At 43.4% G+C, this 72089-nt stretch overlaps 2 protein-coding genes and 1 pseudogene across 2 annotated transcripts; 2 read left to right on the top strand and 1 right to left on the bottom strand.

Annotated features, from left to right (window-relative positions):
* Window positions 1-10607: 10607 nt before the first annotated feature.
* Window positions 10608-11537, bottom strand: LOC130024327 (ubiquitin-conjugating enzyme E2 D3-like; annotated as a pseudogene).
* A 25279-nt stretch (window positions 11538-36816) lies between these two features.
* MMP12 (matrix metallopeptidase 12) lies at window positions 36817-51198 on the top strand. Its single transcript, XM_056115043.1, has 10 exons — window positions 36817-36921; window positions 40571-40818; window positions 41909-42057; window positions 42146-42271; window positions 45157-45318; window positions 46097-46220; window positions 47348-47481; window positions 48184-48343; window positions 49868-49971; window positions 51098-51198. Exons 1-10 carry the CDS (start codon window positions 36817-36819, stop codon window positions 51196-51198), a joined length of 1413 nt encoding a protein of 470 aa, XP_055971018.1.
* Window positions 51199-56843: 5645 nt separating this feature from the next.
* Window positions 56844-64674, top strand: LOC130024323 (stromelysin-1-like). The gene is made up of 10 exons (XM_056115041.1): window positions 56844-56948; window positions 57668-57912; window positions 58002-58150; window positions 58264-58389; window positions 59843-60007; window positions 60190-60334; window positions 61361-61494; window positions 62089-62248; window positions 63237-63340; window positions 64396-64674. Exons 1-10 carry the CDS (start codon window positions 56844-56846, stop codon window positions 64494-64496), a joined length of 1434 nt encoding a protein of 477 aa, XP_055971016.1. The 3' UTR covers window positions 64497-64674.
* Window positions 64675-72089: the final 7415 nt, after the last annotated feature.

Raw genomic sequence — 72089 nt, 5'->3', positions numbered from 1 at the left:
CAGGAATGGAGTTTGCATGCGGGAGGCACTGTCCATTGAGCCATAAAGCCCTATACTTGTGTTTCTCAAATACCAGGAAGGATCATTCTAGAACCCAGCCAAAAACCCTACCCCAGGAGAGCTACTTTCAACATTCATTTCCCATCCTGGGAGGATCCTCCAAACACCCTTTATTTGGTGCTCCCTTCTCTATCTGAGCTGCCCTTTCCCCTAGAATGCCTGGCTGAACTCTAAGTCATGGAGTAATCCTCCTGGTACTGACCTCGGCTATTCTTGGGTATTAATCTCCTATTTTGTTACTTTATGTCCCCCAGATGAATGCAATCTTTTTATGTCTATCCCTCTCTTTCTGACTCATTTCGCTTAGCATGATAGTTTCCCTGTAGTACCCCTTGTATGTAAATTTCATGACTTCATATTTTCTAATAGCTACATAGAACTCCATTATGTAGATGTACCAAAGTTTCTTTAACCAGTCATCTGTTCTTGGGCATTCAGGTTTTTTCCAGATTCTGGCTATTGTAAAGAGTGCTGCAATGAACAAACAAGTGCAGATGTCACTTTGACTATACATTTTTGCCTCTCTGGGATATATTCCCAGGAGTGGTATTGCTGGGTCAAATGGGAGCTCAATTTCTAATTTTTTGAGAATAGTCCATACTGTTTTCCAAAAGAGCTGAATCAGTCGGCATTCCCACCAGCAGTGAAGGAGGGTCCCTTTCTTGCCACATCCGCACCAGCACCAGTTGCTTTTGTTCTTTCGGATGTGGGCCAATCTCTGAGGTGTGAGATGGTATCTCATTGTGGTTTTGATCTGCATCTCCCTGATGATTAATGATGTAGAGCATTTTCTCATGTGTCTTTTTGCCATTCGGAGTTCTTCTTTGAGAAAGTTTCTGTTCATTTCATTGCCCCACTTTTGGATGGGGTTGGATGTTTTCTTCTTGTGGAGTTTAACCAGTATTTTGTATATCCTGGATATCAACCCCTTGTCAGATGTGTATTCGGCGAATATCCTTTCCCATTCTGTAGACTGTCTTTTGTATTTTGGTCACTGTTTCTTTTGAGGTGCAGAAGCTTCTTAGTTTAAGATAGTCCCATTTATCTCTCTCTGTTTTCATTTGACTCGGCCACTTTTAAACTGCACAATGGTCAGCAAGGGTTGAGGGACTTGAAGCCGGGAAAGGAAAGAAGTGGACGGCGTGGCAGAGGCACTCCCTGGGTGCAGGGCCCCGAGATTAACCCCCTCCCCCAACACACACCCACATCCTGGGCTCTCAGCACAGAAAGCCTCTCCAGCCCTTTCCTGAACCCGTTCCTTCCTGCTCTTGCACCACCCGCCACATGACCCTGTCAGCTGTGGTCCACGGTAATCATTTCCTCCACCACGTGCCTATTTCTACACCAGTAACTGAATCAACTCTGCACACTCACATCCCCACTGGAAACACCAAATTCTCTGAGCTGGAGCCCATTGTTGAGAACCATGTGGACGAGATGTTGTCATTCCACAGACAGCACATCTGCCGGCCCCGCCCGGGGGTGATGGCACGCAAGTGTGTCTCACATGTGACTGGCCACATGCAGGCATGTCTCACGCCCCGAGGGGCTGGGGGCTGGGAAGACCAGCCCAGGTCTTTTGCCCATTTCCAGCCTCAAATGGCACCTGATGCTACCAAGTCCCAATTCCTCCTCCTTGAGAAAAGAGAAGATGTGCCAGGGGTTCCCCTGGACTATGGAATCACGGATGATTCTCCAGTTTGAAGGAGAACCCAGGGGACAGAAACACACCCTATTAAAAAGCATGAATTTACACACTCAATGTCTGTTACTGAACATGAAGTCAGACACATCAGGACTGAGTCAAGCTTGGGTCAGTTCCAGCACTCCCCTAGGCCCAAGCTCAGGCAGCAACTCTCCAAAAGAACAGTGACTGCTCGAGATCAATTTTCTAGATTTCTCAGTATCAAATGCTGTTTTGGCCAGGACTGTAGCTCAGGGGTAGGGTGATTGCTTTGCATGTGGGAGGTCCTGGGTTCTATTTCTGACACTGGAACTCCTGGGATTTGTTCACCACTTTTTCATTCCCTGAACATTAGAATTCTATAGATTAGAGAATAATCTATTATTCATAGAGAGCGGGAAAATTCTGCTTACTGCGTTCACTGCTGTACTTCTTGGAAGGAAGGGGCTGAATTTAGGTTTAAGTCTAAAACTAGTCTGAGTTATCCTTGCAAGAGGTTTACGTATAAAGGTATCAGGGTATAGTTAATAAATCATGTCACTTGGTCTACAGGTTAGTTATGAAATACCAAGTTATCTGATCAGTGTAATCTTAAAGACATGGATTAACTCTTCCATGATGCAGTGAGTAGTTAGTCCCTGACCACTGGAACACAAGTGGCGGCTAAGGGTGAAACAAATTAGAAACTTCAGGTTCCTGAAGTTCACTGGCTCCCCTCCTCATGCTCAGTGAAAGTGCAAGAGGTCCGGCCATTCCCTGAGTAATTGTCTCTGGGCTAGCACAGCTCTACTGGAATCCCCTGTCACTGTGTTAAGGAGAGGAAGGCCATGTGCTCAGTTATTTATGCAGCATTGAGCAATTTTGATCTTTACCTGCAGCCCTGGCAGCAGCTTCCATGTGGTGATGGACCCATGGAGGGCAGTGCACATAGGTTCAGTAGGGGTGAGGGGTAGGACAGTGCACATAGAGGGGTAGGGCAGATATGTGAAGGGGTGAGGGGTAGGATGATTTTTCCTTCCTCCATTCAGGGGGTTTTGACCAGGCTAGTAATCAAATAGACACAAATCCATTAACACGAGAACAACAAATTCAATTTTGTATATACAGGAACCCAAAGACATGTACTTAAGGGCAAGTTAGGTCATTGAAACTAAAGTCCCCTCCTGAGCTAGAAAACAGGACATGAACTGACAGCTGGGCACAGGGACAACAGGTGGAGCTAAGAGCAGACATTTGCTAAATACATGCGGTCCTGATGTGCAGGTAGGTCCTTCAGGTAAGAAAGTTTTTATTGTGTAAAATCTGCCTGAGTCAGAGATGATTTAATCAAACCTCAAGAAAGCAATTACTGCATCCCTCATGGCCGATCTTCAAAGGCTCATCCTGGGCCCCCCACCAAGAGACTAAATCCACTGAAAAACCCAACTGCTAGCTGAACTGGTACTTTTATAATAATCCAGAATTTGTAAGGAAAACAGTTCACCAGTGTTTAGTTTTATACTGAGGTGCTCAAGTGGGATTAACTTAGTATGAAAAGAAAAAATATAGTTATGTCCCATCTGATACAGGTCCCATCTCAATGCTTTTTAGTAGTTGAAGGAGAGTGGAAAGATTCTCCTGGGTCCTTCTGTTTGATTGTTTTCAAAATAGCACACAACCATCAAGGGACACTGTCTTCTCCACTTCAGCAGCATCACTTTTAGCCCTTTGCAGCCCTGAATGGCCCTAGAGGCTGTTCCCCTAGCTTTATTATTTTTAATTCTCATTATTTTTCATTTGACTTAGTATTCAGGAACTCCTTCAAACCTACTGACTTTTGAGTAGGAATCTCTTAGGTGTTTAGGAAAAGAGTTCTGTCATCATACATCATACAATGCCTGTATAAACATGATGGTAGCTACAGTCTTGGAATATGCTGAATCTTGTAGTTTATTTAAAAGAACTAATTTGTGGGAGGGGATGGAGCGATAGCACAGCAGGTAGGGTGTTTGCCTTGCACGCGGCCTACACAGTTGACTTCATGGAGTTTGATTCCTCCACCCCTCTTGGAGAGCCTGGCAAGCTACCGAGACTATCTTGCCCACACGGCAAAGCCTGGCAAGCTACCCATGATGTATTCGATATGCCAAACACAGTAACAAGTCTCACAATGTTACTGGGCCCAGTCGAGCAAAATTGATAAATCGATGAGCAACGGGAGGACAGTGACAGTGAATTTGTGGGAAGCAGAAACTACTGATATTATGAACAAAGTTGGTGACAACAGGAAAGAGAGAGACAGACAGATAGAGACAGAGACAGAGACAGAAAGAGAAGAAAAGTGCCTGCCATGTACTAGGCTGATTTCACCAAGGCTCCTCATATGGGAACAGGCATTCTCATTTGTTCTCTCTGTCTCTGTCTCTGTCTCTGTCTTTCTCTCTCCCAACTGCACCAGATGGACCCCAGCAGCCCCAAACCTCAAGAAAGCAATTACTGCATCCCTCATGGCCGATCTTCAAAGGCTCATCCTGGGCCCCCCACCAAGAGACTAAATCCACTGAAAAACCCAGATTTGTGGGACTAGTGACTGAAAATACTCATGGAATTGGGACTGGGCCACCCCTTCCCATTTCCTCACCCTTCTGGGGTCCTGGATATAATGCCCACGAAATGCCTATGGGTGCCATTTAAGCACATTAATGGTCACAATCCAGAGACTCACAAATGAATCTAGGAACTGAGCAGCTTGCTACAGAGATGGCTCCGTACCCCAATTATTTAAATTTTTACAATCCTAGGAGAGCGTAGCCATAAAAGGCAAAAGTGGCTGCACGGTATCTCATACTTTTTTTTTTTTTGCTTTTTTGTTGAATCACTGTGAACTACCCTTATAGACATCTTATAATATTTATAACAAGCAATACAAAATAAATTATCTAGCATTTGCCTGTGGGGCAGGCTTGAGTGGTGGTGGAAAACTTTGAAATAATGGTGGTGGAAGGTGTAATGGTTGTGAGATTGGTGTTGAAATATTAAATGTAATCAATTATTGTGAACAACTTTATGAAAATAAAATTTAAAAACTTAAAAAAAAGAAAAGTGCCAGTCATAGTAGCATGGGGGTGGGGGGGGGTCATGAGGGAAACTGGGACCATTGGTGGTGAGAAAAGTACACTGGTGAAGGGACGAGTGTTGGAACATTCACTTCACTTAATCACTTAACTTCCCGTTAGTTGTCAATTTGCTTGAGCGGGCGCCAGTGACGTCTCCCTTTGTCCCTGTCGTGTGCTAGTGTAGCCCAATGGCATCTGTTCGCTCTGGGAACATGAAGAGCCTCAAACCGATCGTTTATGATCTTCACGAAGAAGTCTGACCATCTGGTAGGTGGGCGGCGACGCGGTCTTTTGACATCCCGTGAGATCCAGTCGGTAACAGCTCTAGTCCAGCGGTCATCTTTAAATCTCATTACGTGACCAGCCCATCTGATTTTTGACACCTTGGCAAATGAGACAGCATCCCTGATTCTTGATCGTCGACGGATGTCGGAACTCCGGATTTTTTCTCTCATTTGAGTGAAACGTGATATTCCAAGCATAGCTCTTTCTATTCTTCTTTGGGAGACCTGAATAGCGTTCTCATCCTGTTTGCGTAGGGCCCAGGTCTCTGAGGCATACGTTAATGCAGGAAGAACAGTGGAATCAAAGAGATGTGCCTGGAGCAGGAGGTTCTTCATCCTCTTAGCTATTTCTTCGACGTTCTTGAAGGCGTTCCAAGCTGCTCTCTTCCTCCTGCGCAGCTCGGGTGCCAGGTCATTTGTCATGTTGACTTCTCGACCTAGGTACACATAGCTGTTGCATTCAGAGATGGTCGTTCTGTTGAGAGTGAATGGGGCATCAGGAACGAGGCTGTTTCTCATAAACATTGTCTTCGTAAGATTCAGCTGTAGCCCTACCTTTCCACACTCACGGTCAAAGTCGGCCAGCATTTGTGCCGCTTGGCTGATGTTTGGTGTTATTAAAACAATGTCATCAGTAAAGCGGAGGTGGTATAATTGCCGACCATCTATCTTCACTACCATTCCTTCCCATTCCAGTCGTCGCATGATGTTCTCGAGGGTGGCACTGAAGAGTTTCGGTGAAATGGTATCACCCTGCCGCACCCCTCTCTTGACATCAACGATCACTTCTTTGTAGAATGGTGAGATCCTGGTAGTGAATCCACAATACAGCTCACAGAGGATCTTGATGTATTGGGCTTGAATGCTCTGATTGGCTAGGGCTTCAATGACCGCTTCCATCTCAACAGAATCAAAGGCCTTCTTTAAATCAATGAACGTTAAACAGAGCGGCATCTTGAACTCCCGAGAAACCTCAATGAGTTTGGTTATTGTGTGGATATGGTCAATGGTGCTGAATCCTTTGCAGAACCCGGCTTGCTCACATGGTTGTCCTTCATCTAGTGTTCTGCCAATCCTATTTAGGATGACTCGAGTGAACAACTTGTAGATGACAGACAATAGGCAGATAGGGCGATAGTTGCCAATGTCATGGATGTCTCCCTTCTTGAACAGTAGTACGGTCCTGCTGGTTTTCCACTGGGACGGAATCTTGCATTCAGACAGGTAGCATGTGAAGAGCCGAGCCAGGCTCCACAGACCAACATTCAAGCCTCAGTTTATCTCTGTGCTTTTAGAAAATCTCGTAATTGCTTCCAGTCTCATCCTTTAGATGAGCATGGTAATAAAACTATCGTATATGTCCACTGAGAAAATCAGATGAGGTAATGAACATAGACATTCAGCAAGGGCAGATTCACTCCCAGCTAGCTAAGAAAGCTAAATATAAATAAGACTGTGATTTTTAAAGTGCATTTATAATTGAGTGAGCCCTGCCTTCAAGAGGAAAACGTGTTACTTGCCTTTTCAACTTGTGATGACACAGAGCCCGAAATTCTATATCTGGTCTGCTCCTCAGTTCCATTTGACTGACACTGATTCAGAGTCTTCTCAGTAAAAGGCACACTTCAGGTGCGAGGCGTGATTACAAACCTTAGTGTTTTCACAGGTTTACAGGACATGCAAACGCTATTCAGAAAGTAAAAGGAATGTGCTTTGCCAGCTGAGAAAAGCTATGCCTGGTTTTAGTGAAAGTATTTTTTTCATGCTTAACTATCTTTGAATAATTCAGAATCCTGTACATATAGCATTTCAGTCTAAAATATAACCCTTATGTGAAAAACCCCAAGAACTTGGTCAGGCCAACCCCAGTGCCCATAGTCTAAAGGATATCTAAGACTGTCTTTGTGTACAGAGAAAAATGTGATTGATTTTTATTCTAACACACAGAACAGAGAAACCTAAGACTGAAGTTTTCAGTCAATGTGCAGCCCGCGTGGAAGCTAAGGCACTCTGGGCCACCCCTGGCCTCCAGGACCAAAGGTGGTGGACTGCCCTGGCCTCCACACTGACAACAGGCCCGAGGGGTCTGCACTCGGTTCCCACTGCAACACTCACATCCTTCCTCATATTCTTCCTGCCCAGAGAAGTGAAACCACCAGACTCCGCGGGGGCAAGTGCCCAGGAGAAGTGGAGAAGTCACCCCTTTTCCTAGAGTGCAGTGTGGAAGGGACGGGAAGGTGGCAGCCGTAGAGATGAGGTGGTGAGTGGGGCCTCGTGGTGGGGAACTTGGGCAGCTGGTAGATCAGAATAGAAAGTATTTCTTCATGCCCATAAGCGGAGATGTTATTGTCTATATTTAAATTTTTGTAGATTTATAGATAAGAAATCTTTAAGGTTTTCTGGTACAATTTTAAATCCTATATTCAACCAGAATATAGGATTTAAAGATCTTTATGTGGGCCAGAATGATAGTACAGCGGGTAGGGCATTTGCCTTGCATGCTGCCAACCTGGGTTCAATTCCCGGCATCCCATATGGCCAGGAGTAGTTCCTGAGGGCAGAGCCAGGAGTAATCCCTGAGCATTGCTGGGTGTGATCCAAAAAGCAAAAAAACAAAAAACAAAAAAACAAAAACAAAACATTTTGTTGTCTAGGAGGTTTCTTCATCAGTTCATTTTATTTAGGTTTTCTAAATTGGGCTGGAGCAATAGCACAGCGGGTAGGGCATTTGCCTTGCACGCAGCCAGCCCGGCCAAGCCGGGTTCAATGCCTCCGCCCCTCTTGGAGAGCCCAGCAAGCTACCGAGAGTATCTCACCCACGCAGCAAAGCCTGGCAAGCTGCCCGTGACGTATTCAATATGCCAAACACAGTAACAACAAGTCTCAAAATGGAGACGTTACTGGGCCTGCTCGAGCAAATCGATGAACAATGGGAGGACAGTATTTGTTTCTAAGTTAAAAATTTGGGGGGAGGGTCAAAATACTGACCTGTGGGCCCAGAGAGCTAGCTTAGAGGGCTTAGCACATGCTCTACTGGCTAGAGGCCTGCATTTACCCCCCTGCTCCCCACACTCCCATCCCCAGTTCCATCCCAAAGCCTGAAATAGAGCTAGAGTAGCCTTGAGCACTGTCAAGTGGGGTCCAAAGTAAAGAAAAAAGAAAACAAAATATTGGAAAACAAAATATTGCTTTCATCTACTCTATGCTTAGGATATATCCTTTTCTTTCTTTATTAATAACTCCCGCCCCTCTCGGAGAGCCCGGCAAGCTACCGAGAGTATTTGATATGCCAGACACAGTAACAATAAAGTCTCCAATGGAGACGTTACTGGGCCCGCTCGAGCAAATCGACGATCAACGGGAGGGCCTTTACCTTTACCTTACCTACCTATTAATAACTCCCAGAAAACAAAAATTCCAAGTTAATTGGAATAGTTTGTGCTGCTGTTGTTTAGGATTCCTTTCGTTGTAATTGTGGGAGTGAAACCAGGCAGCCCCTGAGAATCATAGCCCATCTCTGGAAGCAATCAAATGCTGGGTTTTGTCAACTGGACATGAGTTCATTTTTATTAGCAAAAATGATCAGATGCGATCAAGACTGTTTTAACAGTGAACAGTCCCAAGCTGCTCAGAGACTTGGCCCTGCCCTGCAAGTGCTCTCTTCCCGGCTGTCCTCATGCCTCTGCACACCCAGAGGAACTGTTGGCTCAGAGGGGAGCAGCTTAGTCAGGGTCCCCTCCTCATTTCCTGACTAATGACCCAAACTCCTGTGTTCATGAGGGGAAAAAAGTAAGTCTCCTCTGACGAAAGAGGTGGCATACCAGTGTGGCCAGATTCACCAGCACAGAGCTGTCATCTGTCATGGGAAAGTGACAGGCGGGGTGGGGGTGGGGGTGCTGGAGAGAAGACCAGCCACACCCACCCACCTTGCTCAGAACCAGCCAATTGTGGGGTCACGGAAGATGCTGCCAACAGCTGGGCCTGCTGCTCCTGGTTCTACCAGGATTGTTCACCCAGCAGCCATCGGCCCTGGTACTGGAAGGAGAAAACAGAGTCTGTCTCCCCCTGCTCGATTCACAATGGATCACTCCCAGGCCAACACTATCAACAGTCCTCAAATAGAAGTCTCTCTCCTTACCCTGGTCTAACCTAAACGAGAGTCTCCCTCTGGGACCCCCAATCTCTCACGGCCCCTCCCCGTTTCCCTTGCACTCAACATCACCCGTCTTCCCGTATCGTTTCTCTTCTTCCCATGTTGGCTAAGCCCACGCTAACCCTCAGGTCAGGTTTCAAGTGTCACTTCAGCTAAGGGAACTTAAAAGGAGACTTCTCCTTCATCATTGTCTGTTTTCTCTTCTGAACTCTTTCATGAGACTTAGCACTTGATGCCTGACTGGGAAGTGAAAGTCTTATGCATTTCCGCTTACACATGCAAGCACACACACACACACACACACACACACACACACACTAACACACACATACATGCTCACACACACGCTCTTTTTTTCGTTTATGCAACTTTATTGAAGAAAAATAAATTGATTACTAGCAGAGCTATTAGTTGATCACTCATCCATTGACAACTTGCATCATTTATTCAGTACTATATTAAACAGTGTTTTGGAAGTTAGATTAACTAATAGCTCCAAGCCTCCTAACAATTTAAATAAAAATTACAAAATGTTTGAGACCCTATTTTGGAATACAAATGGTGTTGACTTCCAATTTCCATTCTCTGTAGAACAAGAACAGGTCATTCCTTTATTTGTCACGGTCACGGTCCTCCCGTTGTTCATCGATTTGCTCGACCGGGCCCAGTAACGTCTCTATCATGAGACTTGTTGTTACTGTGTTTGGCATATCGAATACGTCATGGGTAGCTTGCCAGGCTCTGCCGTGCGGGCGAGAAACTCTCGGTAGCTTGCCGGGCTCTCCGAGAGGGGTGGCTCGGGTTGGCCATGTTGGCCGCTTGTAAGGCAAATGCCCTACCGCTGTGCTATCACTCCAGCCCCATTCCTTTATTGACATGCATAAAATACATCACATTTTCTGTTCTGCTGATGCTATAGGTTCAATACCAATTCTCCAGCCACATAAGTTATGAACATAAAGTGTATCATGTAGCACAGCGGTAGGGTGTTCACCTTACAAGCGGCCAACATGGCCCACCCGAGTTCGATTCCTCCGCCCCTCTCGGAGAGCCCGGCAAGCTACCGAGAGTATTCGATATGCCAAACACAGTAACAACAAAGTCTCCAATGGAGACGTTACTGGGCCCACTTGAGCAAATCGACGATCAACGGGAGGGCCTTAATCTTTATCTTTATCTTATGTAACCTCGCATCTCTAACAGTGGAAGGCTTAAACAGGATGGGTGCTGCTAAAACAATGCTGCTTCGTGGATGTGACCACTGAGTCCCCCATCATCTCCCCTCAGATGGCTTCTTCAGCAAGTTTAGAGCAGGGAGGAATGGTTTAGTCTCATAACCAACTTAGAGTGAAGACACTGGCCACATAATACACATGCTCCATTTTTTTAAAAAAAAATTCTGAATCTTGGGTAACTGTTCTCTTGTAACTACTTTATAGTTTCTATAAGCAGTTATTGTCCAAAGCTGGAAAAACGTAAGTCTTCTCAGATGAGCATGTGAATGAATGGAGGGAGGTAAACAAAAAATAAAACTTAAAAAAAAATGAGGTCTGATAGGGGAGCAGCTGGATAAGAAAATCAAAAAAGGAACAGTAATTTAAAGTTTATTCCAGCTATAATGCAGGTTATTCTGACTTTAAGGTAGAATCACATGGCATATTTCTGAGACCATTCCCGAGATATTTTGTTGTACTTATTTATCTCTGTTTTATAGATCTGTGCAATCTCTGGCACTAGGGGGTCATCTGGGTTTGGATCACATAGCAGTGAACAAATGGATAAGAGAACTTAAGAAATAGTTAGGGCTGGAGCGATAGCACAGCGGATAGGGCTTTTGCCTTGCACGCAGCCAACATGGCCGACCCGAGTTCAATTCCTCTGCCCTTCTCGGAAAGCCCGACAGGCTACCAAGAGTATTGAGCCCGCATGACAAAGCCTGGCAAGCTCCCCGTGACATATTCAATATGCCAAACACAGTAACAACCAAGTCTCACAAGGGCCTGCTCAAGAAAATCGATGAACAACGGGAGAACAGTGACAGAAATAAAGCAGGAGACCACTGTGATCTTAGAATATCGAGACAAATGCTGCCATTACTGTTAATATTTAGATTATAAATTGTTATAAATGCAACCTTAGATGGTTTGAAGGGATAGTCTGTAGGAAAATTAATTGTCAAAAAGAATACACCGCCTTGATATGGGCTGTTATTAGGTCCCCATAATGGTGGCTTGTCAATGGAACATATCATCCCCAACTGGACCTGCAGAACATTGTGCTGGAGGGTCATGGGACAAATCACTGAGTTCCTGCTCATTGCGGCACCGGCGGGCCTGAGAAGCCTCGACAACTGGAACACACATGCTCTTTTTCAGCAAACCGATCAGGAAGTAACCTGTGTCACTGCTGCTGCTCATATCCTGCAGTTGGGCTGTCGGGCACCAGCTCTGGGACACCTGGGTTCCACTGGAGGAGGCCCAGGCATGATGAGAGTGGCAGGAGCTCTGAGGCCACACTGCTCTTCCCGAAGGACCCCATTTCGTATCTGCAAGCCAAAGGAGAAAGGACTCTAAAGCCTTTCTTTCTCTTTGCTGTCCTAAGGTGTTGGGGTTTGGAGCATTAGGCTTTTAATTGGGGTACCCAGTGCACAACCAGCATTCTAGGACCAGTGTAGATGCCTGTCCCTCCCAGTCCACAGATGCAGGATGCTGGTGTGGTGCTGTGCTCAGGGAGGGGAGTGAGGGAAGGAAGAGAAGTATGTGTCCCCCAAATCACACCAAACAGACAGGCAGCTCTGTAGGTGACCTTCCTCAGAGGCTCTGCAGGTGACCTTCCTCGGTGACTCTGCAGGTAACCTTCCTTGGAGGCTCTGCAGATGACCTTCCTCAGGCATCTTCTCCTTCACTGCTTTTGTTGATGTTTTACCGCTCGTGAAGTTTCTTAGAACTACCTGGGAATCTTGAGTCAGGAAAGCACAGCACAGTCAAGGGCCCCTGAAGCTCTTGGGGACTCAATTTGACGTGCCCCAGGCACAGCTTGTACAGAACCAGCTTCCACATTGCTCATTAGAACCCCACACCCAGCACTGCAGGCTGGCCAGCTGCTGAGTATGGAAGGGGTTGAGCGGAATGACAATGTGGGTGGTGTGAGGGTCTCTGGGTCTATGATGATCACATCTCAGGAACAAGTTGCTGATGGTTAGACTGATGGGCACTGAGCTATCACTTCTAAAATTCAGACATACAGTAGATAGGAATGGAATCATAACCACCCCCTCCCCCAGTGGCTTCCAGACCCAGGCTCCGTGGACTTGGCTCCCTGGAGGTGGGCATCAGCACCCCTGTAGCATCTTCCACTCAGGAAATGACTTAACTTTCAGTGTGTCCTGGTACTGGTTCTTCTGTCTCCACTGGATAACCAACTGCTCCTATTCAGACTCCCCTGCCGGGAGATGCCAAGTTAGCTACCCATCACCACCTAGCATGGAAGCCCTGCATCAGGCCACACTTTGATGCTCGCTTGGTGCCCAAAGTCCAAGAGCCAGGGCTGAGTGTCCTAAGTCAGGCTACCCCTTCCAGGCTGACCATTCATGGCCACAGTGACAAGTCACATAGGCCATGTCAGGAGGGTGACTCTGGCTGAGGAAGCCACAGGGGCTGCAGGGCTGGAGCAGCTGTGAGCAGGTCCTCAGAGACCATGCCCAGCCCAGTCTGGCCCCTATCCCACACTCTCCCCGAGTCACTGAAGCCACTGTCACCTTCATGACACAATTATTTCCTTTCCCAAGAGACCATATCTGAGAATCAAAATAAAGTCATTCTGACTCATCTGCAAAAAAAAAATAAAAATTAAATAAAATAAAAGGAACAGAAACCTTTGAAACCTCAAGGCACCAGTTAGAGCTATTAAAGTCATTCACAGGACAATGTTGTCATCTATTCGCTGTAAATTGATTCTGGTCTCTGCGGTCTCATTGACCTGAAAACGATTTCCTTTCCTAAGAGTTAGTAATGGTCACCATTAAATTAAGGAAGAGGAGGTGGTGAGAGAGTCACACCTAAGTGTGGACGACAAACCAATTTCTTTCTTTTTTAAAAAAAATTTCTGTTAGTGAAAGACCATGAGGTACAGTTGTAGATTGACAAATTTTTATGATGGGGTTTCAATTGTACAATGATCAAACACCCATCCCTCCACCAGTGCCCATTTTCCACCACCACGGGTCCCAGTATCCCTCCCACCCCCCATGCCCCCATCCCACTCTGCCTCTGTGGCAGGGTATTCCCTTTTGTTCTCACTCTCATTCTGGGTGTTGCGGTTTGCAAAAGAGTCATTGAGTGGCAATCATGTTTGGTCGATAGTCTACTTTCAGCATGCTTCTGCCATCCTCAGAGGATCCTTCCAACAACCTTTATTTGGTGCTCCTTTCTCTATCTGAGCTCCCTTTTCCCCTAGAATGTGTGGCTGGCCTCCAAGTCATGGAGCAAAATTCCTGGTACTAATCTCAGTCACTCTTGGGTGTTAGTCTCCTATTTTGTTACTTTATGTTCCCCAGATGAATGCAGTCTTTCTATGTTTATCCCTCTCTTTCATTTCGCCTAACATACTTTCCATGTAGTACCACTTGTATGTAAATTTCATGACTTCATATTTTCTAACAGCTACATAGTACTCCATTGTGTAGATGTACCAAAGTTTCTTTAACCAGTCATCTGTTCTCAGGCACTCGGGTTTTTTCCAGTTTCTGACTATTGTAAAGAGTGCTGCAATGAACAAACTAGTGCAGATGTCACTTCGACTATACTTTTTTGCCTCTCTGGGATATATTCCCTGGAGTGGTATTGCTGGGTCAAATGGGAGCTCAATTTCTAATTTTTTGAGAATTGTCCATACTGTTTTCCAGAAGGGCTGAACCAGTCAGCATTCCCACCAGCAGAGAAGGAGGGTCCCTTTCTCGCCACATCCGCGCCAGCACCAGTTGCTTTTGTTCTTTTGGATGGGGCCAGTCTCTGTGGTGTAAAATGATATCTCATTGTTGTTTTGATCTGCATCTCCCTGATGATTAACGGTGTAGAGCATTTTCTCATGTGCCTTTTAGCCATTTGGAGTTCTTCTTTGAAAAGTTTCTGTTCATTTCGTCGTTCCGTTTTTTTTATGGGGTTGGATATTTTCTTCTTATGGAGTTCAACCAGTACTTTGTATATCATTGATATCAACCCCTTGCCGGATGTGTATTCGGCAAATGTCCTTTCCTATTCTGTAGACTATCTTTGTATTTTGGTCACTGTTTCTTTTGAGGTGCAGAAGCTTCTTAGTTTAAGATAGTCCCATTTATCTATCTCTGTTTTCACTTGCTTGGCCAGTGGCATGACATCTTTGAAGATACCATTAGCTTCAATATCATGGAGGATTTTGCTAACTTTGTCTTCAGTGTACCTTATCGATTCCGGTCTGATGTTGAGGTCTTTAATCCATTTGATTTTACTTTTGTACATGATATTAGGCAGACATCTGAGCCCACGTTTTTGCATGTAGTCATACAGTTTTGCCAGCACAATTTCTTAAAGAAGCTTTCCTTGCTCCACTTCACTTTTCTTGACCCCTTATCGAAGATTAGATGATTATATGCTTGAGGAGACATAGTATATTCAACCCTGTTCCATTGGTCTACAGCTCTGCCTTTGTTCCACTACCATGCTGTATTATTACTGCTTTGTAGTAGAGCTTAAAGTTAGGGAGGTTGATTCCTCCCATTTTTCCCCCAAGGATTTCTTTAGCTATTCGTGGGGCTTATTGTTCCATATAAATTTCAGGAGTGTTTGCTCCATTTCTTTGAAGAATGTCATGGGAATCATAGTAGGGATCGCATTCAGTTTGTACAGTGCTTTGGGAAGTATTACCATTTTGGCAATGTTAATTCTCCCCATCCATGAACAAGGGATATTTTTCCATTTCCTTGTGTCCTCTTTTATTTCCTGAAGTAGTGTTTTGTAGTTTTCTTTGTACAGGTCCTTTACTTCCTTAGTTAAGTTGATTCCTAGGTACTTGATTTTCTGGGGCACAATTGTGAACGGGATTGTTTTCTTCATGTCACTTTCTTCTCTTTCACTATTTGTGTATGGGAAAGCCATGGACTTTTGGGTATTGATTTTATAGCCTGAAACTTTACGATACAAGTATATTGTTTCTAGGAGTTTCTTGGTAGAGGTTTTAGGGTTCTCTAAGTATAGTATCATATCATGTGCGAATAGTGAGAGTTTGATTTCTTCCTTTCCTACCTGGATGCCCTTAATACCTTTTTCTTGCCTAATCGCTATTGCAAGTACTTCTAGTACTATATTGAACAGTACTGGAGAGAGTGGGCATACTTATATCGTTCCTGATCTTAGGGGGAAGGCTCTCAGTTTTTCCCCATTGAGGATGATGCTTACTGTAAGCTTGTGGTAGATGGCTTTAACTATATTGAGGAAAGTCCCCTCTTTACCCATTTTGGTGAGGGTTCTCATCATAAATGGGTGCTGAATCTTGTCAAATGCTTTCTCTGCATCTATTAATATGATCATATGATTTTTATCTTTTCTTTTGTTGATATGATGGATTATGTTGATTGATTTTCAAATGTTAAACTATCCTTGCATCCCTGGGATGAATCCCAGTTGGTCATGGTGTATAATCTTTTTGATGAGTTGTTGAATTCTATTTGCTAGTATTTTGTTGAGAATCTTTGCATCCATGTTCATCAGGGATATTGACCTGTAGTTTTCTTTTCTTGTGGTGTCTCTGTTTCCTTTTGGTATTAGGAGATATGGGTTTCATAGAAACTGTTTGGGAGAGTTTCTATTTTTTCAATTTCCTGGAAAAGCTTGAGAAGAACTGTCAATAGTCCTCTTTAAATGTTTGGAAAAATTCACTAGTGAATCCATCTGGACCTGGGCTTTTGTTTTTGGGAAGACTTTTGATTACAGTTTCAATTTCCTTGATGTTAATATGTCTATTGAGGTACTCTATGTCTTCTTGATTCAGCTTTGGGAGATTATAGGAATTCAGGAATTTTACCATTTCTTCTAGGTTCTCTTGTTTCATGGCATACAGATTGAGAAACCAATTTCTTTCTGTACATAAGAGTTTGGGCCATTTTCGAGGGGTTAATTAAAATGTAACATATCTTTGGGAATTGGAGACTGAGAACTTCAGGTAAGTAGAGCATGTCAAACCCTGGCAAAGAAGGACAGTTTTTTTGGAACTACAGGACAATCCCTTGCCCTTGCCCTCACCTCGAGCTCCCAGGACAGAACCCAGAAATTTGATTGTGGTGAAAAGTACTCTGCTGTTCAAACAGTCCCAGAAACTCACACACTCTTATTGCCTTTCAACATTTACTGTGCTTGCGCTTTGCCCATGCATTTGGTCATTGGAAAGTTCTCTTAAAAGTATGCCCCAAAAGGAGAAAGAGAACAAAAGGGAATGCCCTGCCACAGAGGCAGGGGGGGATGGGGGGATGGGAGGTGGGAGGGATACTGGGATTCGTGGTGGTGGGAAATGGGCACTGGTGGAGGGATGGGTATTTGGTCATTGTATAATTGAAACCCAAGCACAAAAATTTGTAAGTCTACAACTGTACCTCATGGTGTCTCACTAATAAAAATTAAAAAAAAATTTAAAAAGTATGCCAACCCTCAGAAAACTTACAACTCAGATAAGCAATAAGATATTATAAACAGCAATAATTATCAAGAATCACAGGCACCTCGAGCATTGGCTAGGGATTAACAAGACGACAATGTTAACTGGAGGACAAAGTTCTGCAAGGGATTCATGTGCCCTGGAAAAAATGGGTGGTGGGCAATTGGTCCCATAAGCAGTTGAGAAACTTGAGGAATACCAGAGAAATCAGCAACCTCAGGGTAACCCTTGTACATTTTCAGAAGAGACATAGGTGGGAGATGGAGTCACTTCCACTAAGCCCCACAGACCCAAACAGGGACTTAATCGAGTTCAGCCTCTCCCAGTCAGTCAGGTACTACCTGGCTCACACGGGGTTACCCCAGTGCTTTCGCCTTGCCCAGGACGCTGGTCTTTCTCTCAGTTGCCTCCATTCTGCCTCTCAGTGTCAGACTTTCAGGCTGTCCAGCCCCTCTGCGCGGCTTCTCTCTGCTCGACTGGATATTGCCTGATTCACGGACAGTTGAACCAAGCCAGTAAGGCCTGGTTCAGAACCCAGATGCATTTTCTTTTTAATAAAAGATAGCTAGACAGACAATGGAGTTGGCTGCAATGAGTTGATTAAGATTCGAAGAAATTAGGAGGTGGTTTTCCCTTTTTCATCTACGTTATAAAATCAAAATGAAACCAGGCAGAAAAAATAGCAAAACTCTTAACTGAATTTGGCTCCTGTGAAGTCCTGCTCTCTGTCTTGAGGGCCGGACTTTCTGACAGTTCCAACTAGCTCGGCATTTCTGAAAAAGTCTTCCTCATTTCCTTTCCTCTTTCCAGGCATGCACGTGTGCACACACACACACACACACACACTCACACACACATACACATGCATATACACAGATGTACACACACATGCATACACACAGATGCACACACATACACACATGCACACATATGCAGACACACACACACGCATACACTGATTCACACACGTGCACATGAGAGAAAGAATCCAGAGTTCTGACCTATATCGATGGACAAGGATCAGGAATGCTGTCTCATTTGCCAAGTCGTCGAAAATCAAATGGGCCGGACACATAATGAGATTTGGAGAGGATTGCTGGACTAGAGTCATTACTGACTGGATTCCATGGGACATCAAAAGACCGCGTGGCCACCCACCTACAAGATGGTCAGACTTCTTCGTCAAGACCCTGAACAATTGGTTTGAGGCTCTTCATGTTCCTAGAACGAGCAGATTCCACTGAGCTACACTAGCACGCGACAGGGATGAATGGAGATGTTACTGGTGCCCACTCAAGCAAATCGATGAGTAACAGGATGTCAAGTGATCAAGTGATCCAGTGGGGTTTTAAAAGCTGGGCAGAAAATGGGTGACATTCTCTGACAGCGCAGGCTACTGAGGGGAAGGCTGGGAGGGGAGCAGCCCCCAGAGTCTGCAGTTTTACTGACCAGCACTCCAGTCTCCCGGGAGCCTCTGCTTTCTGGAAGTAGTCCATACGTCCATGAATGTAACAAAAGAGACATTCTGCTGGGAGTTGACTGGTTTGGGGGCACATCTGGCAGTGCTTGGGGCTTATCCCAGCTGAGAGCCCAGAGGCTGGTCCCATTGGTGCCAGGTACTAAGCACAGGCCTGCGATATGCTCAGGGTCAGTCTCTTTCATTCAGGAAAAAGCAGGGGGCAGGGAAGGCAGGGGAAGGAGAGACTAAGGTCAGAGTTTAGGACAAACCCTTTGCTGATGCTCCTTTCATCCCCAAATCCCATTGTTGACCTCTCAGGGTCTTTGGCTTAAGCACTCAATATTTTGCATCTCCAAAACCTTTCCAGGAAAAGCTGTTGCATCAAACTATGAACTCTAAAGAGCCAGAATTCTAGAAGATTCACTCTCTTATTGCCCTCGATCACTAGATCACTAAGAAACTTGGTGTCCTCAACCTCCCCTCCCCAATTCCATGTCCCTGACTTGTCTCAATGCCACATCACAATAGTTAACCTCTGACTAGGTCGCCCTCAAACCACAAACAGAAACCAGAGATTGCTGGGCTGGAGAGTCCAGGGTTAAGGTGCCTTGTCTTGCTTGCAAGCAGCTGACCTGGATTCAATCTCCAGCACCACATATGGCCCCATGAAAATCACCAGGAGTGATTCCTGAACAAAGGGCCAGAAGTCAGACCAAGCACAGTCAAGTGCAGACCAAAAGCCAAAATAAAATAAAAATCTGAGGAAACTGAGATTTATAAACTGAGGGAAAATGTTATAAACTGAGAGAAAAATGTTATAAACTGAGGGAAAAAATGATAAAAGCTTATTCTGCCTTAAGGACTCAGTCTTTTAAAAGGAGTACCATTTTGTAAGCTGATAGAGGATGTCATGGGAAGAACTCTGGGGTTTGCCTCCGTGGAAAGAAGATTTCCCCAGGATATGACACAATCCCGGCCACACCCACCACTTGTGCTACCACCTTCTCAGGGTAGATGTTCAAGTATTAAAACCCTGCCTGGGTCTTGTTTTAAAACCGTCGTTAACTAACATAAGTGCACCATGAGTTCTGATTTGTGTGTGACGTTCTGAGGTCATAATTGGGATGACAGGATTCACGATTTCCAGGAGTGTGTCTACAGAGAGAAGAAAGAGAAGGGACAAGGGCTGGACATGTCACCCAGAACAGGAAGGTTAAGATTGGGAGACCTGAGAAGAGAGAAGTTGTTGCCTACTGACCAAATAAAAGAATGCTTGATTTTTCATTCCCCCTTTGTCCTGCTCAAAGCTGGGCAACTTCCCAGTACAGGAGGTTTCAGTTTGGGGGACAAAGCTGGGCAGCTTCCCAGTACAGGACATTTCAGTTTGGGGAAAATGCACCCTCGTAAATGATTTGTAAATGATGTATGAGGAACAACACAGTCTCTATGGATATGTCAAAACTGTGACAAAGCAGGCTGCTCCGACCGGTAGCATTAGGTCGAAAGGGTCACCAGGTGGCTGACCAACGGTGCATGGCTCTGCCCACTGTGACTGACCAATGGTGCATGGCTCTATTCATTGTCCCATCCACTTTCCCACGTCCCATCCCCTTTCCTTTTTTTGGGGTGGGCTGTGGAAACATACTTAAGTCTGTACCTATGCTCTGAATAAACGCACGCATTCATGCCATCTCCTGAATGACGGAACCCTGTGTGACTCGAGTGCTGATTTCACCCTGACGGCCCTCCCCTGGCTCGGCCCTGCAGTGCCGGACGTGGCAAGTGGAGGTCCCACCGAGATCAGGTACGAGGGAGAACCGGACAGGGCTCACCTGCGCATAGCAGGGGGAGAGCCTGCGTATAAGCAGGGGGAGATACCGCATATAAGCGGGGGAAACAGTGCATGGTACCATGGGAAATTCTGACTCAAAAACTCGACTGGCCACCGAGTTGACTGAGTTACTGAAACAGCAGGGAATTGCTATTAAGTTTAGGACCGCACTCGAGTTCATTACAGTAATAGGGGAAGTCAGCCCTTGGTTCCTGACAGGGGGAGAATTCAAAATCTGTGACTGGGAACAGGCTAAGATAGATCTACAGAGAGCCCTCAGAGATAGGGGGTTGGATAGGGTTCCCGTTGCTACATTCTCCCTCTGGAGATTGGCTAAAGATGCGCTGTCAACCACCCGTGTCCAGGTGCAGGAACAGCTGTGTGACCTCCAAAAAACCTTCGGGGAAATTCAGGAGGAAGTAACAGGGCGCTCACTGCAGGGGGACGCTGGCAATGATATAGCAGAACATGAATCTGCTGAAGCCCCCGTGATTTCTGAATGTGGGAGCCAGACTCCTCTTGCCCCCGATCTAGACACAGAAGAAAAGCAGCTCCTCTCTGGTCCCAGACCTCCCCACCAATCTTTGGGGGCGAGATATATTCTCAGCCATGGGCGCAGTTCTAGTCACACCGGCTGGCCACCTCCAGACCCCCCGGTTTCTTTCTGGACTATAGCCCATATTACTAGTGATTACCCAGCCCCGGGGCAAGGGGACCCCATAACTCTGATGCCCGTGGAAGAACTGGAAGGGGCCACAACCCCTGGGCCAGAACATAAGCCTTTTTAATCGGGGCCACTGTCGAGCGGCCTCCCCCAACCCCCATTCCCTGGAAATCAGATGATCCAGTCTGGAACAGTGGCCCCTCCCTAAAGAAAAATTATAGGCCGCACATGCCCTAGTATCTGAGCAATTAGAAAAGGGGCACATTACCTCATCCACATCTCCCTGGAATACCCCAATCTTTGTTATAAGGAAAAGGACAGGCGGGTGGAGATTATTGCAAGATCTCAGAGCAGTCAATGCCACCATGCATCCAATGGGGGCCCTGCAGCCAGGGCTCCCCCATCCCTCCGCTATACCACAGTCCTGGCAATTGTTAGTGATAGATCTCAAAGATTGTTTTTTCAATATTCCATTAGCTCCTAAAGTTTGTCAAAGATTTGCCTTCTCTCTACCTTCCCCCAAATTTCAGGAGCCCTATCAGCGCTACCAATGGGTGGTCCTTCCCCAGGGCATGACTAATAGTCCCACTATGTGTCAGATATATGTTGCAGCGGCTTTAGCGCCAGTCCGGGCTCGTTTTCCCAACGCACTTTTGATTCATTACATGGATGACATCTTAGCCGCCTGCCCCACCAAAGATCAACTCTATGATCATGTCCGGGTCGCCCTGGAATCAGCAGGCCTTGCAATCTCCCCGGACAAGGTACAGCTCTCTCACCCATACAGATATTTAGGATACACCATAAACAAGGTGGGAATAGCACCTCCAAAAATACAGTTTGCCACCTCTCATTTAAAGACTCTACACCAGTGGCAACAGTTTTTGGGAGAACTCCAATGGCTCCGACCATCCTTCTCCCTGCCCACGGGAGAGCTCAAACCTCTTTTTGAACTATTGAAGGGGGATTCTGACCCCTCCTTACCTCATCTATTGACCCCAGAGGCACAATTGGCTCTTAGAAAAGCAGAGGATGCCTTAGAAGAAATGCAAATACACCATATTGATTACAATCTACCACTACAATTTATAGTGCTTGCTCCAGAGTTTGCCCCAACTGGAGTTTTCTGGCAGATTGGTCCATTATATTGGGTCCACCTCTCAGCTTCCCCCACCCAAACGGTGATTCCCTATCCCACCTTAGTTTCTCAATTACTCTAGAAGGCCAGAACCATAGGGTGTGCACTCTTTGCTAAGGATATGGACATATTGGTCGTTCCCTATTCCAAAGACATGATTAATAATCTGATGCAATATGATGATTCCTGGTGCCTTTTTGTCTGCTCCTTTAAAGGCCAAATTACACAGGCATATCCCAAACATAAACTCCTGCAAAGCTTCAAGATTTGCCCTATTATCTTCCCCCAAATCATTAAGACCACCCCCCTTCCGGGCGCATGGACCCTCTTTACCGATGGCTCTAAAAGTGGTTGAGCCGTAGTGGTTGATGGACAGGATGTTCACGCCATACAGCTTGCCGAAACCTCGGCGCAATTTGCAGAAGTATCTGCTGTATTATTGGCCTTGCAGACATTCCCTAATGAGCCCCTCAATATTTACACTGATAGTGTGTATGTTGCCAATATCTTCCCCCAATTAGAAACAGCACCCCACATAGGTGAGGGCTTGAAAATTTTATCTCAATTACAAACATTGCAACTGTTGATTTGGGCCAGAAAGGATCCCCTCTTTGTGGGTCATATTAGAGGACACTCTGGCCTCCCGGGACCCCTTGCAGAAGGTAATGAACGAGCAGATAAAGCTACCCGCTTAATAATGACATCCCTAGAATATGATAAGGCCGTATAGCTACATAAAAAATTCCACCTTAATGCCCAGTCTCTTCATTTTCATACGGGTTGTTCTAAAGCCGAGGCTCTCTCCATAACCGCTGTCTGTCCCGCTTGCGCTCCTTATATACATTCCCCATCCCTAGGGGTCAATCCTAGAGGACTGAGAGCAAATGATATTTGGCAAATGGATGTGACCCACACTAACTCATTGGGTAACCGGCATTATCTCCATGTCTCAATAGACACACACTCGGGCATGATTTTTGCCTCACTACATGCCAGGGGAAAAAACGAAACATGTTATAGATCACCTTACCGCCGCTTTCTCATATATGGGAAATCCCAGGCAAATTAAAACTGACAATGGACCGGCCTATACAAGCCGCGCCTTTCATTCCTTTTGTGAAACCTGGGATATTGCACATACAACAGGCATTCCCTATAACCCCCAAGGACAGGCTATCATAGAGCGAGCGCACTGACATCTCAAAACTTATATTTCTAAAACAAAAGAGGGTGAGATCTACCAAGGCTGTCAAGGGCCACAAGCGCTCCTATCCACAACCTTATTCATTTTAAATTTTTTGCTCCTCGATGATTCGGGCCGCAGCGCAGCCCAACGCCACTTCGCTACTCCGGCTCCCCTTAAAGCAATGGTGAAATGGAAGGATCTGTCCTCAGGAACCTGGCAACCACCAGCAGCGATACTTGCCAGAGTCAGAGGTGCAGTCTGTGTATATCCAACTAATGCAGAAAAACCCATTTGGGTACCGGAACGCCTGGTCAGGCCTATACATGAGCTCCCCGATCATTTGGCCCCCACAGCTGGGAAAAATAATGAAACTCACCTCCAGGGCACTTAGCCCTGAGACAAACCTCTCTTTTATTCCACAGGAACAAAATGACCACAACGACGCTTATCACCTGGACCCTCACTATATTATTAATGAAGGACCCAACCGAAACTCATGCCAATTGACACCAACCATTCAAGCAGACCTGGGTCTTTTCATTGCTATTCCCGAACTAGGAACTTGAATCTCTTCATTGGGATATCCCAGAACTGGTGAGGTAAGCACAGAGTAACACTGCACTGACGAAGGGAAAGAGCTTATCCTCCTCACAGCGGGGGTTGCCTGTGCTGCAGCTGCATGTGGCTAGGTGGAATTCTTTCTGGTGAAAAGTCAGAATTATTTTCTCACTAAAAACAGAAATCCCCTAATTTCAAAATTCCACTTAGAGTCAATAGCTAGGAAAACATTACATAAAACATCTTGGAAACGCCTGTTAAAAAAAAAAAGAGCCACTAAAAACTAATATGGCTCAATAAGGGTTATTTGCATTTACTTAATAAAAATGCTTTGAGAGCAACATTTACAACTTGCAAGCTTTTCAGTAAGCAAAATATCTCCAAATACAGAGTCTTCCCCAAATCAAGAATGAAGTAAAACACAACAAACAGTTTTATTCTCTGTCTGATTAGCAAGACAACTCCTGACATTGAACAGCCATGAGGAACTTAGGCTCTGATTTTTTTTAAGTGAAAACTCCACTAAATTCTTGGATTTTTTTTTTCAAGTAAAAAATCCACAAACAAAGGGGCTGGAGCAATAGTACAGCAGGTAGGGCGTTTGCCTTGCACGCAGCTGACCTGGGTTCAATTCCCAGCATCCCATATGGTCCTCTGAGCACTGCCAGGAATAATTCCTGAGTGCACAAGCCAGGAGCAACCCTTGTGCATCGCTGGGTGTAGCACAAAAAGAAAAAAAAATCCACAAAAAACATCCACATACAGGTGGAATTGTCTTCATTAAAGCCTGCAAGCAGAAAGGGACTCTGGAAAGCTATGCAATTGAAAGGCAGGGGTGAGGGGCAGAAAAGGGGGGATTCTTTCAGGCATGGTCTCCTGAATGGGGTGGGGATCCACCAAGCAGATCACCTTCCCAAACTTGGCCTGGAAATTCCAGGTTGACTGGTTCAAGCTTCCACTCTTGGGAGAGTCGGGAATTACAGTCAGGTTCAAAGTGAGGTCTGGTGCTCCCTTCTCTATCTGAGCTCCCTTTTCCCCTTGGGACCCGTGGTGGTAGAAAATGGGCACTAGTGGATGGATGGGTATTTGATCATTGTGTAATTGAAACCCAAGCACAAAGATTTGTAAGTCTACAACTGCATCTCATGGTGTTTCACTCATAAAAATTAAAAAATTAAAAAAAATAGAGAGGTCTGGTGTTTGGTGAGGAGAGTTACCCCAAAGGACTCCACCGGCTAACAGCACACGCCACATTGAACTGCCAACTGCCACCTCCTCACCTCCTCAGCTGGTTAGCCACAGGCAAATTATTCAAATGTTCTGATTTTCTTCATGATGTTTAAGATGGAATTCACCTAAAGAGCACAGATCCCCTAACAATTTGGCCTACCACCTTCTTTTCCAAAAAAGAAATAATTACTCAGCACCCCCTGAAAAACTATCTTCTTTACATGAACAAACAGAAGGTAGCCCTCAAATGCACAGAAGGCTGCTACCATGCACCAACTACCCCTATCATTTTAGTGCCGGGGTGGGGGACAGTATTCCCACTTTGGGAAATATTGTTTTAGAGCCATCATACATACTAAGTGGCAGGCTTAGTGATCGCAGAGTGCTCTCATGGATGTCAGGCCCTCATCTTCTCCAGTGAGTCAACAAGCTCTCCCCATTAAACTAGGGGAGATGCTGCAGCCTCAGATCCCCTTGCTGATGACAGAAGATGCCCCCAGAGGGCCAATGCCAGTATGGTCTGGATACTCTTGAGTCATGGGGAAAATGAAAAGGAAGCCATGTCATCGCACGCCCTGCCAGGCACCACGGCTGAGGTGCCAACCATAACAAGGGAACTTGTAGCTGAAATTACAGGATTTGCTCACGGCGCAGATTCCCCCCCAGAGTAAAATAAAAAAGCGAAACAGACAGCAATATAAAATATTCTAAGCGTGGATTTTCCCGTGGAATGATCAGGGTTGGGAATCTGGGCTTACTCTTTGGGTTGTAAGCTTACAGCAATGTTTGGGTGACTCATCAACGCAGAATCAGTCAGGGGCTGCTTTCGTATTTGCTGTTTCCTGACCCAGGATTTAGGGAAACTGAGAGATTCTGCTATTGAAGACATTGCAGAGTCTCCTGCCCCAGTGCCTGGCTGTCCTCACCGGGGCCCCTTGGAGTGGGGGGGGCAGGTTGAGTTTCCCTCCCCATCCCAAGCAAAGCCCCAGCAGCTGAAGACCTCTGGAACCCAGCCACAGCCATGCTTAAGACCACTCTTCACATGGTCGGACGAGTCTCAGGCATGAAGGAACCGACAGAGAAACCCAGGTGTGCGGGACTCGGGGCTGAGATCTCCAAGCCTGCTCGGATTGGGACTGTGCCTTCTCCACCCAGATCCCCCATCTTCCAGTAGCTAGGCATTACACCCACCAACTGCCCCCAGAACCATGTAATCCCATCAACGACCAAGATCCATAGACTATAAAATCAAGCTTCTGGAAGCGCACAGCCACATTTGAGGCAGTGGGACCTCTTATTGTCTAGTTCTCGCTCTCGGAGAACCCGGCAGGCTACTGAGAATATCCTGCCCGCTCGGTAGAGTCTGGCAAGCTCCCCATGGGAGCCAAAACCCAGTAACAATGATGGGTCTCATTCCCCTGACCCTGAAAGAGCCTCCAATGTGGCACTTGCTAAAACCTCAGGGCTAGGATGAACGGAGACATTACTGTTGCCTGCTTGAGGAAATCGATGAACAATGGGATGACAGTGAGAGATTCTGCTATTGAAGATGTTGTTTTACAGTAGCTTACTTCTCTTAAAATGGTTTGCCTTGAGTTTTCCATTTGCTCCAGCCTGGGACCTAAGCTAACCTACTCAAATTCATCTAGATAAGAGTGTGCATGATTATTAAGTTTAAAGCTCCCCCTGGGTCCCCCTTTATCTCATGCCCCTGCTGGCCTTTAGCATGTCCAGATGGTAGGTTTTTTACTTCACAGTGCTGGCATGAGGTTGCCTTCAAGGTACTTACTTTTCTGCCAGCCAGGATTCCTTTATCAGGGTACATAATTAGTCTAGTGCCCCCATTACTATCTCTTCAGAATAGGGTGATTATATCTTCCATGTACTCCCTGCCCTCCTATCTCCTTTAAGGGTTTAATTTTCTTCCTTATGTCTTTCTTATTTCATATGTTTCTGCTATGGGGGCTGCATGGGCGACGTGGGCCAGGGATGGGGTTCAGGCCTGTGGTTCTGCGAGGCACACACTGTACAGCCTGATTCTAATCCCGCCTGCTGACGTCATTCTTGGATGGAAAGAGACAATCCCAGTGACCTGCCACTTAAACCAGGAAATACTTGTTATTTAAAACCATGCGCTGTTGGCCAGTGAGGTAGCCACTGAAACACTAGCCTAACAAGCAAATAAAAAGGCATGGGAGCTTAGACTGCAGTCTTCAGTCAAAGACAGGGTACCCACAGAGGGCCAAACCCATCACCTCTCTAGAAATGGGAACCAAGACAGCGAGACAATGACATGTCTACGAGAACAGAGTGACATGTCAATGATAAGCAATTAGCAATGGGCTGCAAGGGAGACAACAAAGTTCTCCCCAGCAACCCTGAGACTCAGACACTGACACAGAAAAGAAGCATTTGTCAGGTGTGAGGCACCTCGTAGTCCTGCAGAGAATAAGATGGCACTACCACCAGCTGTCCGTCATGAGAAGCTCAGAGTCCATCATCTGTTACAGCTCCTCAGGTCTGGAAGGTCCAGAGATGTGGAAGAAGATTACAACCAGGATGAGTACAATTTTTGGTTTACCAAATTTTCTCAAATTGACAAATTTGTTGCTTGGTCCAGGACCACTAAGAGCAATTAATTATTAATATTTTTTTAAATGTAAGTATATGGGTTGGACACATAGTACAAAGGTTAGGAGTTGCATGTGGTCCAAACCCCACCCCATCCTGTACCACAACTATAATACAGTAGCTGGGAGTATAGCTTCGCTACAGAGCAATTGCCTTGCATGTCCAAGGCTCTCGGTGCCACCCCTAGAATACCACACACACACACACACACACACACACACACACACACACACACACACACTTTCTGAAGCAGTTATTACTTTCATGAGATTTTTCAAGGAATTTAAAACATGATTCCAAACCATTCCTCCAATCCTCATCATAGAGGTGCAGAGACGAAAATTATTTAACAAAAAACATAAGTTAGGGAAGAGAAGTATTAGAGTTAGATTTAACATTCCTTTATGCTGTCAAAACACTAGACACCATATGCCAGTAAGGAAAACTGTGGTATATCTAAAGTAAAATATGATGCAGGTAATTGCTTAGGGAGAACAAGTCAGACTTTTATCGGAGGATTTGGAGGTTTTCCCTTATGAACAGTGAATGAGAAAACAAGAGTCAGAGAAATCTATGCAATACTATTCTTTCAGAAAACAAATCATTACCTCCGGCACTCTTACATCTGTGTACATGTATGTGTGTGTGTGTACATACCATTTGAAGAAGGCAGACAAACATATAAGACTATATTTCAGACTATTAATGGAGAGTAATCATAGAGAAAGATAGGGATAAAAGAGCAAAGGTGAGGGAGTGTGTACAAACCAAAGAATAAGTTAATGATGGGGCTCAGGGCAAATCCTGAAATATAGCACTTTGGTAGCACAACCACCCTCTGTTCCTCTTTTGTTCCCCTGAAAGCAAGAAATAAATCTTCCCTGTGAAAGTTACTTCAGCCCTATACACTCATAGCAGACTTATAGAGACATCTACCACAGGGAATATAGGACTACAAAATCTGCATAAACAAACACTGTTTTCTTGACTAATTTACGACCAAATACCAAATATCTTAGTCTTGATAGCTCTTTACAAATGTAAATTCTGTGTTTGAAGAAATAGCAGATAAATTGCTTCAAACCAAAAGTTACTACTTTGGGTTTGGTAACTCTGGGGGTGGGGGTTCCCGTGTGTATTAAATCAGATTTGTTCTACTATATTCTAACTTTCATTATAGAATGTGTCTGTAATGAAAGGTTTTAAAGTCAAAAACCTAGAGAGAAAATTATGTTTCCTCCCCAGTGCTAACAAAGATAAAACAACAATTGCATTGCAAAGAAAGGTGCCCACAAAACAAACTGCAGCTGTGATCAAACTCCTTTCTCTCAAAGTAACTCAATCTGCACATACTCATTAAGAGATGCCATGATAAAATTAATTTCAGAAGCAGAGTATTAATTGGGATGAGGGGGCAACACCAGGGCCTTCTCCTGGCTTTATACTCAGGAATCACTCCTGGGGGTGCTTCAAGGATCCTATGTGGAGGTCCAGTGCAAGCAAGGCCAGCACCTTGGCCCTATACTAGAGCTCTTGCTCTTTTCTATTCGATTCTAGATAGTTTTATAAGGTTGATTCATGATTCTTTTCCTTACGTACTTTCTAGTTCAAATGATTCATTACGAGCATACATGATATAATCAGAGAAAAGATATCTTCCTGTACAAAGACGTAAAACATTTTCTTAATTTTGTTCCCAGCAGCAGCTCCTATCGTGGGTAGACAAGGCCCGCTGACTGAGGTGACCACCTTCGAAGGCAGAAAGCACTTCAATTGTGTCCTCTAGCACTGGCTTCCGTTTGGGGCCGATTCCACAGGGACATGACATGTGAGGAGGTACTAGTACGGGTGGCATTCAAGGTTAACTAGCATCAAGCCAGGGTCTAGGATATGGTTCAACAGCGGATCTTCCCATCCGTGTGAAGCCCTGGATCACAGTAAAAAAAAAAAAATTGCGAGGAGATGGACCCTGGTACACCTGTTATCTAAGGTTTGGGCTTGCACTCTTTAGCAAAAGGACACATTTAACAAAAGAAAAGCAATTTATAAAACACAAGAATCACACAAGAAGAATCAAAGCGAAAGTAATGGTTTGGAATTAGTTTCTATAGCACCTTCAACTAAGAACGATAAACTCTAAAATAATAATAACTGATAATAATAAATTATAATTAATGACAAATTATTATTTGCATGTGTTGTCTCTAAAAGAAATTAGTAAACAATAAATTCAAAAATAGAGAAATGACCAGGCTAAGGGGCGCAGTGTTACAGGCGCAGCAAAGCGGGAATGTTCAAGAGGATGGAGTTCGTCTGCAGATGCGTCTGGATTGAGTCTGTTTCCTGTCAAAGGAAGTTTTTATCTTCTCCAGATACAGGAAAGGCGGGCTTCTGCCTGCATTTGCTACTTCCTAACCTTTTTCAACTCGAAATAATTTTTAGGTCAAAGAGGCACATTTTTAGGGCAACGTGTTCTGGTTTGCTTCAGCGGTGCTGACTCTGGGGCAGGAGTGAGAAGGTGAGCGGAGTGCTTGGGGCTGTGGGCTAGAACAACCATACGCCACCTGCACTTTGAAGAGCCCCGGCTACCCCAGAGGGGTCTGGGGCTGATGTAAAGCAAGATCAGGGTGTTCTCAGAAGCAGATAGAACGTGACGACAGACACGCAGGATCCCTTGAACTTCCTTGAGTTATGTTCCAAACATGGTTGTTTAGACACTGTTGACTTGCTTTGGAACGTTTTTCATTTATGAATTCCAAGCATGATTCATGCTTATTTACTGGGCTTACTAATCATATGATGGACTCGGTATTAGAAAGGAGGAAGTTCTTGACTGTCTCTATCAAGTGGGTCTTAGGACCAAATTGGGCAGGAAAGTCCCAAGGAGCTTTGTTATTCATAATGAGACTGAGATGTGAAACTTGAGCTAATGAATTTCCTGGATCTTAAGGAAGGGCCTGGGCTGGAGGTACACTGGGATGCAGTCCTGCAAGGAGAGAGAGTCCCGCTTCCAATTTTGTAAAACCATCCCAAGTGTTTTGTTTCAGGTGGGGTTCTGCTGGAAAAATTCCATGTGCCCTTAAGAAGGAAAAGTTCATTGAAAATCCAGGAAAGGGAAATCTAAGAAGCCAGGGGCTCTGTGGCTCTGTGGGGTGTGTGTGTGTGTGTGTGTGTGTGTGTGTGTGTGTGTGTGTGTGTGTGTGTGTGAGAGAGAGAGAGAGAGAGAGAGAGAGAGAGGAGAAAGAGGCTTAGAAAAGGATCCACAAGAATTACTATTGCAATTGCTTCATTGGTTCTGAGCCTGTATTTTTATGGGCTGCCGTATGTACAAAATTTAATGTGCTTTTCTCCTGTCGATCTTCTGTCCATCTGATTTTACGACAGGGGAGGAAGGGAACTGTTCCCCAGCCCTTCTCTTGTCTCCAGGAGACTCAGGATCTCATTTCCCTGCAGCACCCTGTGAAGGGCCTGCTTGTCCACTCCAGTGCTGGGTCAGGTTAGGACAAATCATCTCCCACTGGGTCCCCCCCCAAAGAGCTGAGGGTCCTGGAAAGAAATCAGGTGTCAGGTGATGAGAGTTGAGGCAAAAAAAACAGGGGTCACTAGCTGCTTGGGGGGAGCTAGAGGGAAGGAGAGTAATGTAATTGGGAAACGTGATTCAGTCGTTTAGAAATGACCTTGCCTCACTCTTGAAGAGAACGCTGAAGACTGTCTCTGATTGATTCTCACTTCTCTAGCTGTTTTCTCTAACTGATCTAATTCACAAATAGAAAGGCCATTTCTTTTTAAGATTGTTTCCATATTTCAATGATACAAACTTCAGCAGACTTGTATTCTGGGATCTAAATACTGTCTCTGAACTTCAGATCTCTTGACTTCACAGCTGCTTTGCTGAAGTCATGCTTTTAGTGAACCTTTTGGGGAAATACTACATTGAACCGGAAGAACTGGTGTTCTGGGCCATTTGTTTATTCTCTCAGCGATGTGAGTATCTATTACTCTCCGAAATGCATTTGCGATGGAAGAAGCTTCACCAGCTCCAAGTGGATAACCATAACTAGGTACAAAAACCATTTTTTGTACATAAATGCAGATATGCATATACTATGTAAACAGATGTAAATTATATTAAAATCCAATGCAAGGGTAACTTAAAATCCTATTTAGGGGGCTTAAGCAATAGCACAGCAGGTAGGACATTCACCTTGCACATGGCCGACCCTGAGGGCTGGAGCGATAGCACAGCGGTAGGGCGTTTGCCTTGCACACAGCCAACATGGCCAACCCGAGTTCGATTCCTCCACCCCTCTCGGAGAGCCCGGCAAGCTACCGAGAGTATCTCGCCCGCGCGACAGAGCCTGGCGAGCTCCCTATGCCAGACACAGTAACAACAAAGTCTCCAATGGAGATGTTACTGGGCCCACTCGAGCAAATTGATGATCAACGGGAGGGCCTTTACTTTACTTTTATATTGTCCTCTGAGCACCGCCAGGAGTAATTCCTGAGTGCAGAGCCAGGAGTAACCCCTGTGCATCACCAGGTGTGACCCAAAAAGCAAAAAAAAAAATCCTGTTTAGTTTTGTTTTTTTTTTTGTTTGGAGGGGCCACAGAGGGTGACACATCGCTGTTTCTACTCCTGGCAGTGATTGGGGGAACCATTTGAAAGGCGGGGGTCAAACCAGGATCAACCACATGCAAGGCAGGTACTTCAACCCCGTGCTATCTCTGACCCCCAAATAAGACACGTTGAGACCCACTGCTTTGGGGTCACAAAAGGAAGATTTCCGAAACTTATGGAAGGGCTGTTAACATGCCAAGCACAGTGGCCAGCAGTTTCAGGCATCATCTGATCTAATCCTCAAAATAGCCATTTGCGAATGAGGAACTGAACTGGATTTGCCCAAAGCCACACAGTTCGTAGGTAGCATAGCTGAGGTCTGAGGTCAAGTCTATTTCCAAAGCCCAGCTCTTCCCATTCACCCACACTGCAAAGTCCAGATCAGTTGAGAGATATCTGAGTCATGATCGCTAGCCCTGGGTCTTTATCTCACCGAGTAAGAACTGAAAGTTAAGGACTTTACTTAACTCACGGTGCCTACATGTGTGGGCCGCCACATACCTGCCGGGTGCCAAAGACAGGGCTTCTGCTGCACTGCCGTCTCCATTTATGGACATTTGAAGGGGAGTCATGACTGGGGAAGGAAAACAGACCCGGGGGAGCTGGCCGTTTCCGCCTTCCTCACTTCCACCTTTCTCATCGATTTCCTCTACTTCACTTTTCTGGTGACACTCAGGATGACCATCCTCACTCCTTCCCAAAATCCAACATATCCCAGGTTCTTCTCTAACATTCTAAAATTTTCCCCTTGAGAAAAATGTCTGGTGGTTAGGAAAGTCCTGGGTACAACTGTTGGTGGAGCACACGTTTGCAAGCATTAGGTTTTTAACCTGTGACTCTAGCATGCTCTGTCTTAGGGAACTTCAATTAGCAATTCTGTTTAAATTCATTCTAGAGGAAGCCCTCTGCATCTCTGTGCTTCCTCTCCAGTGTAGATTTGGTGGGATTAGTAGGATTTATGGTGGAATCCTTGCTGGAATATTAAATGCCTAAAACTTAACTATGGATAACTGCAAATCACGGTGCCTTTATTAAAAAAAAATTAATGCTCTATTTCAGAGCACAAAGGCAGCTATACCAAAGCTCTATGATTTCTGTGTCACACTCTCAAAACCAATATTCTATAGAAGTCTTTAAATATATTTCAGTTATTTAGATCAACTTTCGTCCCTCTGTAGAAAATCAGCTGTTTCCAATGCAATCATGGCGTAATTACATGGACACAGAGGTGCATAGTAGCTGAAGAAGAGACACAAATTGTGCCACTATCATATGATGCCAGGTGTATTTAATAGAATCTGTCATTTATGCTTTTTTTCTTTCTTTTTCTTTCTTTTTTTTTTTTTTTTTTGCTTCTTTGGGTCACACCTGGCATTTCATAGGGGTTATTCCTGGCTCATGCACTCAGGAATTACTCCTGGTGGCGTTAGGGGGACCATATGGGATGCTGGGAATCAAACCCGTGTAGGCGGTGTGCAAGGCAAAAATGCCTACCCACTGTGCTATCACTCCAGCCCCTGTCGCTTATTCTTAAGAAAATCTAAGGATTAAATTTTCCTTCTCTAAAGGAAATGAGCATGACAAATTAACTTGCCTAAGTTTGCATAACGACTGGGGTGGCTCCGAGCATCGTGCTCTTCAGAGGAGTTCCAGGCCACTTCTTGGGGAATACTTGCCATCAAAGGCACCTTAGGGGCAGGGTGCTGCCAGAACCAGGCAGGGAGGGGTTCCTGGGAGATCTCGTCCAGACAAGGAGAGTCACCTCCCTGGGCAGTAGATGCATCTACCACATTTCCAGGATTATCTGGGTACTCCAGCCCATCCAACAGCAGAGATTTTAAGTCAAACACTCTTTTAAGTCAAAGGCTTGACGTACCATAGTATCAATTTGCAGTGTTTGCAGTAGCAAAATGCCCACTGGAAGACAAATCCAAAGCAAAATCAAAGTGATAGGCATCCAAATGCAGCATGGTAGAGCAACACGATCTCAGTCAGGAGGCCACGTTGGACAGTCCGCTTCCCTTTTCAGGACTCCCATGTCTACATCCATAAAAGGAAACACTGAGCCAGTTAAAGTTTTCTTTCCATCTAATGAGACTACCAATGAGTTGTTCAGCCAAGGGGTTTTCTTGTATATTCTGGAATGTTTGTCTTCTGGGGTCCTTGCCCAAAACCATGTTTTGATTTGTTTGTGCATCTACATCCTTACAGCAGTGACACCCCTCAGAATGGGCTGGTGCCAGGGTTGGGAAGAAAACTGTAGCACTGTAGCACTGTCCTCCCGTTGTTCATCGATTTGCTTGAGAGGGCACCAGTAACGTCTCACAACAAATTGTGAGCCTTGTTGTTACTGTTTTTGGCATATTGAATACGTCACAGGGAGCTTGCCAGGCTTTGCTGTGCGGGCGAGATACTCTCAGTAGCTTGTTGGGATCTCCGAGAGGGGCGGAGAAATCGAGCCCAGGTCGGCCAAGTCGGGGGGAAGAAAACTATGTAAGCAAAAGTAGGATGCTTCTGGAAGCTCTGATACTATAGTATCTGGTTTATTTTTTAATTTTAGGGGTGTTCTAAGCAATTCTCAGAAGGCACAGGGGCTCCTATAAAAATGAAGCTGAGATCCCACAGCTCACCAACGTGCAACCTAAGGTACCTTTATACTGCCCCGGGGAATTTTCTTGTTTGTACTTGACCCATTTGAGGTTTTTTGCTGAAGCAAGACCCCAAAACCAGTAAAATATGGCAAATTTTCTAGTTTTAGACACCTTCCAGTAACATTCTTTTAATTCCTTTTATCTCGGGCATCTTTTCCCTAGTGTCTTACATTCAGCCTATACTTTCTAGACCCTTCCAGAAAGTCTTCCAAGCAACAGATTTCTTCATCTATAAACAAGATCAGATCTGGTAAGCTTTCAGAGGGGGTAAGGACACATGGTGTGTTCATAGTAACTGAACACACAAGGGAGGGCTATGATTTATGCCCTGGAGCTGCTACTCTTCTGCTAAATCCATCCATACGCGTTAGGTGAGCACTTACTAACTTCACGACCTAGCCGATGAATAAATACAGTGTTGGACAACACAGAGATATTCCCTACTCAGAGCAGGATCTTTGTATAGGTGGAAGTGCAATTGTTCTCATATTGTCTAATTAAATTCCATTTTTATCTCCCATCTTCTGGCCAAATGATCACGTTCCTTTTATGACTCTTAAGTTAAAGTCAATCAATATTTGGAGTGATTCCCTGCCAATGCTCTTTTATGACCTTCTTTGTGAAGTTCATCATGAACTCCATAGTAAGCAACTTGCAGTCACACTTGTGGCCGCTCTTAAGCTGCCCAGTGTTTGCCTTGCAGGACAAGAGAAAGGGAGTGAATTTAGTGAGTGCCTTACATGCCCACACTTACAATGCATTGTCTTGGAAAGCATCACCAGAGAAAGAAAGACAAAGTTATCTTCAGCCTCAAAACGCCAGAAGTCCTTGAGGTGGAATCGCAGGGCTTGAGGCAGAGAGAATGGAGGTAGGGAATGGGCACCTCAGTAGTCAGTCTCCTTTCCACTCTCTCCCCCAGAGTTTCAGCCTCAGAAAACATCTGGGAGAAGCTATGAGGTTTTATTTATTCCATTTTCTATATTTAGTTTGTGTGAAAACATTATTCTGCCCTCAGTGGATATAAGGAAAGTTTTATAGCAGGAACTGAAAATAGTGAAAAAGAATCCCCCCTTTTCCTCCAATGCCGAGGGACCCGCCATGGTGAATGCAGGGTAAGTGTTCTCCAGAGAGCTGTGTCCATCACCCAAGCCTGAGCTTCTGAACAATGCACTTATGGGTTTGCTAGGCACTAAGTAATTGGTGTCTCTCTTACAATGCCTTTTTTTTTCATTTTTTAAATATTTATTTCTGTAATTGAATCACAGTGAGATACACAGTTACAAGGTAGTTCATGATTCAGTTTTAGCCATACAATGTTCCAACACCCATCCCTTCACCAGTGTACATTTCCCACCACCAATGTGCCCAGTTTCCCTCCCATCCTCCCTATGGCAGGTCTTTCTCTTCTCTGTCTGTCTCTCTCTCTCTCCCCCCTTTTGTGCATTATGGTTTGCAATATAGATACTAAAAGGTTATCAGGTATATCCTTTTACCTACTTTCCACACTCAGTTCCTATCCAGAGTGACCATTCCCAACTATCATTCCCAATGGCTTATTTTCAGGGTGAGGAGAGGTAGAGGCTTGTTTAATATTTTTAAGATATTATATTCTGAGCTGCCTCAATAAAATTGTGAGTTAAAAGTTAACTGACACCTTGAAAAGTTAGGTGCAAATGACCTGCTACTGGCCCCAGAATAAGGACTTTCTGTGTTTACATGCTTTACAGATAAATCAAAGGATGGTATCAAGTGTGAGTCACCCTGAGGATTTCAGAGTCACTGAGCTTGCCAGGAGGGCTATATAAAGAGGGACATTTAAGGAACTGCAGTGAGGGGTGCAGAGCAACTTCAGTCAAACCTCTCACTCGGAAGTTCCTCTCACAGTGGAAGGATGAAGTTCCTTCCACTGATCCTCTGCCTGCAGCTCACAGCTTTGGGGCTTGCTACTCCAACTAGCAACACAAGTTCAGAAGACAGCAACACGGAAATGGCACAAGTAAGTATTGACACTGTAGTTTTTCATCTAACCTGATTTTTATTATTAAGATTATTATACTGACCAGTTTTGTTTTGAAAAGCACTAGTTGAAACCTGATTTGGAGGTAATTTGCTTTTAGAATTTTTTTCCTTTGACAAAAATTTTTTTTTAAAGGTATTATTTATTTATTGATTGATTGATTGATTGTCTTTTTGGGTCACACCCGGTGCTGCTCAGGGATTCCTCCTGGCTCCGCACTCAGGAAATGCTCCTGGAGGTGCTCAGGAGTCCATATGGGATGCCGGGTATGGAACCCAGGCCAGCCGCATGCAAGGCAAATGTCTCCCAGCTGTACTATTGCTCCCGCCCCAAGGTATTGGTTTTAAAGAAGTGGCATAAATTTGAATAAATTTGTTTCTTCTGCAAAAAATAAAGTATTTGACTGTGGGCCAGAAGATAGTATAGGGTAAAATGTACTTACTTGTTTTACAAGTACCTTGTTTGAGCCCTGTAGCTTCATATTGTTCCCTGAGCACTGTTAGGAGAGGCCCCTGAACACAAAGACCAAAGTAATCCTGAGCTCTACCAGGCATGACCCAAAAACCAAACCAAGCCAAACCAAACAAACAACTTTTGATCGAGAAGTTTTAGTTAAAGCGTCTGGCACTCTATTTTTGCTATGGTACTTAATTTAATCATTCAAGGCCAGTTGATAAACTGAGATTTGAACAATGTGTTGACTAATTTTACTACTTTAGACTACAATAATAATTAAAAAATGCTATTCACCAGCACTCATCCCAATTATTTCTTTACAAGACTTCTGAATATAATTTTAAGAAATTTATTTATCTTACTACTTGAGAGTTTGGATGATCTATTTTTTTTGAAAACTTTCCTTTTTAAAAACCTTATTTTTGTACAAAGTTGTTCATGATGATTTGCTACAAAACACCAGTCTCACCACCATTGCATCTTTCCACCAACATTACCTCCAATTTTCCCAACCAACCCTTAAGCCTGCCCCTCATAGAAGGCCCTCAACAATTTATTTCATATCACTTGTTAAAAATGATTTGCTAAAAGAATGATAAAAAATGTTTCCTTAGAAAAAAGTTAGTGAAGATTGATACATCTCACCAGGAAGCCATGAATCCCTTGTATAAGAGATTGCTAAGATATTGTTACAGGTTAAGACTTCTGTGTTATTTTTATTAATTAAGATTGGTTGCCTTCTACATTACATTCCATCCAATCTGGTATGTTACCCCTGGTTTATCAGTATTGTAGAGTTTGAGATATTGCTCCAGGAAGTACAAAATTTAAAACGGAATGATACAATTGGAGTTAATTTTTTAACTGGAAGGCAACTTTGGGGGTGTGTGTGGCTGCTGGAGTTTCCAGAAGTACAGGGAGACAGGGGGAAGTCGTCCATCTCTAGCTCTGTGAAAGCCTGGAGATTTCAGTCACAAAACCCACATACCTGAGTTTTTCAGAAGATTAATTTCTGGACAAGGCTCGTCCCAAGCAGTAGAGTCTGGCTGTGAGCATGGCAGTGATTGCGGAGTGTGGAGGCTTTCAGCTGCTGTTTGGGTGGGTTCTGGGCTCACCTTCCCCCCAAATACCCTCAATGACTCAGCCTTGTGCAGGGTCCAGAAGTTGAAAACTTTCTTTCTTTGAATTTGTCAGGGATGAATGTGTTGTGCTTTAGGTTTTTAAGCAAGGAAACATACTAATTTTAATAGTTTATGCATCCTAATAATAATAATAATAATAATGCTCTGTTGCTTGCAAATCATCATGATGAGTGAGATATTGGCATAGGTTTCAAAGAGTGGAGGTGAGTTTGAATAGGTAGAGACAGGAATGAAGGTGTTTTGAATAAACTCCCAGGAAAATCAATCTTGCTAATTTTGACAGATTTTTTTTTTTAATTTTATTGGCAGCAAATCTTGGGATGGCAGGCAGGGGATTCACCTTCTGTTTTTTTTTTTTCTTTTTGGGTCACACCTGGCAATGCACAGGGGTTACTCCTAGCTCTGCACTCAGGAATTACTCCTGGCGGTGCTCAGGGGACCATATGGGATGCTTGGAATTGAACCTGGATCGGCCGCATGCAAGGCAAACACCCTACCCGCTGTACTATCACTCCAGCCCCAATAATTTTGACAAATTTTTGACTGCACTGAAAATTAATATTTTTATTTTTCATAAGTAATTATCTGGTATCTGGTTTAAAGAACCTAGGGACATTTGAGTCACTCAAGTGAAACTCAACAAATACCTTTTGTTGGAGTACACGGAGCTTAGGTTTATCAGGTTGCACCCATCACAGTGCTCCCGAGTCATTCCCATTACTTTGTCTGTCTGTAACCTCTACTATACTCTCTTCCCCAACCAGTTTGTAAGGTCTCATCCTGCTTAGACACTGAAGCTGTACTATAAGTTAATATTGCCTTTCTCCTCTCCTTATGTCTTTTGAGCAGTTTACTTTAATGCAATGTCCTTTTGTATAGATACAGGAAGACAATTAATTAATATGCTCGGTAACTTAGGAATTGATTGGCTTTGAATATTATTCACTCCTGGGCATCTGCCTTCTCAACTTAAGCCTCAGCTGCCCTCACTTCCTAGCACCCCAAGGGCAGGGTCCCGACGTGGGACTGGATGGAACCAAGGCAAGTCGGTAAAGTTATGTGCTACCCTGGCATCGCGATGGGCCAGGCCAAGGTGCCACGATTCTTAACTATAAGTTAAGAGGTTGATCATAGGCAAATGATGTCATGATCCAAAAGTAACGATGAGACTAGGGCCCTGCTGCGAGGAATAGGAAAGATATCTGGCCTGAGCACTGCAGTCTGAGATCGAGATGGCCCTAGGAGAGCAATTCTATAAGCTCAAAGTATTTCTCACTGTGTCCATACAAAATGATTAATATTATGTATGCTTATATGTTGGTTGGACAAGGAGAGGAGAAACACATCCTAGAAGCAGTTTTCCTTTGTGTCCTGACTAGCTTGGATGAGACTGAACTTTCTCCCTTTCAAACTGCCTTCAGTAAATGATTTCAGTATATTGAGGTAGTTTCTCTTATCTCACAGGAACCTAGCTGGCCTTAGGTATACAGATCCCAGGTGCTAAACCAGGCCTGGTCTTTGGGATGTAGATGCCTGGCTCCAGGCTGGCTGATTTGGAGATGCAGATTCCAAGCTCTAGCAGACTGGTCTTTGTTGTGCTAATCTAAGTGCTTGTAGCTTGTAAAAAGGTGAGGCCAGGATTACTGGCCTGCGTATGTTTTGCCTCAGTGTTCTTTCTGTAACTCCTTTTGATGACATCACTATATTGCACCCTTTAGAGGTACTATGATCTATATAAGGGAGATTTCAGGGCTCTCTGGGGGGACACGTGCACCAGAGAACCTGGGAAGATGGGGCTGAGGACAGAAGCGGAGAGAACAAGTGTGTACGTGCTTGAGGATTCCTGAGGCCTCCATGTAATAAATCGCTGCTAAGACCAACCAGCCTGGCCCTCGTTTCCTTTCTTGGCCTGACCATCGCCATCGACCTCCCTGGAGTGGGGAAGCGGCCTGACCGCCGGCCTTTTTATTTTTTGTGTGTTTACACACCTTTTATGTATAATAATGCATTACTAAACCTATCTTTTCCAGAGGTACTTGGAAACCTTTTATGACCTCAAGATCGTGAGATCTCCAACACCAAAAATACAAGACAATATGAACAACATGGAGAACAAAATCCAGGAAATGCAAAAGTTCTTGGGGCTAAAAGTGACGGGGCAACTGGATGTATCAACTATGGACATGATGCACACACCTCGGTGTGGTGTGCCTGACGTCCATCATTTCCGGACACTGCCTAGAAGGCCTGTATGGAGAAAGCGTGACATCTCCTATAGGTACATGTAGCCACATAATTTCCTGCTTCTGTCTAGGTTTAATTTCTAAGATATAAGTCATTTAGATAGAGCCCTAAATCCGTGTTAAAATCCATTATCTCTGCAAGGGAGACCTCTTCACCCAATGAGGTTGGTTTTCCAATCTCGAGCAGATTAGGAAGGCTATAAAAGGAAAATGAAGTTGAGCCTGCAATAAGACCTGCAGAAAAGGCTTGATGGGTCGACTCAGAAGTCCAGAAGGAAAGGCAAAAGCCAGAGCGATAGGGACAGTGGGTAGGGAGTTTGCCTTGCATGGGGCCAATCCAGGTTCAATCCCCAGCACCCCATATGGTCCCCCAAGCCTGCTGGAGTGATACTTGAATGCAGAGCCAGGAGTAAGCCCTAAGGTCCTCCAGGTGTGGCCCTCAAACCAAAACCAAATCAAACCAAACAAAACAAGACATAAGCTTTCTGAATGCAAATCCTCCTCAGTGATGATCCAGAAATCATAAATGAGACCAGGTCTGGTTAGAGTCTGTTTAAGGAGGAAGCTGCCCAAGGATAAATGTTCTTGTAGTTAATAATGTCAGGTTTCAGGGGTCAGAGGAATAGCTCAAAGGGCTGGGCACACGCTTTGCACACTAGAGACGTGGTTTTCATACCTGTCACCAAATGGTTCCTTCAAGCAACACCAGTGGCAACTCCTGAGCACCAGAAGTTGTGACTGACTTCAAATAATAAAAATAAAATCAGGTTTTCTTTCTGTGGGGAGAAGGAGGATTTTCCATGCCACACTCAGGGAGCCCAGGGAACATTTCCAGTGACATTCAGCTAGTCAGCAGATTAGGGACTAGGGACTCCAGAATGCTCAGGTTCAGCAGTGCAGGGTCATCAGGGCCACAGAGCATTTTGGGGGTAGGAAGAGCAGGCAGCACTAGGGTTTTGTGCCTACAAAACATTCATGCCACCTTTCTGGCCCCAATGGAATATTTTCTTACCTGAACTACTGATGTATGAAAGGATTCATTCACTAATGATTTAAACGGAAGTGAAGTATAAAAAGAGAAAATTGACAGTGTCCGTATTTTTCTTTCTTATGTTGCTGGTAAAGAATCAATAATTACACCCCTGACCTGAGTCGTGAGGATGTTGACTATGCTATCCAAAAGGCTTTCCAAGTCTGGAGTGAAGTGACTCCTCTAAAGTTCAGAAAAATCAATGATGGGGTGGCCGACATTATGATACACTTTGCATTCAGAGGTAGGAAACTTGAACTCACTTAAATTGTACCATTGGATATGACCAATAGCATGTGCAGAAGGCTTGATTCTCTCTCCTTTGTAAACAGAACATGGAGACTTCGACCCTTTTGACGGTCGAGGTGGAGTCATCGCCCATGCTTTTGGGCCTGGATATGGTATGGGAGGAGATGCGCACTTTGACGAGGATGAAATCTGGACTAAAAGCTCCAAAGGTACGCAACAAACAAACACTTCAAACACAATCACACATACAAACAAAAATCATAAGGAAAAGTGCAGTATTAATTAGGTCACAAATTTGAAAGGCCACATTCTGAGAAAGAATTAGAGAATGAGAAAACTTGTTCTAAGTTTACCACTGAATGAACTGGAACACATGGCGTCATTATCACCCTCTATAATTTGGGATACTATACCTATACTATCTTAAAGATCAATTCTAAGAATCTGAGGAGGATCTAGTTGTTTAATATAAAACCAAGGGCTTTCAGAACCATAGTAAGGAAATGCAAAGATAATAATTTAGATAATGGGTTTTTGATAGTGAGATCTATGCATTCAAGCAATCACAGAAAGTCTATGCATGCCACCAAACCTATTCAAGCATGGTCATCTGCTTGATCCTTTAGATACTGAAATTTTCTTAAGTTTCACAGAGATACAGAAATATTAGAAATCCTCACAGAGAAACAAAGATCATATAGTCTTATGTAGTTTGAGATAAAATTTTCAGAACACCCAACTCATCATTTATCGGTATCTTTGTACATTTGCCAAGGGGCTATATACAACCCACCGTCCATCTCAGAGAGGAGTTGGGGACACTCAGTGTCCTTGCACCTTGGTGGAGTCACTATCATTTGGAGAGCCCGAGTCAGCACATCAAAATATTTCCTAATATTTCTACTAGAAATTCTAGGTTAGAAGACTGACTCATGTTTAAAGAAAACAGAAAGAAAAACATCAAAAACAGGTTTGATTCAGGGTCAAAGAGAGAGCTCAAGGACTGGAGGGTGAATGACACTTGAGGGAGACCCAGGTTCAGTCCCCACCACTGCCTGCATGTGGCCCCAGAACAAGAACAAAGCAAAAACTAATCAAACAATGATCTCAACGCAGTATCCCCTTGGTTCTGGCTGACACTGCATGTGTCAGATGACAAAAGTTTTAGAGATATTACCAATCAGTCAGAAGGGCTCTTTGCTTTAGTTGACTAAAGGTTTACAAAATTCTATATTTTGTTTTTGTTTGGGGCCACATTTAGTGATGCTCAGGAGCTACTCCTAGCTCTGTGCTGAGGAGTCGCCGCTGGTGGTACTTGGGGGACCATGTGGTGCCAGGGGTCAAAGCTAGGCTTCCTACTGCAAAGCTCTCCAAAGAACAGTGATTTCTCACTCCTGCACCAGAAGCGTGGGCTCTATTTCTTCAGTCCAGTGTATACAAATCTCTATTGAAAAAAGGACTTTTGTTCTATTAAGTGACAAATGATGTGGAATTATATTCTTGCTAAGCAGCAAATCAGCAGTAAGGTTTGTTACATTTATCTAAATATTATCCTAAGTTTTAATCAATACTTGTCAAATATTATGAGGTTATAATCTCTTCATCTGACATGAGAGATCAGTGCTGGTTAGCCTTGCAGAATATCCAGGAATTCTAAAGATCCCCTACACAAGCCATTTAATAGAGATCTTTACAGTGGGGGGGGGGGGGGGTCGGGGAAACTGAGGCTGAGAGAAGGGTAAGGCTTACCTATGGGAAAACTAGGGTTAGAACATGTGCGTCATATCTCACAGACCAAAGAATTTCCCTCCAGTCCTTCAGTATTCAGCTTAATTGGCTTCATTCTAGTTTTTCCATACTTGCATTAAGGAAATTTCTTAAAGTGTTCATTCTCAGCCTAATTTTTTACCTAGTATATTAAGTGACTACGTAGACTATTTACAAATAGAAATATTTATAAAGAAATATCTGGGATGAGTGATGGTGAATAGCATTTCTTAATTATTATGTAGTCTAAAGTAGTAAAATTAATCAACACATTGTTCAAATCTCAGTTTATTAACTGACCTTGAGTGATTAAATTAAGTACCATAGCAGAAGGGCTGGAGCGGGTAGGGCATTTGCCTTGCATGCGGCCAACCCGGGTTGGATTCCTCCGCCCCTCTCAGAGAGCCCAGAAAGCTACCAAGAGTATCCCGCCCGCACAGCAAAGGCTGGCAAGCTCCCTGTGGCATATTTGATATGCCAAAAACAGTAACGAGTCTCACAGTGGAGACGTTAGTGGTGCCTGCTCGAGCAAATCAGTGAACAATAGGAGGACAGTGCTACACTGCTATATTAAGTGAGCAAGGACTTCATGACCTCCTGAGTTTCCAGTGGGGTGTGAGATGGAAAGAAGCACATGGATGCAGAGGTGACAGTTGTAGCCTTCCCCTGCAGCAGTGCCCACCCTGCTGCAGAATAGAACAAATAAACTTCCAAAGAAAATTCACAGTGAAAATCAATGTGAATCAGAAGTGCAAATTGCAGAGTCCTGTCAGCTGCACATGGACGACTATAATGTGGCATATCTGACAGTATATGGAACTTTACAAGCCCTGATATTTGCTGTTAGTACAGGATGCTTCCTGAAGACTGTTCTAGAGCCAGTGAAGTCAGGTCAAGAGAAAAAGCAGAATAGAGTCATGGGAAATGAGAGCAACTGGGAAGTCACGTTATTTTAGACATTTTCACAGAATACATTTGACTTCTCTGCCAGCAAGGCAGCTCCTTAGCAGAAACATCTGACCCCCAAGGAGACATTTGACAATTCATGGAAACAATTTTTGAATGTCAAACTGGCAGGAAACATGTTACTCGGATTGAATGGCAACACCAGCAATTTCTAAACACCTACAATGCCCAGAAGTACCATGGAAACAAAGAATTACCTGGCTAGGGCATCCAAAGTGCCAGGGTCCGAATACTTTCTGCAAGAGGGAGACAGGACTTCCAAGAGCCCCATTTCTCCCTGGGTTATGTCAGAATTGTTGTCGCCCCCTGGATGCCAAGGTCCTTCACTGCTCTCTCTCTCTTTTGGTTGGTTTCCTTTCAGGTATAAACCTGTTCTTGGTGGCTGTTCACGAGTTCGGTCATTCCTTGGGTCTTGACCATTCTAATGACCCAAAGTCTATAATGTTCCCCACCTACAGCTATGTTGATACCAACACATTCCGCCTCTCTGCTGATGACATACGAGGTATTCAGTCTCTTTATGGTGAGTTGAATTTTCCTATCCTTTTGCTGGTGTGATGGGGATGGGTGGGGTTTACACTCATGGCCTCTGTGATTGGACTGGAGCCTCATGCAGCAAGGTGTAGCATGTATCCTTAGGATAGAAAGATACTTGTAAATCTTTTATCTAAAAAATAGGCCCAAAAGAGCACTGTATGTAGTTTGACAATATTTGAAATATTTCACTGCACTTGGAAAAAAACTTTAGCATCCTTCTTCTCTTCTGAACTCCAGAAAAACTCTGTGAGGTACCTGGACAGATAGATAGTCTCTTAATTTTACAGTGTAGAACAAGAGATCTAGTATGTTAATGACAGAGGCAGGGGCACAGCAAGTCTAATTTCTATCCAGCATACTGCCGTGTTGAAGAAGGAACACAAATATTAATCCCAGTGGAACAGGAAAGACAGAGGGGTCCAACTTTTCTCTTCCAAATTATAATCACATGAGGGATGCAGGGAGGGGCGTGGGTTGGTTTGATTTCTGTCAATGTTATAAAAGCCTAAATTGCTTTTCATGTATTTGGAGATCAAGAAAAGGGACTTTAGGTCAAAGGGTGAGAGCCTGTGCTTTACAAACAGGAGCCCTAAGTTTGACGCTTCACCCTCAGTTCCCTAAGCACCATCAGGATCTCCTCACACTCCCCCTCCCCTTAAAAAAATTAATTGAAACCAAATGTTTTCAAAAGAATAATTCTTCCTCTTATTAATTAAAATGCTGATTATTTTTAATTTCTAATACATCCTAAAATGTGTTTTCAGGTGGCCCGGAAACATCTCAACTGAAGCCCCCTTACCCGGATATATACTCACCGAGATGTGGCCCCAATTTGAGTTACGATGCTGTCAGTACCGTGGGGGATAAAATCTTTTACTTCAAAGGCAGGTTAGACCATTTCCTGATCTAAATAACATTAAAGACCGGTCAGGTTTGGTTTTTTGCTTTATCTGGAAGTAATGGTAAATATTGGGGGGGAAAGTAGATGAAACTTGTAACAAGGGACATGAATTTTATTTAAAGGTAACCGTGAAGGGGGTCCAAAGAAATAGTACAATTGGAAGGTACTTACTTGCCTTGCACACAGCCTACCTAGCTATGTACAGAGTACCCCAGTGGCCCTTGTGGTACTCTGAGCCCTGCCAGGAGAAATCCCTGAGTGCAGAGCCAGGAGTAAGCCCTGAGCACCACCAGGTGTGACCCAAAACCACACACACACACAACCTGAAGGTCTTGGATGTAGAGAACAAAGTAGTTATCATGGGCATATAAACAAATGAACTTGTGATAACCCAGTAAACGTGGGCTGGAGAAGGGTGGGCCAGGCAGGGATGCCAAGCTAGTATAAGCATAGCTAGAATGATGGGCAGTCCTGGAAGCTCATAAAAGGCTGGATTTGTAGTCATAGAAAATAAGTCCCTAGTGACCAAAAGTCTCTATCCAGCACACAGGCTGAAACAGATACTGAAAGCTTTGGGGAGTCAACAAGATCAATATTTAGTGCTTTTGAGGGGGAGGTCACACCTGGCAATGCTCAGGGGTTCCTCCTGGCTCTGCCCTCAGGAATCACTCCTGATGGTGCTCGGGGGACCATATGCTGGGTCAGCAGCATGCAAGGCAAACGCCCTACCCGCTGTGCTATCACTCCAGTCCAAGATCAATATTTAGGAGGTAGGCAAATATTGTCTGTTTTGAGATTTAAAAAGGCAACACTTAAGGTTCAAATGACTTCCTTTAGACTAGAAAACTAGAGAATGGTGGGTGGGGACAGAAGAATTGAGAGCTCCTGGTTCTGAGAGAAGGTTGGCCCACCAGGATCACTGTTACTATCAGTGACTGGATGAAACGCTTTTCCCTGTGATCCTTCTACAGGCATCCAGGGAACAGAACATAAAACTGACAGAGAAACCTGAAGTCTTTTACAGGCCCTTCCCACCTCCACGTCATGGCCCCAGAGTCTACAGTGATTTTTAACATGTTCTAAATGGGGGTTTGTTTCCTTATTTTCATGTCAGACAATTCTTCTGGAGATTTATTGGGAATCCAAGAAGAAAAGTAAGTTCCATTTCTTCTTTATTGCCAAATTTATCCACTGGTATTGAAGCCGCTTACGAAATTGGAGTCAAAAATCAACTTTTCCTTTTTAAAGGTAACTAAAGTTTTGTGGTTTCATTTGAGGGTGGTCTCCCCAGCAATGTTTGGGGACCAGGACATTTAAGAGTGGCTCTAAAGCAGGGATGGGGAGACTTTTTTCTGCCAAAGTAATTTGGATAAATAGAACATTATAGGCAGACCATACAGTACAGGCAAGCGAACCAAGGGCAGCTGAGACATGCACGCGTCTGTCCCGGAATGAGTCTCCTAGCATCATGAGCCTTCTATGGCCTGCGGGCCCGGGTTCGCCATCCCTGCAGTCTAAACTGAACGCTAAACTAGCTTAACTATCTTGGTAGCACTGTAGCACTGTTCTCTCATTGTTCATCAATTTGCTCAAGTGGGCACCAGTAACGTCTCCATTGTGAGACTCATTGTTACTGTTTATAGCATATTGAATACAACATGGGGAGCTTGCCAGGCTTTGCCGTGTGGGCAGGATACTCGGTAGCTTGCCGGGCTAAGAGGGATGGAGGAATCAAACCCCAGTTGGTTGCTATCGCTCCAGCCCAACTATTTTGGTAATACATAAAATCTTTGAAAATATAACGTAGCAACACTGCATTTTAAAAAATCATAGATCATGCCTAAGAATAAGCAGTCTTATAATTCGGAAGTAGGGGGATAGAGGGGCTTTGCTGTGTGGAATGGTGCTTTCTGCATGAATCTGACCTGCCTTTTTTCTCTGTATTCACAGATGACAAGTTCTGGGCCCTCCAGAACCTCAGGCCACAGCCAGGCTACCCCAAGAGCATTCATTCTTTGGGTTTCCCTAACTCTGTGAGAAAAATTGATGCAGCTGTTTTTAATCCATTTTTAAATACAACTTTATTCTTTGTAGAAAACCAAATTTGGAGGTAAGCCTTAACCATTGGTAATTTGATTTGACCTTTAAGAAGGTCTTATCTTTATAAAATAGACAAGGAATAAAATTTTCCAGAAGGTAATGTTTCTATGCAAATTCTCAAAGATCCTTGACTTTCCTTAGAGAGGAAGAGAGCGTAAAACTGTAATAGTTGACTTAGCTCTTTTGTTATTTCTGTTATTATTATTTTAATTACTTTTTTCCCTTGGGGGCCACACCCAGTGGTCTAACCCCATTTATTAACTGATTTCTTTTGGCTTCTTAAATAACACATAATACATTTAAAATAGAAGCACTTTTTTTTTATGTCAGAGATTAAACCCAGAATCTGCATGTGCCAGGCAAGCTTCACTGCTGAGTTCCACTCCCAGGGCTAAACACCAACACTAGAAGTAAAACATTACTTTGTTCATCACTGTAGAAGCATTTTGGAAAACAGTGGTTTAGATGTATAAGATCAGGTATTTACAAATCAGTTTGGAGGAGGTAGGAAATTTTAGACTCCGTTTCTAACCACTGAATCCAAAATGACATGGAAATTCCATCTTCTGAAATACTGCGAGGTTTCCACTTACAGAGAATTAGACAGTTGGGCTAAGAAAAGCAGGTGATATGTTGGAAATAAAGATGAAAGGGCAAACAATAAAATAACATGGACCAAATAGTGAATAATGAAAGTCTACTCCACACAAAAGCAGAGTACAAGATGCTAGGCAAATTTTGACCCCTAAAAGGTGGTTGAGGGTTTACTTAAAAGGCGGGTTTCTGGGGCTGGAGCAACAGCACAGCGGGGAGGGCGTTTGCCTTGCATGCAGCAGACCCAGGTTCGATTCCCAGCATCCCATATGGTCCCCTGAGCACCACCAGGGGTAGTTTCTGAGTGCAGAACAAGGAGTGACCCCTGTGCATTGCTGGGTGTGACCCAAAAAGCAAAAATAAAATAAAATAAAATAAAGAAACACACTTATTTAAAAAAAAAAGGCGGGCTTCTGAGCTGAGAAATTTTGCACAAAGAAGCAGATAGACTGCTTCACAGAGGCATTAAAGGCTCAACAGCTGCAGACAATGCTTTTACTCCAGCTGGTTGGACACCACTGGAGTAAGGGGATGAAGAGTATTGATACTTTGAAGTGGCCAGTGCTTATCTCAATGAACATCTCTCTTCCTTCCTACTATCCTTGCAAGAGGATTAATGAACTTGGATGACATGGCTTTGTCCTAGATGCTGTGTTCCCAGCAGGGCCACCAACACTGGTGGGGACATCGTAAAAGAGTAGGACAAGGAAGTGTAGAAGTGGAAGGTGATAGTTTCACAGGGACTCAGAACAAAACGGTCAACAGTCAAGGTTCTTGGCTCTGCACTCCGGAATCACTTCTGGCGGTGCTCAGGGGATCATATGGGATGCTGGGTATCGAACCTGGGTTGGCCGCATGCAAGGCAAATGCCCTACCTGCTGTACTATCACTCTGGCCCAGGAATCTATTTTCTGATAAAGTTCCTTATTTCTTTGCTCAGGTATGATGAGAGTACACAACGCATGGACTTTGGTTTTCCCAGAGCAATATCTAAATACTTCCCAGGAATTGGCCCGAAAGTCGATGCAGTCTATTACCACAACAGTGAGTAGAAAGCCAAGGATATATTGGAAAATGCTTTGACAAACACTCAGCTGATAGGAATGTCTAGATCAAACACTAGGTCTCCAAATTGACAAGAATAGAACTCTGTGCCCTCCCCCCACCCCCGGCCAGGGGTACGGGGCACAGTGTGCCAAGCTCAGATGAGGTAGACCAGAAGAACAAGCTAGAGAGGCCTCCTGAGGGTGGCCAGGCAGGAGGGACATGACAGTCACTGGTTCTCTGGGTGTGACTCTCTGGACTTCCCCCATGATATGCAGTTCACAGTGCTGCTGTGTGAGGATATGGCAGCTGGGATTCAGGCAAATTGGGGTCTTCTGTGCCTTTTCATACCCTGCTTACTTTACCTTCCTGCCAGCCCCTTTCAGCCTCAACAGGCTTACAAGGACGAAGCTTGAGGATAGGATGAGAAAATCTTGAGTTTGAGTCAGTGTTTGTGGATCAAACTTCATGCAAGATCAGCCTAAGCAAAACTGTCCTTAAACCAAGAATTTGTTATAGCTATTCTGTACCTTTTTACCTCTGCTATGAAACTAGGCCCAATCTCCTCTTCTCTGAGCTCTCCACCTGGAATATGACTTTTTCAAGAGATTTGCATCTTCATAATTAGCATTTAAGACCAAACAACCTCCTTAAAATTAATGAAGATATTTAATGGTCAAATGAACTGGAGCGATAGCACAGCGGTAGAGCGTCTGCCTTGCCGCGCAGCCAGCCTGGCCGAGCCTAGTTCAATTCCTCCGCCCCTCTCGGAGAGCCCAGCAAGCTACCGAGAGTATCTCGCCCACACAGCAAAGCCTGGCAAGCTACCCCTGACGTATTTAATATGCCAAATCAGTAACAACAAGTCTCACGATGGAGACGTTACTGGGCCAGCTCGAGCAAATTGATGAACAGGAGGACTGTGACCATTCATTTAATGGTGAAATAACGAAATGGAAACAGATATTTAGGTGCAAAACAAAAAACCCAGCCTAAAGGACTCAATATTTATATTCTCAAATTGGACCCTGTCAAATCTAGATAATCCATAAAAAGATTGTGTCATTTTTTTAAAAAAAATAATACAAACAGGGAACTAAACTATTCAATTTCTCTTTCGTTTTAGAACTCTTCTACTTCTTCCAAGATACTAACTTGTTTGTATATGATATTCGATACGACCGTGTCACCAAAAGACTGAAAAGCAACAGCGAGTTTGGTTGTTAGGAATGCTATACTTGAAGGCATTTGCAAGTTCACTTCAGCTTAATGATGACACAGTGCATGACTGTTCTGTACTCGGTTTGCCAGTATTACAAATTAAGTAAAATCTATAGGTTATATTTTATGAGTATAGAGAGAAGTGACTGCTGAAATACATAAGATTTTTCAATTTTGGAAACTATCATTGCCAATTCTAAGGAAAGTTTGGGCCAGACACAACTCTTCTGGTGGCTTCTCCAAGTGTACTTCCAAGTATCACTCTTTGATGGCCCTCAGATGAAACCCAAGGTAGGGTGCATTTCCCCGCCCTTGCAAAGCGTGCATTCCAGTTCTTTGAGTTATTTCCGCAATCCTGTAGTTGACAATTTTTACTTCACCCTGCTATTAAATTTTTTAAAAGATACCTCAAAAGGCCAAGAAAAAACTTAGGTTCCAAACATCCTTGAACTGAGAAATTATAATTATACAAATAAAAACTGATATATTTCCATAGCCACTAAGTGCTTCAGCAAAGGTGCAATTTTAATTATTTTGGAGTAGAAGCACAGCATGCCTAGAACTTTTAAAATTACAATGAAAAAATATATAAATGTTATAACTACGGTGATAATGTGGTTTATATTATCAATATTGACTTTTACAATGCCTTCTATAAAATATGTAAATATTTGGAGAATATTTTCTCAAATAAAAACAATAAAATAACATGCTCATTTTTTAAGGATTTTTTTTTCTTGAACAAAATATTGTGGGCATTGGGGTCCATGGAGGAGGGATGTGTACACATTGGTTATAGATGTTGGTGTTGGAATTACGTGCATGAGAAACCCTCATTAATAGTATTGTAAAGCACAGAATTCCACTTAAGAATATAAGAAAATGACTCTGGACTTAATCCCAAATTAAAATAAGTTTCTGAGTGACCATACCAAAGGATGAATAAAAATACGACAAGTGGGACATGGAACAAGTGGGATTTGCTCATCATCCAAATCCTTGGTCCGAAGCCAAGAAATGTTCTCCAGACCTGGCAGGAGCTCAGGGACCCCCGCACTTCAGGCTCTCAGCCCTGAACAGCAGCGGGGATGGGAGGGGAGTTCCCAGCCAGGAGGAAGAGGGTGCTAGTAGCACATGAGATGCAAGGATTGGTGATTAGGCTGTTGACACGGAATCCTCTGGTTTACTTGGGGAAGGGGAGAGAGGTTGACTGGACAATATCTGCAATTTGACTGTGTATGTAATCTGAATATTTTTTAACTTTTTCTGATCTTTTGTTTTTTCCTTTGATCAATGGGAGTACTGTGATCTTTTTATTTTGTTATTTTGGGGGTCTACACCCAGCAGTGTTTAGGGGTTACTCCCAGCTCTCTGCTTGGAGGTTACTCCCAGTGGTGCTGGGGGGGGGGGAATGAGGTACCAGGGACCAAATCTGGGCCTCTGGATGCAAAATATACACTAGCTATATTGAGTCCTCTCTCCAGTTCAGGGATACTGGCAGGGTGGGTATAAAATTGGACATAATACATGCAATATGCTGGGAAAAAGTACAGGACCAATATCAATACAGAATTGTTTTCCCTTTTCTCTTTTAGTTAACTTTTATAAAGTTATTAATGATTTATTACTTTCAATATTCCAACACCAAACCCACCACCATCCATCACCAGTATTTCCAGTCTTCTCAAGGTTTTTCCCTTTCTTAAAGGACAATTCTAAGTATATATCTGCTTGATCACATTACACACTTTGAGAAAACACAAGGCCATAAATAACCAAAATAATGAAACATACAAGCATACACATATATGAAAATATCTATTATGTCTCTTTCATATCATAGATGCCTATGTATATAAAAGCGTGTCTACCAAAAATCTGCACATAGATGCTTCTAGCAATTTTATTCATCATTGGCAAAGCCTGGCAGCAACTAAAGTATACTTCAACAACTGAATAGATATATTGTGGTATGCCCAGACAACAGACTATTACTCAGGGCTGGAAAGCTACATACCCTGTGGTGCTCAGTACAGCTGGAAAAGGCAAAGCTATAAAACCCATGGAAAGAGAAGTTTCTCCTTGAGCTGAGGTAAAAGGGCAGAGAAAAACAGGTGGGGCAGAGAAGACTTCTAGAATAGTGAAAATACTCTAATGGCACAATGATGGACAAATGTCACTGACACTTGTACCCAAACCCTTAGACCTGGGGTGGGGAACCTTTATTTGGTCAAGGACCATTTGGTTATTTATAACATCACTCTTGATCCGTAAGATACAGGCAAACAAACTGCATGCAACCAAAGAGAAACACACATATCTATCCAATAATGGACGAGGGCCACACTCCATGATCTCACAGACTTTAAGTGACCCATGGGCCAAACAGTCCCCCACTTCTGCCTATGAAAACAGCATCAAGAATAGAAGTAATGTGTTGAACTGTGGGTGATTAAGATGTGTCAGTATATAAGTAGGAAACACGGAAGCCTTATGTCTATAAGACGGATGGTTTTGAAAGAAAAGGAAAAGAATTGTAACCCTAGAATTTCCTATTCATTTGACATCTCTTGCTAAGGAAAGGCTAACAAAAGAGGTGTTGAGACAAGATAGAATCATATTTCACTCATAAACACTCTTGGAAAAAAATTACAAAAAGACACCAATTGCCAATCAACTCCTAAGGAGCAATTCCAGAATGCATAAGTGGGGCTCCATAAAGCCGCTGAGAACCTCTCTACTCGACAAGAGCAGCTCCTATCCAAAAGCTGACCACTGGGCTTCTATCCTAATTCTGTGCTGTTTCCACACCTGCTCCCATGTGTCTGCTCTATCCTCATCTGAGAAATTATTTCTTAATAAACATTTTGGATTTTTTTATAATAGAGGCCACTAGGTGGCGCTGAGGGGACAGTGGTGCAACAAGTGGTACTGGGGGCTAAACTTGGGGTCTCACTGAGACCAGGCACACACTCTCCTTTGCGAGCAAGCCCTCTCCCTGGGCCCTCAAGCAACATTTTCCAACTTAGAGTCAGATGGAACATTCTGTCTGCCCAAAGGCAACTAGAAATTCCATTGTTCTGCTTGCACAATCGGGAACACTTACGCCAAACACATTACAAACGCTTTCCTTCTTTCTATAAAATAAGAATTGCCTGGAGCCACATACAGACCATTGTGCTGGCTGAGGACTCAGAATGATGGGTTTCAACTACGCATGTTGAGTGATCAGAGTCATTATCCTTTTCATAAGTGAAGAGAGACTGAATCAACCACGTGCAGATATTATCTGTCCCTTTAATTCCCTTCTCCAGCTCACCTACCTCATCCCTCAACTCAAATGAACAAGTTTATGAGACAAATTGTCATAAAAATTGGCATATAGTCTGATTTCAGCTACAAAAATATATAGATAAAATTGTAGGCAACATGTTTTATTCTACAATTTAGAGGAAGACTATTATAACCTAATACTTTCTGGCTATTGAGAGTCGGAATTATAGAAAATGGATTTCATAAATGTCCCATGATCAAAATATGAGAATATATTAATATATTAAAAATATATAAAATATTCATATACTGTATAATATATAGGAATAAAAAACATAAATGAGGACTATGCTAGTTATTTGTTCTTTTCCTGGGTTTTCCTCCATATCCCCTAACCAGGCTCTCTACACCGGCTTTTCTAAAGTAAGCACCCTTCTTTCTGTATCTCTACAACTTCTTTCTTTTTATTCCTAACAAAATTCCTTGTGCGGGTTTCATCTTTTAGGTTATAACTGGATTAAAACCTTCTTTCCTAGTTTTAAATAGTCACTGTAGTCACTCTTACATAAATATGTTGGAAGATATGCCACAAGAGAAAAGTGATGAAAGGAAAACTTGAACCTAGAAGGAGCTGACAAGTGTGAGACCACAGTTCTGCTTTAACCTCTAAATTTCTGTCTGAATCAGGTTCCTTCCTGAGTCTCACAGATGAAATTCCCAAGTGCCTGACCCACTGCACTATCTCCCTGTTTATGGTTTCGATGTACAATTTCTGCATCTTCACCACCTCCAAAGTACCTGAGACCCCCCTCCCCCCCCACACACCGTCTGCCATGTGTCACTTCTAGTCAGCCTCTTCTGACTCTATAAATGTTTTCTATGCATAGTTGATATGAGTTTTAGTCTACTAGACTAAGTAAGGAAAGGGAAGTGGGGAGATGGGAGAGGGAAGAGGAACAGAAGGTAAGGAGAGAAAAGAGGGAAAGGAGAGAATAGGGAGGAGAGGGTAAGAGACAGAGGCAGCAGGGAAATGGAGAGGTAAGAAAGGAAGAGAGAGAATGGAAAGGAAAGAGAATGGGAAAGGGAAGAGGGAAAAGGAAAGGAATAGAAAAAGGAGGTAAAGGAAAGGAAGAGAAGGAAGGAGGCAATAAAGATCCTAAGAAAGATTTTCCCTCCCTCCCTCTCTCTTTCTCGCTTCCTTCCTTCCTTCCTTCCTTCCTTCCTTCCTTCTTTCCTTCCTTTGCTTTCTTTCCTTCCTTTCTCCTTTCTTTTCTTTCTTTCTTTCTCTCTTTCTTTCTTTCTTTCTTTTCTTTCTCTCTTTCTTCCTCTCTTCCCCTCTTCCTCCCTTTCTCTCTTTCTCTCTTTTTTCTTGGAGGAACATGGGCCATGTTCAGATATCACTCCTGGACGAGCTTAGGGGACCAGATGCAGTGACAGAAATCAAACTAGATTGAGCCACATGAAAGGCAAGTTCCTTATTCCTATACTATCTCTCCAGTCCATAATGTGATGTTTTAAACTTCTAATTATTTACTAACTTGAATTATAGCAGAGAGAAAGAGATTAAAAAGAAATAAGAAAAGTATTGAATATAGATAAAGGAGAATTCCTTCCCAGGAAGGAGCATCATTCATTTTTGTCTACTTATAGTCAAGGAGCAGCCAGTCCAGTCCAGGCCTGCCATCCACTAATAAATTGGATATGGCATTAAGTTCCACCAGAAGAGAATGGAAAAACTTCTTTCTTCATAGTCTGTTCCTGCCAGCTATTCTTCCTTTAAAACAACCAAATTCACCCAGAATCAATAGTAGGTATTTCAAATCAATTACTCAAAAAACATGCTTTTCCATACAATTTATTCTCGATGTTATTTCTCTTGTTTTAACAGAATCTATTAGTACAGACACTAGATTTATCTGTATAGCTTTTCATTTATTTACATCTCATTCGATGTGATTTACAAATATGTTCCCCTTAAAGCAAAACTGCGTGTTCTACACAACGCTGACTTTTCACAGGTCAGATAATTTCTCTAAAACCCACAAACATAAACTTCCCAGTAAATTCCAGTTAATTTTTCCAGGGGTAGAGGGGAAGCCCCAGTTTTTTCCTTACTAAGACAGGAGGCATTTCCTGGAGATTAATCACTGTTGTGACTTGCAAATTTGGGATGATTGAGAGAAATTAGTATACAAAGTTGTAACACCCTACTTTGGATTTGAAATTTTTGGAAGTGATCCTGCTGCCACTTGGAAGAACACATGAGTCAAGCTGCGGGTGAGTTAAACCACAGGCGTATAAAAGCTGGGTTGCAGAGGGTGGACACAGAGACTGACAGAGAGGCAACAGAACCAAGCCCTGAGACAATGTCCTCGCAGATGGAGCATCTGTCAACTCTGCTGCTGCTGTGCCTGACCATCTGTTCAGCCCACCCACTGGACAGAGCCCCCAGGAACCAGGGCAGCACCATGGACTTTCTGCAGGTAATTGAGGGAGAAGCCCACACACTCAGGGTCACAGCCAAGTGGTCAAACTGCTTTCCATTTGAAAAGGTCACACGGAATCGTCTGAGTTGACAGTGTAGAGAGAGAGTCACTGCAAGAGACAGAGCTTGGAAAATGTTGGGTGTGGGCCTCGTTATTCGAGTTCCGCCTTGCATGTGGAAGACATATTGGCCAGAAACGTTAGGTGTCTGCCAAGATCACCCCGACATGGAGCTCGAAGGCACAGACACAACAAGTGGGGATGTGTGGAGCTGATATGATTAGAGAATGTCTTTAGATATTTTGACCCAGCGCAAGCGTGCACATGCATGCAAGGCTGTGCTGTGTTTAGACACAAGACTTGTCCAGTGTGCTTCTTGTTATAAGTGTCAAGTGGGAAGGTGAGAAAAATCGGTAAGCATGGCTGAAATGCCTGGTTATGTCCAAATTAAGTTTGCTTTGCTTTTCACCTTTGAGTTCATTAAACATTTGTCTCAGTTTTGATAGTAAACTCAGATGCAGATGTGCTTAGTTAAAAAGATGTACTAAAAGTGAGGAAGAGTATGCAACTGAAGAATTAGACCAAAGATAGAGTTTATTTTTATGTCAGCTAATGAGAGGATTTGTTCAGATAGATTGAGTAAACAATTTTACACTGTTATTATAATGGGCTAAAAACCAGGAGACTGACCTTTAAATGATACTTATCAATCCAACAGCAATATCTAGAAAAATACTACAACCTTAAAAAAGATGCAGGACTCTTTGTTAGAAGAATGGACAGTGGTCTTGTTGCTGAAAAAATCCAAGAAATGCAGAGATTTCTGGGGTTGAAGGTGACAGGGAAGCCGGACCCTGAGACTCTGGAAATGATGCACAAGCCCAGGTGTGGCGTTCCTGATGTTGGGGACTTCAGCACCTTTCCTGGCTCGCCCAAGTGGAAGAAAACCCATCTGACTTACAGGTACTGGGGCCAGAAACATTCTCATCAAGTGTGGAGACTGCATAAACAAGGACTGCAGGAGAAAATACCTTTTTGTGTTTCTCATATAGAATTGTGAACTATACTCCGGATTTGCCAGAAGATGCTGTGGACACTGCCATTGAAAGAGCACTGAAAGTTTGGGAGGAGGTGACACCACTCACATTCTCCAGGATGTTTGAAGGAGAGGCTGACATCATGATCACCTTCGCTGTGGGAGGTAAAAACCCCAATGAGCAGAAACTACAGAACACATAGTGATTTTGTTGCACTGGAAAGGTTTTCAATGAGAATCGGTTAACTCCTTTTCAATAAAAATATTTCCTCTTTCAGAACATGGAGACTTTTTCCCTTTTGATGGGCCTGGAGAAACCTTGGCTCATGCCTTTGCACCTGGCCCGGGGATTTCTGGAGATGCTCATTTTGATGATGACGAACAGTGGACAGAGGACACATCAGGTTAGTTGTACATCTCCCTGGATAACATGGTGCTTTAAAAACAATAGTTGGGGACCAAAGAGATAGTACAGGGACCTTGATGCTTGCATGTGGCTGAATCTGGCACCACATCTCACTGCCAGAAGTGATCCCTAGCATGGAGTCAGGAATAAGCCCTGAGCAGGGCTGTGTGTGGCAGATATATGGATTCCTGATATCTAAGAATACTCAAGAAATAGGATGTTCTTGATTTACCAGTGGGTCAAAACAACAGAATGATTTTTTTTGGTTTGGTCATAACTGAAGAAGTCTTCCAATGTCTGTAAAGTTTATTCTGTATGGGTAAACATAATATAGGAGGCATCGAGAAGGCATTGTTGGTGCCTCTGGTGCTAGTGTGATCTTAGTTTCTTCATTCAGAAAAAGCTTCTCAGCATGTCCAGTTGCAGATTGCCAAGGGACAGTATAGAGCATTGAATAGACAATGACATGCACTCTGAATACTGCTTCTATTCAATTCTGGGAAATTTTCCCCCAATTATTTATTTATGCTTTGAAACATAACATGCCAAGAATTAAATTCCAGAAACTGGAGCTCTTGTTAAGGGTTTTCTAGATAAATCAACATCATGTACTTTGTTTAGGATAAGAAAAGATTTAGTGTACTTTTTTGGAGTAAAGGACTAACAATGATATGTTTTAGATAGCCAATGTCCAAAAGTTTTGAGTAGAAAAATTGTTTCTCAGTTCCCAGTGGAACCTGGGGCTAATGTTGTGTAAAATCACTGGACTGACAGACTTAACAGTTTCTTCCCACCAAGTCTCAACTGAGAAGAACTTTACTAGGATCACAAGTTATATAAATAACACTAACAGAACTAAAACTCACTTGTTTTATCAATAATACTGGCTCAAAGAAACAGCATATACCTAATGTTTTTGTGACCAAAATCTCTGTGGCTACTGCTGGTTGGAATTGGGAAGTTGTGATTTAAGTCAATTTCACAAATCCTGTGACATCTGTCATTGAATAATCTTAGATCTAATATGTACTAATTAATGATCATGAGTCTGACCAATTATTCAGGCAATTGTCCAATGAAAATCATATACATGTGATCAGGATTTCAGAATATAGTTGAATAAGCTCTGATTTATTGAAACCAAAACCAAATCTGGCAAATGTTAATATATCAATGCCATGTCTAGCTTTTCATTGACAAATGAAGAGAAATGTTTATTAAGGAACTGAACAAGTATGTTTATTTAATTCCTAAGCAGAAGAAAATTTAATAGAATCACAAAGTTATATGCTCCCAAGGCTGTAGAATGGATTAGCTGGACACTGGACTGAGCATTTTGTCTCAAAGATCAGCTAAAAACGCAGACTCTCTGTGCCTTTCAGGAAGCAAACAAACATCTTCTGTGGTAGACCTCAGTAACTATTTGTTATTTGTTATGATTCTTTAAATAGGGACCAATTTATTTCTGGTTGCTGCCCATGAACTTGGCCATTCCCTGGGCCTCCGTCACTCAGACAATCCTGAAGCTTTGATGTACCCTCTCTACAATACTCGCACTAACCCGAGCCGGTTTCGTCTCTCTCAAGACGACGTGGCTGGCATCCAGTCCCTGTATGGTGAGTGATGTGGGGAAAGCTGGGCTCTGTGGCTCTGCAATGATGCTCTTTGGAAAGTTTTCAGTGCCACAAAAGGCGACTGCAGTACAATTCAAAACACTTGATGAATATTAGTCAAGTATATAAATGGACAAAAGCATCACGTTTCTCCTGATATTTATCCCTGCCCCTGTTCTCATCAGGACCTCCCACTGTTTCCACGGATGCCCCAGCAGTGCCCACGGAACCTGCAACCCCAAGACCCGGGCCCCCAGATGCGTGTGATCCTGCCTTGTTCTTTGATGCTGTCAGCACTCTGAGGGGAGAAACCCTGTTCTTTAAGGGCAGGTCAGACAGGAACATTTCCTTTTCTTATCTATTATTTTATGTACAACGTTTAAACCAAGAAACTTAGAGGTGATTTTGGAACTTTTAAAATCATTTCTGCTTTGAGACTACACCCAGGGTGGCTGGGGGTTACTCTTGCTGATGTTTGGGGAATCATTTGGTACTGGGAACTGAGCCCTGGCACTTACACATGCAAAGCATGAACTCTAACCCTTTGAACCATCTCCCTGGCCCCAGATTTTCAAGCACTTAAAACAAAATGCTTGAACTCAATATGATTTGGTACTCCACTTTCCATACTTTCCTAGGATTATTGTTGAGTTCATTTTCAAAGACTTAGGCTCTGATCTTCTAATTGCTATTTGCAGATGTCAAAAGTCATGGATAATTTCCAAAAGGTTCAAATAGAACTCCCACAATTAGTATGTATCCCCACTGCCTTGTAAAATGACAACCAGACAAGGAATTAATTTAACCAGTTAAATTATTCGCTGATGAATAAACATTCCAAAGTAAACCAACCAGACTGCGCAATAAATTCAAAGCAAGTCTCACTGGAATCATAGCTTGTTGGTTCTGTAGTTCTCAAATTTTCCCAAAGTGAAGAACTTTTCTGTACTTCCAGAATTGAGCCATGCAGTACAAAAATACACACACACACACACACACACACACACACACACACACACACACACAATCTACCAACCTTTGATAATGTAGACACTAGTATATATATCACATGCACTTCTACACACACTGTAAGTATTTAAGCCCACTCCACCAAATTAACTGTATCATCGGATACCTTTCCTTTTCTAAAAGACATTACTCTGAAATGCTATGGCAGGAAGTTCAGCGCAGTCTCATGAAGATAAAGGAAGGGCGCATTTCCCCGGTGAATATACCTGCATTCTGTCTGTCATCAAGCTGGAGGATGAGGAGAGGGGGAAGATGGTGAGGCAGGACAGTGAGACCTACATGCTAGAAGGGTCTTTCATGTTGCTCTTCTTTATTCATACACTGCAGGCATTTTTGGCGCAAACACTTCAAGACACCTAAACCTCAGTTGTATCCAATATCTTCATTTTGGCCCTCTCTTCCTTCTGACATTGACGCTGCATACGAAGTTAAAAGCAAGGATACTGTTTTCATCTTTAAAGGTAATTATCATTTTGAAACTGGTTTAACCTGTTCAAATAAATCTTCTCATAGGAAATCTGGAGAAGATTTAATATGGGTCACTTTATTATTCTAAGATAACAAATAACTAAGACACACATTACTGTGTGTGTATTTTACAGATGATAAAAAGGAACACAATAATATCAATTGCTTAGAGTTGTAAACTTACTTACATTATCTGTGCTCATTCATTTAACCTGAAATGTTTTGCTAGATGTCACTTTGAGGAGGTGGCTGAATTAAAAAGTCTGGCTTTCTCTTTGCAATGAAAAATAAAGGTGGGCTGGAGCTATAGTACAAGTAAAGAGTTTGCCTTGCATGCAGCCAGCCTCGTGCAATTCCTAGCACTGCATCTAGTACCCAGAGTACATCCAGGAGTGACCCCTGAGCATAGGACCAGGATTAGGCCCTGAGAACCACTGGGCGTTCCAACCATACCCCCACCCAACAAATCCAAAAGTCCTCAAACAAACAAGCAAGCAAACAAACAAATAAACAAAACCACTTTCCAACCCCAACAGTTTCAATGCTATTAATTTCATATGAATCTGAACGATCCATCTTCTAAACAGGACAGCAGTTCTGGGCCGTCAGAGGAAATGAGGTGCAGGCAGGTTACCCAAGAAGCATCCAAACCCTCAGCTTTCCCCCAACAATAAGAAAAATCGATGCTGCCTTTTCTGATAATGACAGGAAAAAGACATACTTTTTCTTGGAGGACAAATACTGGAGGTAAGATGTAATCAAAATGGTGTTGTAGGGTGCCGAATTAGGAGAGTCATTCTCTATCACTAAGGAAATCCCCTGCCAGGTGCCCTGCCCAGCTCTTCTCTCCTGTCGTCACAATGCCTTTGGCACCCCTGTTCTGAGTTCCAGGAGCCATTGCCAGTGCTCCTCAGCCTGCCTGGGAACCTCCTTCTCTCTCCCTCCCAGTCTCCAGATCCTCACTCAAGTTTCCAACCAAAAAGAGGCTTTCCCTGCCAGACTTCACATACAACAGGGATTTTTCTGCTTTGAGAAATGTCTTGAGAATCCCGGTCATAGAATTCTTACTTTTCTCTGATCTTCTAGGTCTGTTCTCTGTCTTACTTTGGGGAGAGGGAGTTTTCTTGTCTCCCCTTTACTAGATGATTCTCAAGTGTTCTTAACCTCTCCCATTTATTATACTGCCTTTGAAAGAGGGGGACCACAATATCAGTCCAGATTAGTGGTTAGTGGACTGTGAAGCTGATTTGTGGCTTTCTACCTGGATACTGAGACATTTGAGCAAAGTAACTGAGGTCTAGTTTGTGCTTTGCTCCAGATCCCAACCCTCATGCCAAGGAGGCTGCCAGAGGAAATCCAGATGTGCAGGGAGAGCATTTATGAGCCAAATAGGGAGGAGAGATTCAACTTTGCATTTGAGATTCACTTTTTGTATCAGTTCACTGTTTCATGCCTTAGTTACAGAAAGATGAGAGGCTATTTTCATCCAAACTTAAGAAATATGGTTTTAAAAAAAAGACCTGCCCCATCAGGATGTTACCTCTGTTCCTGGGGAAATTTTCAGAGCTAAATGGCAGCACCATTACAGCCAAATGTTTCCACAGTGCTAAAAATGTTTGATATTTTCAGTACATGGAATGTTTCTATAGTTCCACAATAAACCTAATATGCTGTATGCATTTGGGTAACACGGTTTCTTTGCAATGCTGAGCTGACTTTCTTTTGCTTTGTGCAGATTTGATGAAAAGAGACAGACCATGGAGCCAGGATTTCCGAAGAAAATAGCTGAAGACTTCCCAGGAGTCCACCCCAAAGTTGATGCTGTCTTTGAAGCATTTGGTAAGAGGACACTTTGCTGGAAATGGGGTCCTTGGAACTTTTAAGGCAGCAGAGGGAAGAGGAGAACTGAAAATCTAAGTTGTTGTTTGTTTATGACTTCAGCAATACATGCCACAGCATATGGTCTATCAGGAAACTACACCCCCCTACTCGAAACATTTAATACAAATTTCTTGAGCCAGTTCCCTCTTCCTCCCCCTTCGCCCCCCGCCCCATTTCAACTTGGCAGTTTTGTACCCACTCTATGACTATATACAAATTGTTATGAGTCTATGTTTTACATGCAGAAAAACCAAAATGCTCACATGTACTTTCTTTACATAAAGGGTCACGCCCGTCACACTTCGTTGTCAATATACACCCTACCCCACCCCACCCCCTGTGACATGGCCAAGTTTAATACCTTCATTCCATCCCAGAGCTAATTTCCAAATACTCTCCCATTTCTCAGTTATGTGTATTTGCTTAAATTAGACAAAGGGGAAAACATAGCTTGCTGTGTGCCAAAGTGGAGAGAGGTGCCACTCTCTGGAAACAATGACCCGAGTGACCCAGCAGGTCCAGAAGGCTCCCTGGGGTCCCAGAGAGTCCCTCTGCTTCTCCATGCCCAGAATAAAGCCTTACTCTGCCACAGGGGTGGGAGAGGAGGAAGAGCATTTGCAACAACGGAAAATAAAGACCCCAGCAAATTCAAGGGTTTTATGAGAGTGGACACAGAGTAGACTAATGGCCTGAGCTGGGATTTCCTCTCAGAGCTATCTTGTCAAATGGCATTGGCCAAACATCTGAATGCATCTGAAAGCCAACGTGCTCACATGTAAAACAGAGTTAGATCGACTTCCTCTATAGGATCACTGCAGAAACAAGTGTGTGTGTGTGCGTGTGTGTGTGTGTATCGGGGCGGGGGAGGGTGGACATGCAACATGTACAACATAATGATGGCATAGGGTGAAATCCAACAAGCACTTTCTATCCTTAAATCTATTCTGAGTTTAACTGTCTGCCAAATTATTTTTTGGAGGAAACACCTCACAATTTTCCTGGATTGCTTGCAGGGTTTTTCTATTTCTTCCATGGATCTTCACAGATGGAATTTGATCCCAATGCGAAGAAAGTGACTCATATTTTGAAGAGCAACAACTGGCTCGACTGCTAGGGGATGGAGATGAGTTGCTGAATACTAAGATATTAAACATGCTGAGAAGACATAACCAGGGCATGGTCCATAGAGCTGGCAAGCGTCAGCTACATCTCAATGCAGGGTGATGGTCCCGTCTCCTGCCTGGACAGTGACTTAGAAGTCAAGTGTCCTCTCTGTCTTGGCGGCACAGTCATATTTGTCAGGGCTGAAGGTTTTGCACTGGTGTTGTGAAGTGACTTCCCCAGGAGGAGGGAAGCAGACAAGTGATTGTACATAGATTATTTGCTTATTATTTAATAAACAGGAGTTTTCAGTTATTTTATTGTTTTGTTTGTCTTAATAATAAACCATCATCATGGGGCTGAGTAGGAGAGGGCTAAAATGCTCTGCAGGATGAGGTCTCCACAATTGGGACCTCAAATAGGATCCCCCAGAAAAACCATACACTTGCCCCACCCAACTCACCATACCAAGGGATGCTTATTTCTGCCACTCAGATATTCCATATGTGACCAGTACTCCTAAGAGCTATCAATGCCACCTTACAGGACAGGCTCAGGAAAAATATCATGAGGCAGAATCCTCCAATTAAAGCCAGTCACCTAGTCTACACACTGTTTCAGGTGTGAAATTTGTATTTGTTCATCTTTTCTCTTTAATTCTATTCCCTCAATAGATCCCTTTCCCTGTATTTGCAGGCAAATGTGCAAATGTGCTCATCTCTACCCTCTCACATATGAGAATACCTTCTTGTACTCATATCTCCGTCCCAGAAGTCAGTGGGAAATGTAGAGCTCCAGAGGACTAATGTGAGCTTGTGTGCTGACAGTTGCCTGGATTTCTTTCTTTCTTTCTTTCTTTCTTTCTTTCTTTCTTTCTTTCTTTCTTCTTTCTTCCTTCCTTCTTTCTTTCTTTCTTCTTTCTTTCTTTCTTTCTTTCTTTCTTTCTTTCTTTCTCTTTTGGAAGGAGGTGGTCACACCCAGCAATGTTCAGGGGTTACTTCTGACTGTACTCAGGAATTACTTCTGGTGGTGCTTGGGGAAACATCTGCGATACAGGGGATCAAACCCGAGTTGACCGCATGCAAGGCAAATGCCCTACCTGCTGTACTATTGCTTCAGCCCCTCACCTGGACTTCTTGACACCACAAAGAGGCTAAGCAAATCACAGCCTGTGTCAGGACGAGTTCAGCCCTAATGGCGACATGATTTTGAATCCCAGACTGATGTTTAAGAATGGGCTTTATTCCTCTTGGCGTGGGCAGTTTTCTCTTGGGCAGGTAGAGGACATTTATACTATAGAAAATGACCCAGTGACACCAGTTTGGGGGCAGGGAAGGAAAGGCAGAAATTGGAAATCAGCAATAGACCAACAGAACGAAAGACTTAACACAGATCAGAAAATGAAGGGGGAAGGAAGTACAGAATCACACAGTCAGTGTACAGGATAGTTTCTAACTCAAAAGAACGTAACATGATCAAAACTCAAGCAATACGGGAATCCCTTGTGATCCCTCTGTGAAGAGATTTAGAGGGTAGAAAATGCTCAATCAATTCAGATCCTGCAGAAATAAATTGTGAAAGCAGTTCTCTGTGAAAATGTAGGTGCAAAAAATAAAAATAAAATAAATAAGCTTCCTGTTTGTCCCCAATGCTGCGCCTGAAATCTCCATCCCTCAGATCATTCTCTATTTGAACCCGGGACTTCACTCTCACTGCGTACACGCCCCAGGCATCCTCTATGACCCTCGGCGGCCCACCATTTCTGAGCGTCTTCCTGTTCGTCCCCAACGCTGCGCTTGATCTCTCCATCTCTCAGGTCAGTCTCTATTTGAACCCGGAATTTTGCTCTCACTGGGTACGCGCCCCAGGCGTCCTCTAGGACCCTGAGCTGCCCACCAGCCATGAGCCTCTTCCTGTTCGTCCCCAACACTGCACCTGATCTCTCCATCCCTCAGGTTGTACTCCCCCACAAACACCAGGTACCTGTAGGGGGCATGGCCTCTGCAGAAGTGGGCATGGCCTAATTTTGGGCCACAGGTAAATTAATCAAACCCAGCAATCTCGTGTAACTCTCAGTCTCCATACCACCACACCAACATTAAGAAACAGCACCAATCCCCACCACGAGGAGTGGATGATGAAAAGAGTCCAGAGGCCTAATTAGGTGTTACTCACCTAAGGGACCTCTCTGATAAAGAATTCAGATATGAAGTCATGAAGATGTTCAATGATCTCAAATAAACAGTGACAAAGTTATCCAACAAATTGAAGGAGGAAATGAAAGGAAAAATGGATTGGACAATCTAGAAATTCCAGGAAGAAATGAGAGCAGAAATTGGAAAGCTACACACCGAAATGTCACAAATAAAAAATTCCGTAGAAGAAATAAAAAACTCAGTCTGTGCCCTCAACAGTAGAATGGCTACAGCTGAAGACAGAATCAGTGAGCTGGAAGATCAGCTGCACGAAGCATATAGGCAACAAACAAAGGCAAGAGACCTCAAAATAGCTCTAGAGTGAATCAAAGTCATAGGAGATGATTCCAAGAGGAACAGCATTAGAATCTTTGGAGGACCAGAAGGTTGGGAAACAATCCCAATGAAAAATCCACGATTAAACAAATTATTGCTGAAAAATTCCCAGAGCTGGACAATGCAACCATTCAGATTCAAGGAGCCCGAAGGGAGCCAGATAAAAGAGACTCTAGCAAAAACACTCCAAGGTATATCATAGTTAGAATGATGGATGCTGCAGATAGAGACACAATACTGGAAGCAGCAAGACCAAAGAAGGAAATCACATACAAAGGAGCACCCCCTAGATTCACAGCAGACCTATCAGAGGAAACCCTCCATGCCCAAAAGCAATGGTGGGATATAGTAAAAAAAAAAACTCACTGAAATGAATGCTTCACCAAGAATACTCTATCCGGCTAAACTCTCACTCAAACTCGAAGGAATGGTACACTATTTTGTGGATAAACAGCAGCTCAGGAACTTCACAGACTCAAAACAAAACCTAAAAGAAGGGCTAAAGGGCTACTATAAGACAAGACAAACCCTACAAGCACAACAAACCCTTACAGAAAGATGACACAAAACCCCATAACAATAATCTCTCTCAATGTCAATGGTCTAAATTCACCAATTAAGAGACACAGAGTGGCAAAATGGATTCAGAGACAGAACCCAACCTTCTACTGCCTACAAGAAACATCTCAACAGTCAGAGCAAACACAGACTCAAAGTTAAAGGATGGAAAACAATCCTGCAAGCAAAGAGCTCCCTCAAAAAAGCTGGGGTGGCCATACTAGTATCCGACAACATTAGTTTCAGGTTGAAAAAGATTAGAAAGTGACAGCAAAGGCCATTTTCTGTTCATCAAGGGATACGTATAACAGGAAGAAATCACACTCTTAAATGTATACACACCTAATGAGGGAACACCTAAATATTTAAAACAACTGCTAACAGATTTTAAGGAGGACATTGCTAGCAACACAATAGTAGCCGGAGACTTCAACATCACCTTATCACCTCTGGATAGATGAACAAGAACAAAACTCAGCAAGGAAACATTGACTTTGAAGGAAAAAATAGAAGAGAGAGGACTAATAGACCTAGACAGGGCATTACACCCCCAAAGAAAGAATACACATTCTTCTCCAATGCACACGGAACATTTTCCAAAATAGACCACCATTTTCCAAAACAGGCCACAAAACATACCTCAATAGAATCAGGAAGATAGAAATAGTGTCAACAATTTTTCAGACCACAATGCACTGAAGATAGAAGTGAATCACACACAGACAAAAAGAACCAAATCAACACCTGGAAATTAAACAACTCAATGTTGAACAACAAGTGGGTCAGGAAGGAAGTCACGAAATCAAAAGACACCTGGAAACAAATGAGAATGAAGACACGAGTTCCCAAAACCTATGTGACACAACTAAAGCCGTGTTAAGGGGAAATTTTATAGCTCTGCAAACATTTCTCAGTAAGGAAGAAAGGGCCCACAAAAACAACTTGACTTCACAGCTCAAGATCTTAGAACAGGACCAACAAAAGGAGCCCAAACTAGGCAGAAGGAAAGAGATCATAAAACTTAGAGCAAAAATCAATGACATGGAAACCAAAAAACAATCTGAAAGATCAATGAAACCAAGAGCTGGTTCTTCGAGAAAATAAATAAGATAGATAAACCATTAGCAAGACTCACAAAGAAAGAGAGAGAAAGAAGCCTAATAAACCTAATCAGAAATGAGAAGGGGGATATCACAACAGAAACCAAAGAAATTCAAAAGATCATCAGAGACTACTTTGAAAGTCTGTATGCCACGAAAAAAAGAGAACCTAGAAGAAATGGATAAATTCCCGGATTCTTATAATCTCTCAAGACTGAATAAAGAAGATATAGAGTACCTGAATAGTCCTATTTACATCAAGGAAATTGAAACTGTAATCTAAAGTCTTCCCAAAAACAAAAGCCCAGGTCCAGATGGATTCACTAGCGAATTTTTCCAAACATTTAAAGAGAACCTATTACCAGTTCTTCTCAAGCTTTTCCAGGAAATTGAAGAAACAGAAATTCTCCCAGTTTCTATGAAGCTCATATCTCTCTAATCACTTGATCACTTGATATCCTGTTACTCATCAATTTGCTCGAGTGGACACCAGTAACGTCTCCATTCATCCCTGTTGCATGCTAGCATAGTCCAATGGCATCAGCTCATTCTAGGAACACAAAGAGCCTCAAACCGATCGTTCAGGGTCTTAATGAAGAAGTCTGACCATCTCGCAGGTCGGTGGCCACGCGACTCATTGTATTATCTCTCTAATATCAAAAGAAAACAAAGACACCACAAGAAAAGAAAACTACAGACCGATATCCCCGATGAACACAGATGTGAAGATTCTTAACAAAATACTAGCAAATAGTATTCAACAACTCATCAGAAAGATCATACACCATGACAAAGTGGGATTCGTCCTGGGGATGCAAGAATGGTTTAACATTCGGAAATCAATCAACATAACCCATCATATCAACAAAAGAAAACATAAAAACCATATGATCATATCAATAGATGCAGAGAAGCATTTGACAAGATACAACACCCGTTTATGATGAGAACCCTCGCCAAAATGGGGATAGAAGGGACTTTCCTCACGGCTGGAGTGATAGCACAGCAGTAGGGCATTCGCCTTACAAGCAGCCAACATGGGCGACCCGAGTTCGATTCCTCCGCCCCTCTCGGAGAGCCCAGCAAGCTACCGAGAGTATTCGATATGCCAGACACAGTAACAACAAAGTCTCCAATGGAGACGTTACTGGGCCCGCTTGAGCAAATCAACGATCAACGGGAGGGCCTTTACCTTTACTTTACCTAGTTAAAGCCATCTACCACAAGCCTATGGCAAGCATCATCCTCACTGGGGAAAAACTAAGAGCCTTCCTTCTAAGATCAAGGATGAGAAAAGGATTCCAACTCTCTCCACGGCTGTTCAATATAGTACTGGAAGTACTTGCAATAGCGATTATGCAAGAAAAAGATTAAGGGCATTCAGGTAGGAAAAGAAGAAATTAAGCTCTCACTATTCGCAGATGACATGATACTATATTTAGAGAACCCTAAAACCTCTACCAAGAAACTCCTAGAAACAATAGGCTTGTATAGTAAAGTTGCAGGCTATAAAATCAATGGCTTTCCTATATTTAAATAATGAGAGAGAAGAAAGTGACATGAAAAAACAATTCCGTTCACAATTGTGCCCCAGAAAATCAAGTACCTAGGAATCAGCTTAACTAAGGATGTAAAAGACCCGTACAAAGAAAACTACAAAATGTTACTTCAGGAAACAAAAGAGGACATGAGAAAATGGAAAAATATCCCCTGCTCATGGATCGAGAGAATCAACATTATCAAAATGGCAATACTCCCCAAAGCATTGTACAAATTCAATGCGATCCCTATAACGATACCCATGACATTCTTCAAAGAAACGAAGCAAACACTCCTGAAATTTATATGGAACAATAAACACCCACGAATAGCTAAAGCAATTCTTGGGAAAAAGAAAATGGGAGGAATCAACCTCCCGAACTTCAAACTCTACTACAAAGCAGTAATAATTAAAACAGCATGGTACTGGAACAAAGGCAGAGCCGCAGACCAATGGAACAGGGTTGAATATATTGACATCTCCCCCCAAACATATGATCATCTCATCTTTGATAAGGGAGCAAGAAATGTGAAGTGGAGCAAGGAAAGCCTCTTTAACAAATTGTGCTGGCAAAACTGGATGGTTACATGCAAAAAATTGGGCTCAGATCTCTACCTAACACCATGAACAAAAGTAAGATCAAAATAGATTAAAGACCTCAACAGCAGACGGGATTCCATAAGATACATTGTAGACAAGGTTGGCAAAACCCTCCACGACATTAAAGCAAATAGTATCTTCAAAGATGACATGCCACTGGCCAAGCAAGTGAAAACAGAGATAGACAAATGGGACTAACTTAAACTAAGAAGCTTCTGCACCTCAAAAGAAACAGTGACCAGGCTAGAGAGATAGCACAGCGGGTAGGGCATTTGCCTTTTACGCGGCCAACCCGGGTTTGATTCCCAGCAGCCCATATGGTCCTTGAGCACCGCCAGGAGTAACTTCTGAGTGCAGAGCCAGGAGTATTACCCCATGTGCATCGCCGGGTGTGATCCAAAAAACCAAAAAAAAAAAAAAAAAAAAAGAAAAAGAAAAAGAAACAGTGACCAAAATACAAAGGATATTCGCCCAATTCCCATCCGACAAGGGGTTGATATCAAAGATATACAAAGCACTGGTTGAACTCCACAAGAAGAAAACATCCAACCCCATCAAAAAATGGGGTGATGAAATGAACAGAAACTTTATCAAAGAAGAAATCCGAATGGCTAAAAGACACATGAGAAAATGCTCTACATCACTAATCATCAGGGAGATGCAAATCAAAACAATGAGATGCCATCTCACACCACAGAGACTGGCTCACATCCAAAAGAACAAAAGCAAGCGGTGTTGGCATGGATGTGGCGAGAAAGGGACCCTCCTTCACTGCTGGTGGGAATGCCGACTGATTCAGCCCTTTTGGAAAACAGTATGGACAATTCTCAAAAAATTAGAAATTGAGCTCCCATTTGACCCAGCAATACCACTCCTGGAAATAGATCCCGGAGAGGCAAAAAAGTACAACCGAAATGACATCTGCACTTCTATGTTCATTGCTGCTCTGTTCACAGTGGCCAAAATTTGGAAAAAACCCGAGTGCCCGAGAACAGATGACTGGTTAAAGAAACTTTGGTCCATCTACATAAGCTGTTAGAAAAGATGAAGTCATGAAATTTACATACAAGTGGTACTGCATGGAAAGTATCATGATAAGTGAAATGAGTCAGAAAGTGAGGGACATAGAAAGATTGCATTCATCTGGGGAATATAAAGTAACAAAATAGGAGACTAACATCCAAGAATAGTCGAGATAAGTAACAGGAGGTTCACTACATGGCTTGAAGCCCAGCCACACACGCTAGGGAAAAAGGCAGCTCAGATAGAGAAGGGAA

The sequence above is a fragment of the Sorex fumeus genome, unplaced genomic scaffold, assembly GCF_029834395.1.
Source record: "Sorex fumeus unplaced genomic scaffold, SorFum_2.1 ptg000028l, whole genome shotgun sequence".
In the NCBI taxonomy this organism is placed as follows: domain Eukaryota; kingdom Metazoa; phylum Chordata; class Mammalia; order Eulipotyphla; family Soricidae; genus Sorex; species Sorex fumeus.
Note: the sequence above shows the minus strand (reverse complement) of the source record. Positions and strands in the feature narration are given on the sequence as shown.

Bases quoted from the DNA above. Each gene is read 5' to 3' on its own strand.
- MMP12 (XM_056115043.1), top strand. From the start codon at position 36,817: ATGAAGTTCCTTCCACTGATCCTCTGCCTGCAGCTCACAGCTTTGGGG. The intron at 42,272-45,156 runs GTACGCAACAAA...GTTTCCTTTCAG, and splicing joins CTGGACTAAAAGCTCCAAAG to GTATAAACCTGTTCTTGGTG. The intron at 46,221-47,347 runs GTTAGACCATTT...TTTTCATGTCAG, and splicing joins ATCTTTTACTTCAAAGGCAG to ACAATTCTTCTGGAGATTTA.
- LOC130024323 (XM_056115041.1), top strand. From the start codon at position 56,844: ATGGAGCATCTGTCAACTCTGCTGCTGCTGTGCCTGACCATCTGTTCA. The intron at 58,151-58,263 runs GTAAAAACCCCA...TTCCTCTTTCAG, and splicing joins GATCACCTTCGCTGTGGGAG to AACATGGAGACTTTTTCCCT. The intron at 60,008-60,189 runs GTGAGTGATGTG...TGTTCTCATCAG, and splicing joins TGGCATCCAGTCCCTGTATG to GACCTCCCACTGTTTCCACG.